At 39.1% G+C, this 55,773-nt stretch overlaps 2 protein-coding genes across 2 annotated transcripts; one reads left to right on the top strand and one right to left on the bottom strand.

Annotated features, from left to right (window-relative positions):
- Positions 1–833: 833 nt before the first annotated feature.
- On the bottom strand, positions 834–14,875 carry LOC135461332 (large ribosomal subunit protein bL19m-like). Its single transcript, XM_064738371.1, is given in 7 exon segments — positions 834–1,445; positions 1,447–1,500; positions 1,952–2,139; positions 6,536–6,670; positions 7,536–7,660; positions 8,698–8,863; positions 14,794–14,875. Coding segments are annotated over 7 exon segments (954 nt in total). The 5' UTR covers positions 14,843–14,875; the 3' UTR covers positions 834–1,208.
- Positions 14,876–16,258: 1,383 nt separating this feature from the next.
- LOC135471971 (serine/threonine-protein kinase 40-like) lies at positions 16,259–28,865 on the top strand. Its single transcript, XM_064751441.1, has 9 exons — positions 16,259–16,385; positions 17,983–18,231; positions 18,848–18,933; positions 19,460–19,594; positions 20,887–21,123; positions 21,851–22,019; positions 23,145–23,289; positions 24,085–24,204; positions 25,036–28,865. Exons 2-9 carry the CDS (start codon positions 18,036–18,038, stop codon positions 25,352–25,354), a joined length of 1,407 nt encoding a protein of 468 aa, XP_064607511.1. The 5' UTR covers positions 16,259–16,385; positions 17,983–18,035; the 3' UTR covers positions 25,355–28,865.
- The last annotated feature ends 26,908 nt before the right edge of the window (positions 28,866–55,773 follow it).

Genomic DNA, 55,773 nt, shown 5'->3' with positions numbered 1-55,773 from the left:
AATTAAACTGACGATCGGTGTAGAGTTAAAAACATATATTGGGAGCGATATTACGACGGTTTAATGCAGTACAGTAGCAGAGCTTGCTGTATAGTAACCCAAATGACTTTAGCCCTTTTTACATCTTCATGGCAAACACTTGAGAATGTCACAAACACCACAGTCATTCTCCACGACTGCTGGTAGTGGTAAATGAGCCTTTGCTGTAACCTTCAATTTCTAAAAACAAAAACGCCGTGGAGAGTTTCGCGAATGTAATAACTACTCTGGAGTTCTACTTCGATTTTGAAATGACTGTTTGCTTTAAATCTCGCACATACGCTATAGCTATAGTGCACATAAATAGTCAAATCAAAGTACCTACTGGTATGCGATATTTACCGTCCCGATCCTCAAAATAGCGCAAGCGCATTCGATAACCTTTCGTGTCACAAACTAAGTGAATAATAAATTAAAGCATGACTCCAAATATAATTAAAATTTTTACTCAATGCATAATTATAACAAATAAATCCCAACAAAACAATGAAGGAAACATCACGAAAGAAAGCTAATATCTGGCCATTACACACGGTCTATTTCGTTCAGCGCACGGACACGCCATATTTGGGTGAAACCACTGCGGACAATTTCTTCACATTGTTTCATGCCTCTATGATGGGCCTCAGGCGATTCTCACCAACAGACCATAAAAAGTCGCCTTACGTAAAAGTCAGTAACTTAATGTAAAGTCTAGTGATTCACGCAACACCAACCGTACGTCTACTGCATGTTCAGTGAAGAATCAAAGCTGAAACATGAAACCTGCACTCAGACATGGTAAATAAAATATTATATCATCTTTATTGATTCATTATTGGTATGTTCCACCAAACGCCAGCACTTATCTAAAATTTGATTTCAGACGCATCAGTTGCAATGATATCCACATGGTAACACAATTCAATGGTAATTTTAGTTTTCCTCCTTTTCTGATTTCAAAGACTAGCACTTGCATCACATCAGATGCCACTTGAGCCAAAACCTCTGTTTTCATTTACATTTTCAAACACCAAAGGTTAGTAAATGTTAATACCCACAAGGCATGATTGAAGGATGATCGCACAGGTTATTACAAGCAACTGGAAAATTCCATCACAAGCATCATCCGGAAATGTCACTTCACTCTGGACATTAAAGAACTCAACATTTCCTTTCTTACAAAAACGTCAATCTAGACTTGCAGGAACAGTAATACCAGTTGTTTTATGATGTCTTTGTGGTGGTTTCTTTTTACTCCCTGGTGCTGACTGCTGTCGTTCTTGTACCTCTGCCATTATGTCAGCTGCCTCCACGTCATTGATACGAGCTCTATACTGTTTCATTAAGTCATACTTTTCCCAAGGCTCTTTCCGTTCTTCGGCTTTCTGGAAAAAGATCTCCGGCAAATCCAAAGGTAGAATACCCCTTCAGTTCTTTACGTTCCCACCTTTCCAACCATGGTCTAGGATTCAATGGCACCTAAACAAACCCGGAAAGTAGAAAAAAATCCAGATAACTAAGGGATTTTCACACACTCCAAACAATACCATTCTGCCGACATGGGAGCATTAGGCACGGTAAATGGGTGCTTAATTCAGATAGATATTAAGTAGCCATTCCCAAGACAAATCTCAACACCATTGTCATTTTTGGACAAGTTCTGATTCCACCAATCTGCTTAGTAGTGTCCATGTTTAATTAGTGGAAATTAAAAGCTACGCCATAGCAGAACGAGACAACGATGTCGTTTGATGTGCCACTGTGATATTGAAATCTGTCTCAAAACATTAAAAGACAACAATTCTATGATTTCTTCGAGATGTTAAAAAAAAAGTACGCATCTGCTAACGTAGAAGTGGGTTTTTTGTTAACTTTGTTTTTTACATCGATTTCCTGTAAAAATACAAGTGTATCACAATTATAAACATACCTTAGTTGTGTTAACGGGTACTGCTCGACCCTTTGGTAGCTGCACAGGATCCATGTTCTGGGGAAAGAAGCTGTGCTCTTTAGGAGCATCCCTCAAGTAGAAGAGTTCGTCATCCAACCGCTTCTCCAATTTCAACACTTCTATCTTCTGAATCAGGGGGTTGTACATTTCGTACATTACTTCAATACCTGAAACCAGAATAGACTGGTAAAGAATAGGTCATGTTTATACAACCTCTCAGACAAAAGATTTTGGATTCTCACTGATAAAGATATACAAGCAACAACCAAAAATGGAACTTTAAATTGATCAATGATCCCACATAGAATAACTAGCCCATCAAGGAACACAGACTACAGCCCCCTAAATACTCCATGTCGTACTACACATGGGTTACCTAAATGACTGGTCGACTACGGTATTTCCGCGACTTTTTCGCAAGGCCAGAGTTGTGACGTCAGAAATTCAACTGAGGTTGTCTTGGCAAAAAGATAGTAGATCAGGGAGACACCAATGTTCAAACTAATGAATCACTTGGTATTGTTTTAAAACATGAGGACATGACTGACATCGGATTATCTATTTATTATTTATGTTTTTTTTGTTTTATATTTCATATTCAAGACTATCACATTGTTTTACTATGTACATGAAGTTGTCGCTTATACATTATGATAGAGATCAGATTTCCAGAAATGATTTGCACTTATACCTCACGACAGAGCTCAGTTCTGTGAGACCTAGGGAAACCGCCAGCCTTTAGGAAGTTTTCACTGAAAAAACTTCTCGTAGATGTGCGACACAGACACATATAATATTGATGCAAGACGAGTGTTTTCCAACACAAATACAACGTTAACAAACGGCCGCTATGAGCGCTGGAGGACAACCTGACTATGGAATCTGTCTGTTGTAGAAATTCCCCGTCCAAAGTCGGTAAGTTAAAGCATATTTCTTATCCAATTCTGTTTTGGTTCGGAGGCCGTCTAAGTTGCTAATTTTAAAGCATTTATGTTAAAAGTCTGGAAAAAAACCTACGTAAGGTAAGCTGACAAAGAGTCCGTACTCTCTAAGCTGTAGTTTTCTTGTATTGTTTTCCTGCATACACCACGATTCTGCCGAAGGACTAAGCATCCCTGAGGCCTGGTCCCTTTGCACTGTTTTCATGTGACTATTCATTAAATATTATAAGCACATCATTTTGAGTATTTACAGACCAGTGACGCCTGCTAGGATAACAAATCAATGATCACAGATTCATTGATGGGTTGCACTTAGCATAGATACTAGTAACTGATCAATACACGTGAATTCAGATCAACAGATCTTATCATTGAATTAAACTTAGGTAACACGTCATGCAATGATTTCATATTAACTGATTTGACATTTGAATTCGGCTTTGCTGATAGCTCAGGTTAACTCATCGCCCACTGTGTTCGGCTTACAAAACAGGCCATGAATTTCAGATTAAATGATTCAATTCATACATATAACATTCTTTGTTCTTTCGACTTTTTACGTATGAATGTCGCAGAAATTATTACATTCATAGATTACATTATTACAGTTCATAGATGCATTAACGTGGAATTGAAATATACATGTACTGGGCGTCCAATGGCTCAAATTCTTCAGTACTCTATAGCAATAACTACACTCTGGATGTCCGAACCATCGCCCTCCCATCCCCCGACATTTCCAAGAAAGAATAAAAATAAAACAGTAATGAGGCTGTCATCATTTTTAAGCATGTATATGTTTAGATGACAAAAGATATACACAAAGTTTCATGGAAATTAGTATAATACTTTAATGTTCTAAGTACCTGAATGGGAGAAATACAGAAAATTTTAGATTCTACAGAAGGTGTATGCTAAATTGCATGGAAATTAAATTACAGGTTCAGTACTTGAGGAAGAGTTGCATGGACAAAATCTGGATTCACGGAAAATCATTATTATGCAAAATTCTAAATGCGAGCAAATTATGAAAATAATTACCCTACTGCCATTAAACTTAAGCATGCACAAGTTCAGATGATCGGCAAGATGTATGGTAAGTTTCATACCAGTTATTTGTGAGGAAATGCTTGGACAGAATCATGTCTACAGACAGACGGACAGCTTCGTTGAGAAACACTGTCCTATATTACAGGTACGTACATCTATGACAATATGACAATGCAGCTGGCTCTAAACTGTCTGCCTTGCCATATACACATACTTGCACTTTTGACAAAATGCCTCCAAAGCTTACCAGTGATTTATGATCCATCAAATTGATTAGCTGCTAAATTATAAATGAGAGAGATTAAATCTGTGAACATCAAAACCTATTGCTGGTTTACAAAACACTAAGTGTTTCAAGGTTTTTTTTTTTTTTTTTTTTTTTATTAAAAGCGATACGACATAATTGCTTTGTTACATTGATGTAACAATATCAGTGTGTGGCAGCTCTTTTTATGATGACATTAAGATAAATTAGCAATATTAAAAAAAAAAAGATAAATTCATTGATAAGTTATTGTGCAGAGATAATGAACTGCTCAGCCCATAAAAAAGTACAAACATCACATTTTCAGTTGGAAATTACAGTTACCCTTCAAAACAATATAATGCAGGTTCAACAAACATTTGAGTGACGTTTGAGTGACATTTACAAAAAGACAGCCATTAATATGACAAGTTTATGTATTAAACATTCTCTGCTTTTAGCATCAGAGATAAAAAAACTGCTGTGTCCTCGGGTAATTTGAATTACAAACAGAATCGGGATGGAAACTCATGGGAATACATGTAGCTCCTGGTAACATTAAACTTCCCCCAAAAGACTGCCGCACCTGGTGTCACTGGCCAGAAGGCTAGATGGTGTCACATAACTACTTGTGTGCTAGAGAGATACAAGTATAGATGCAAACAGATGACTTTCTGGGTCACTACGCAAGCATTTAGCTTCTTATCCTGGATACATGGGGTCGCACGTTTAACAATGTTTCTGGTTATGTGAGAACAGTTCTTTAGTATAAGGGCCCAAATTAACTGATAACACAATAAATCAATATGACCAAATCATTTATCGATACTGATAAATCAATTACTGATATCTATAATTCATTTATTGATATCTGTAATTCATTTATTGATATCACTATTAAATGAATTATCAATACTGATAAATAGTCATATTCATTATTATCGATGTCAGTGTATATTAAAGTGGAAACGTGATTGCTTGGAAACGGACCGTGGGAATATAGCCAACAGAAGCCATACTGGATTAGGTACTCAGTGACAGTCAAACCATTGTGCAAGTACGAAAATTAGTTAAAAACTGTTAAAGGTATCTGGTTTACACATAAATGCACTGAGAACATCCTCCCTGCTTAATGGGGGTTTGTATACTTTAAAACTTAAAATTTCCAGGCCTAAAATTGACATATTCCAGGCCACTTGGAATAAATACTCTACAGCAATAACGCTTAAAGCAATGCAGAGGGGCCTCCATGGCCGAGGTGGTTAGCGCACGAGCACGGCACAAGGACTCAGGAGCTTCTCACCAATTGATACAGTCTCTGTGAGTTCAAGTCCAGCTCATGCTGGCTTCCTCTCCAGCTGTACGTGGGAAGGTCTGTCAGTAATCTGTAGATGGTTGTGGTTTTCGCCGGACTTTGCCCGGTTTCTTCCCACCATAATGCTGGCCACCATTAAACAAGTGAAATATTCTTGAGTAAAACACGAATCAAACAAATAAATAAATAAATAAATATATAAATAAATACAGCCATGTAAATGCAATACTTACTAGTTGAATTTTACATATACATGTACACGGCACTGCATCAAACAAATTCGAACATGCTGTATTCAGTTGGTTAGGTTGGTTGGTTCTGTTGTCTGTTTACAGGTCAACCCACAGAATATTTACTAGGCTGGTTCTTATGGTAAAGGTTTTTCCAGAACATTCACAAAACCCCCATATTTTCCAGGTTGTTCTAGGCCTGGGAAAGTTATTTTCAATTCACAAGGTTTTCAAGGCCCTACGTGAATCTTGGATGAAAGCAATCAAAAACAAAGTGATATCACTACCGAACAATCAATCAATTCCCAAAATGGAATTTACCACTTAGACCACAAGCTACAGGAGCAAAAGGTCGCCTCTCATTGGCAGAAAACAGCCACACCCACTAAGAATGTTGTCATAGTTAATAATAGTTGGCACATTAGTTTTACATATGATCTGAACTGATATTATTAGTTACATGGTTATTCTATGATAAGATATGCAAATATATGGTGCCAATGTGAGGATTATTGACACCATATATTGCGTATCCTATCACTGAGTAACCGTGTAACAAATTTATCCTGCAAAAACCCATCAATTCAGTGCAGAAGACCGATGAATAGGTCAATCGCTTCAGCGATGTGACCAGTGTTTGCACAACGCAACAAAGGGAGATAACCCACTCAGCAGACACATTTGATGTCATCTGCAAGATTCGAGAGTATATCTGTACCCCATGTGATCGTTATTGTCCAATGAAAAGTGGAGTATTTTGTCTGATGCGGGATATTAACCTACCTTCATCATCTATAACATTCCTGAGTATGAAGGATGATCTCAGGCCGTAACCTCCTCGGTGGATACAGATGCCCAAAAACCTATTCTTCTTCCCAGGGGCGTACTGATCGGCCACTGTCACAGCCATGACGGAGCCTGTTAGACAGGGGGGAAAAAAGTCACAGGATTAAACTATTACAGCTATGTGTAGCTGCCTGTTAGCCCTTCACACTTTAGATCACATGTTCAAATCCAGCCCTTTGTAGTTTCAGCTTTAAGTCAGGAGGTGTGTACCTGACAAGGTTTCCCGGGTGCACCCATAAACGTGACAACTGTTTTATTTATTTTATTTATTTATTTATTTGATTGGCGTTTCACACCGTACTCAAGAATATTTCACTAACAAGACAGAGGTCAGCATTATGGTGAGTGGAAACCGGGCAGAGCCTGGGGGAAACCCACAACCATCCACAAGTTGCTGACAGATCTTGACCACTGTTTTATAAGGAAGACATTCTTGATAATTCTTGTTAATGTTTCATTAATCAAATAAGTAAATAAATGATGCTTAAATTTATAATCTTTTCCAAACCATGATACTGTACATGCATAGTTTGAAGATTTTTATGTTTGCTCTTCACAGTGTTTGTTGTCACCACAACATGACTGCAATATTTCCAATTTAAATCAAGTTACAAAATAATATTTGGTTATTTGTTTGGCGTTTAACCCAGCGCCAAGTACATTCTATTTTCGAGACAGCAGCGAGACTTTAATAAAGATACGATTCTAAGATTCATGATCGGTTGCTAAAAATAAGACCTGGGCAAGGCAAGTTGGCAAGAATTTTGTGAAAGCCTTCCTCAAAAGTATTTTAAATCAATAATACAACATGAACAAATAAAACTGTAACATGTGAAAGATCCGATCTTGCTTAACTTATGATAAACAACGTGAAAAAGAGCATGTGGTCTTATTATGGGTAGGCTGCACTACCCATAACACCTTGGAGAGGACTTACCCACATAGAACTCTGGAATATCTAGATTTACTCGTCGCCTGTACATGTCCTCTCTCTCTAGTTTCTCCGTCAGTTTATCCCTGATCCTCCAGTCAGGACTGGGCAGAAAGTCTGGATAGACATCTCTACAAAACAGAAACAACTACTAGTACAGTGATTAACAGAGATACATGTTTCTCAAAAAGGTAAGACATCAAAGGGGAAAACCGACTGGTTGTGAGTCAAGTTTTCTTGGAGATTCTTTCCACCAAACACCTGTCAGAAAACAACATATGAGTTAGGAAGTGGTTTCATTACTTAGTACTAAAATTTTTAAACATCACCACAATTGACATTTAATTTAAGATTGGAGATGTGCATGTAGGTCCAACGACTTAGATAAACTTGTTTGCAGGCCTTCTACTACTGTACTGTTGAACATTGGAATATAATTTAGCTGTACGCCTTCACAAGATAATGTAATACAATTATGAAAGGGAAAATATGGGCAGTCAGAGTGGTAAATGTCAGACTTAGTGTCAAAGAAAACTGAACAAATTTTGCATAAAATTCATAGGCCAACACAGCTTTCTTTTGATTAATGTATACACACACATGTACCTTGAGGAGTAATCTTAAAGGGAGACAGCTAAGGTCCTGACGTCACAGTTAAAGTTATCAGTTGCCTGCTCCTTTCACAGCTCTTGGTTTCAGTAGAGGATAAGTACACGTCAAAAGTTCAGTTTTGATAATGTCAGTAGTCCAATACACGAGGTCATGGTTTTGCATTTCTGACCATAATTTAGACCTGTACCATTCTAGACATGTACCATTCTGTACATGTAAGTGGGCACTGCCTGAGCTCTTTTCAATATGCTGACAGTTTAGGTTTCGAAACAGTGATCTATATGATTATATAAAGCAACACTGTGTACTTGTGGAATGTAAATTTTCAACCTTTTCAACCACTAAAACACTTTTTTCATTGGAATTTATGCATACAATTATGCTGAAAATGATTTGTTTGAGTGATTAAAGCTAGAAGCTTCATAAACCTGCACAAATTATTTCTTTACACCCCATAATTATCTCAGAGTGTTTCAAAATACTGGTTTCAAAGGCAGTTGAAAAGGCTGATGAATTAGGTAAAAGAAAGAAGTTACATGTACATGTATGTTCATACCGCAATTCTTTAGGGTCTTCAGGGTGTATTGGCTGGGCGTGATCCTCAGCTGGTAGCTCTGCCGACACATCTTCTTCAGGTGACTTCACCAGCTTTGCAGATCGATGTTTGTCCAGTAACTCTTGACTGATAGAACTGCTGAGTCGGCACCATGTAGCTGACAAAGCTGTAACATACATATCGCTGATTACTCATCTCCTATCAGAGTATTCCTTGCACAACTAGTTCATCTCGCTTTCATTTGTTTTATTGGTGTTTTACAGCACACTCAAGAATATTTCACCTATATAACAATGGCCAACATTATGATGGGAGAAAACCAGACATGGTGAAACCCATGACCATCCACAGGCCTTCCCAAGTTCAGTCAAAGACGAAGCTAGCATAAAGGACTTGAACTCACAGTGGCCGCATTGGTGGAAGGCTCCTTGGTCATTGCACCGCGCTGGCATGCTGTCCCCTTGGAAACGGAGGCCCCTGGTCTCATTTTAAGTGTTAAAGTGTTGGTACCGCCTTTAATTGAGCTTCCAGAAACTATTTACAGTCTTACTGATTGCAGCGTTTGTCAATTTCATTAGAAGATAACAAAAATAAAGCTGTCCAAATATTTCTTCCATTTTAATTTATTTCCATTAATAACTAAATGCATATTTGTGGGGGTCATAATTTACTTTGGTTCTGCATTTCTTCAGAATCATGTTTACCAAAAACAATTTTTTAAACCAGTCTTACAACTTCTTCTACCTATTTCTCCTCGATATGAATCGCTTAGAGCAAATTTCCTCTTCAAGGGTATCTCAATATTCTTCAAAACCACGTAACCGATAGACATGTACGGAAATCTTGACAGCATTTAAATGGAAACAAACAAGGTTGAGTAAAATTTCTCGCATGACTCCAAAGAAAACCCCTTCCATGGGACATAGTTACTCGACAGCCTGCTGTAGATCATTTGTACTACTTGTGTATTTATTTATTTATTTTGGAGATGCAGTACTCTCAGACTGATTACGCTGCTGGACAGAGACAATGTTGTTCTTATAGAAGACAGGGAGAATTTTCTTCCAAGCAAACTGTTTTTGGGACTTAAGGAAGACACCTCCAAAAATGTTTCAGATTTACAATAAAATAGATTTATTAGTTTGATTTTAGAGTATGGTTCACCGATGACTTGCCACATTCATGGCTGCTCAACCTACAATCAGAGACCAGCGCACTTGGCTAAATCCCATGGAACAGGTTGCGGCCTGAATAGCCAATTGTGTTTGTTGTTTTAAATACATGGCGGCTGTCTTGAAAACACGACAGCACCACATGGTCTGGAGGCATTTTTGGCATTTATTAAATTATCATTACAAAATGTTGTATAGCGAATGGAAGGGCAGGTGTAAGGACGTGGATTATCATTACAAAATGTTGTGGCGAATGGAAGGCCAGGTGTTAGGACGTGGATTATCATTGCAAAATGTTGTATAGCGAATGGAAGGGGAGATGTTAGGACGTGGATTATCATTACAAAATGTTGTGTGGTGAATGGAAGGGCAGGTGTAAGGACGTGGATTATCATTACAAAATGTTGTGGCGAATGGAAGGCCAGGTGTTAGGACGTGGATTATCATTGCAAAATGTTGTATAGCGAATGGAAGGGCAGGTGTTAGGACGTGGATTATCATTGCAAAATGTTGTATAGCGAATGGAAGGGGAGGTGTTAGGACATGGATTATCATTACAAAATGTTGTGGCGAATGGAAGGGCAGGTGTTAGGACGTGGATTATCATTGCAAAATGTTGTATAGCGAATGGAAGGGCAGGTGTTAGGACGTGGATTATCATTGCAAAATGTTGTATAGCGAATGGAAGGGCAGGTGTAAGGACGTGGATTATCATTACAAAATGTTGTGTGGCGAATGGAAGGGCAGGTGTAAGGACGTGGATTATCATTACAAAATGTTGTATAGCGAATGGAAGGGCAGGTGTAAGGACGTGGATTATCATTACAAAATGTTGTGTGGCGAATGGAAGGGCAGGTTTTAGGACGTGGATTATCATTACAAAATATTGTATAGCGAATGGAAGGGCAGGTGTAAGGACGTGGATTATCATTACAAAATGTTGTGTGGCGAATGGAAGGGCAGGTGTAAGTACGTGGATTATCATTACAAAATATTGTATAGCGAATGGAAGGGCAGGTGTAAGGACATGGATTATCATTACAAAATGTGTGGCGAATGGAAGGGCAGGTGTAAGGACGTGGATTATCATTACAAAATGTTGTATAGCGAATGGAAGGGCAGGTGTTAGGACGTGGATTATCATTACAAAATGTTGTATAGCGAATGGAAGGGGAGATCTTAGGACGTGGATTATCATTACAAAATGTTGTATAGCGAATGGAAGGGCAGGTGTAAGGACGTGGATTATCATTACAAAATGTTGTGGCGAATGGAAGGGCAGGTGTAAGGACGTGGATTATCATTGCAAAATGTTGTATAGCGAATGGAAGGGCAGGTTTTAGGACGTGGATTATCATTGCAAAATGTTGTATAGCGAATGGAAGAGGAGATGTTAGGACGTGGATTATCATTACAAAATGTTGTGTGGCGAATGGAAGGGCAGGTGTAAGGACGTGGATTATCATTACAAAATGTTGTATAGCGAATGGAAGGGCAGGTTTTAGGACGTGGATTATCATTGCAAAATGTTGTATAGCGAATGGAAGAGGAGATGTTAGGATGTGGATTATCATTGCAAAATGTTGTATAGCGAATGGAAGGGCAGGTGTAAGGACGTGGATTATCATTACAAAATGTTGTGTGGTGAATGGAAGGGCAGGTGTTAGGAGGTGGATTATCATTACAAAATATTGCATAGCGAATGGAGGGGCAGGTGTTAGGACGTGGATTAACATTACAAAATATTGTATAGCCAATGGAAGGGGAGATCTTAGGACGTGGATTATCATTACAAAATGTTGTATAGCGAATGGAAGGGCAGGTGTAAGGACGTGGATTATCATTACAAAATGTTGTGTGGCGAATGGAAGGGCAGGTGTTAGGACGTGGATTATCATTACAAAATGTTGTGTGGTGAATGGAAGGGCAGGTGTTAGGATGTGGATTATCATTACAAAATGTTGTGTGGTGAATGGAAGGGCAGGTGTTAGGACGTGGATTATCATTGCAAAATGTTGTATAGCGAATGGAAGGGCAGGTGTTAGGACGTGGATTATCATTACAAAATGTTGTGTGGTGAATGGAAGGGCAGGTGTAAGGACGTGGATTATCATTACAAAATGTTGTGTGGCGAATGGAAGGGGAGATCTTAGGACATGGATTATCATTACAAAATATTGTATAGCGAATGGAAGGGGAGATGTTAGGACATGGATGTTATTCTGGCTGCTACCTGTTCCACACTATTTAGTCAAGTGCACTCATCTGACAGTAGGTTGAGTAACCATGAATTTGGTGAATTTGAATATTTCTCAACCAACAGTCACCGTGCTTAGACGGCAGTCATGGTAGTCGTGGAGTGGGGTAACGCGCTAATGGAGAAACGCATTTGCGAGAGCTAAAAGACAGAATAGCCCCAAATGTGTCAGGTTGGCAATATGAGACATTTACTGCTGTTCACACACGTACTAAAACTTCCCTAACCTAAATCGTCGTCGACAGAATACTCCTACAAATTAACTAACTTCTTCTTAGGTTGGCCTAAGAACCAAAACCAAAAATGGTCCTATGGCAATAACATAAATTGACAAAAAGGACATTTTCAGACTCCACTGACATGGATTTTTCCTTTTTTTGCAATCAAATCTATGCAATCTGTTAAATGTACAAATCAATACAGCAAATCTCAGTGTTGTTAGTATTAAAGCAACTTTGATTAAGGATCAGTTTGAAGTTTGGTAGGCCAAAATAGCTGACAGTTAAGGTAGTACTTTCTAGAAATTGGACTATTCTACTACATTGCTCACATTTGGACAGAATAAAGTACGCATCTCCTAAAACAATGGAAAACACCTTACATTGCAATGGCATGTACATATAATCCACACAATAGCATGATATCCAGGCAAGTTGGCAACGACTACACATCTTCATTGTAACTAGTGAAGGGAATTGAGAAAACAAGACGCCAAAGACTGAGTGAAGGTGCAATTGAGAACGCACAGGATACACGAACAGAATTTAACTGATTATTTAATATTCAAAATCGAAGGCTCATGCTGACATTTCCGCCATATTTGAAGGTCATGACTGTTGTCAACGTTTTACTTTGTAGAAACTGTCAACGACTATTAATCTAATTCTACTGAATGTTGATCCCGTGGCTGCAAAGTTTATATTTTACTGTGAAACAGACACGATGGTTACACACCTCTCCTTATGGCTGCAGGTTACAACATGCTGATATCAGTTCTGCACTAAATACCGAATATCATGTTACCAAAGTTTTGATTACTTGTAAGATTCAATTAAATAAAAGAGGGGTTAAAAATTGATCGTTAAAAAATTAGGAATAACATTATTCTTATATGAAAAAAAGCATGCCCATGGGCCAGTAGCCTACAGACCATGCCCCTCATCTATAAATAAGTGCATTGGTCAGGTTTCCTGAATGCATCCAGAATGGGTTGGAATGTTGGTGATTCAACAAACAAATTGTCCCGACTACTACGTCAACTGTAGGTCATGAAATTTTGTTGACGCACGTATGCCAAAGGTAATGAGACTTAATTTAGGAAAGTAACATAAGGAAGAAATCAATATGATCTCTTTCCTTTTCAGCAATATTCTGTATCAGTCATTTCTGGGATCCTATGAATATGGGTTACAACGTCTGTTACACTGAGTGGTGGCCGTTGGAAAGCTGGTTTGAGGTAACTACTTTGTTTTGGTTTCGGAAGTACACGTAGTTTCCATGTCTTCAAGCTCTGCAAGAACTCTGTTACAGATATTTTATCAACCGTGTATATACTGAAACTATTCGTTACCTCCAGTTTAAATATATCAGAAATTCGACATTTTCGGTGAGTTTTACTTGCTCCTAAATTGTGTATCTGTAGAACTTTAAAATGGGCATATATAGTGCCCACATTTCAACACTATTTATAACAATGCTTTCATATACTCTACACTTTATCCTGTCCTAATGTGAGCAGTGTAATAGTTCTGGTTGTGGAAGAGTCCAATTTTTAGAAAGTACTACCTTAGCTTGCAGCCATTTTGGCCTGCCAACAGTTAACCCAAAGCCAAGCTGGACATTCCTACAGCAACACCCAGCTTCAGTCATATAGACTTCCACGCAGATTATTTCACTAAAAATACACCCGCTTGAACCCTACCTTATTTTTTATGCCTGAAATGTAATATGTCAAAGCTAGCATTGGTAAGCCATCTTTCAACAGTAATGCAACCGTTTAAACTCAAATCAACACCTGCCATGTTTGGAATTTTTTTTAACTTCAGGCAAGGTAATGGGCAACGAAAATTTTATCCCATCCAACATTCTCTTTTAGAAATGCAAATTCCAAACATGGCAGATGTTAAATTGAGTTGTTCGATTTGAATGTTTAAACGGCTGCATTACTGTTCAAAGATGGTTTACCAATGTTGGCTTTAACATGTTACATTTCGGGCGTTTTAGGGGATCGGTGGATAGCAAAAATAAAGTAGGGTTCAATCGGGCTTTTTTTAGTGAAATTGTCCGCGTGCAAGTCTAAATGGCCGACACTGGGCGTTATGATGGGAACGTCCAGCTTAGCCAACATTCAGTTGTAGGGCTAACCCATAAACTTGTTTCTATTTCTGTTACCGGTACGTTTTAGTGCGCAAGTGAACGGTTGTAGATTTCCATGCGAATATGCAACTACCAGTGTCAAATCATACGACATAGATGTCCGCCATATCAAATGAAATGCAATCTAGCATTGATTCAACATTATTATCAATGTTGTTGTTGTTGTTGCTCACACACGTGATTACTGATATGTCTGCAATTGGATTCCATCTAACATTTAAACATCAATTGTTTAATTAATTTGGTAACTACTGTAAGCGCTCCGTATATTGTGCAAACTAAACACTATACCTGATTTGCCTGATTTTTGCACAGCTATGCGAGAAAGACTTCTCAGCATCGTACCACTTGAAGCGAAACAAGGTTAACAGTGTCCAATTTATGTCTGTTCCTGTCGGTAGTGACCCGAAGGGCTTGGTCGCTTATTCTAAGCTGCGCATCCACCACCGCAGGCGCGTCAACGTATCCTTTTTACAGCTCCTATAATTAATGAAAAGACTAATATAAGAGATATTCTTGTGGCTTTAGTGTTAATATTTAACTCTAGGAAATCCACAGGCAAAATGTAGACCCACTAAACTGCTTCCTTTGGAAAATGTGAGGGGCGTTTATACAGACAAAAATGTCCAGTTAGTCCCATATAGCAAAATATGAACTAAAGCTGTAAATGAAAACTTAACGATTGTTTCATCGTTCATATATGTACGGAGCCATAAAAGGGACATGGCGGTTTTCTTTTCTTTTAAGTGTGCGTTTTTGTTTTTTTCCCCCTTTTTCAGTGAGCCTTTTTCTTCTTTTCTTTAAAGCAGGTTTAGTGGGGAAAAAAGTAAAACTCCTAGAAGAAGAGATCGGGTGGGAGTTTTTATTCTTTCAAGCAGACGAAAAAACGGAATAACTCCCAGAAAAGGATCTTTGGGCCCGAGATAATCAGCCAATCAGATTACAACTTGGTTCGTGGTTTCATCTAAAATCGCCATACTTGCGGCCAAATGATTGACTGGTTAACTTTGGGACCGACTTAGTTACCTCGAACCCCAAGGTATTCTTTCAATGATAGTGTCACTTACATGAGTGTTTCAACAAAAGCGGGAGGCAAGACGTAATGCAGCTGGCTTTATTACACTCGGGGCCCGCAATCTTTTTCTGGGAATTTTTCTCTTTTTTCTGTCTTCTTAACATAAAAAAAACGTACAGATGAGAAAAAAAAAAGAAAAAAAAAGGAAAATCGCCATCTCCCTTTTTCGGCTCCGTATATATATGACCTCTTACATAAAACTTTGAAAACCTAAAAGTAGCATAAATAAATATATACCAATACCGTAAACACCTAAATGCAAATTCTAAGTAAATTATCCTCTACTCATAAAACAGTATAAACTACTGAGCACTGGGCAACCCCATTGAAGTTTTGAATAGGCGCTAAAATATAAATGCACCTGGGCCTACGTTCGAGATATGTGTATCATATGCCGACATTAGGCAACAGCCAGCTTAATCCCACCGTAAATGTATTACTTAACACCGGTGAGTTTGACTGTGGGCAAAAAGAAAACACCGAACTATGCATGGAAAAGCTTTATGCTGTAAATTAAGACCGTGACAAGAAGAGGAACTGCATGCACATGGGGTAGAAGAATCATGGCATAGTTTTGAGCTGTGCCTTGATCTGAGCAGCTTGGGTTGGACCCAGGCTGTGAAGGACACAGGCCAAGTGTACCGGAGTATCTATTCAGGAATGCGCTTGCGCGTGTCTCAGTACATCTTTGAGCATTTTCCGGTTTGAAATTGTGATGTGATGCTGAAAAACTTGAATTTAGTTTCAGAATTAACACAAATGGTCAATGTTTATTGATTCAGGTTTATCATAAGAGCTGTCAATATAGGTAAGACACGGAGTTATGTTGGGGGAACTTGGTTTCCAGTTGGAAGTGTAAAAAACATCTTCAGATCGCAGCTTACTATCCTTGCTTCAAAGCGTCCAGTTTTCGTTACAAGTCATTACTTGGGATGATTTGTTGACATCAAGAGTAATATCACTTGAACCAATATAACACACGCGTTCTCAGTGACATTATTTTCATGATATTGCTTCACTAGAGTTCAGAATAATGGCAATATGTCTCCTGAGGCTAAACGAAATTGTAGGTACTGTGTAGGCTACAAGTATACTAGTCCGAGATTTTTCTAACTTAAGTTGGCGCCTCCGTGGCGCAGTTGGTTAGCGCGTTAGCGCAGCGTTATGACTCAGGAGTCTCTCACCAATGTGGTCGCTGTGAGTTCATGCTGGCTTCCTCTCTGGCCGTACGTGGGAAGGTCTGTCAGCAACGTGCGGATGGTTGTGGGTGTCCCCCGGGCTCTGCCCGGTTTCCACCAGCATAATACTGGCCGCCGTCGTATAAGTGAAATAATTTTGAGTATGGCGTAAAACACCAATCAAATAAATAAATAAATACTAACTTAAGTTTGACAGAAATTTTGGTCGGCCAAGGTTGTCCCCAAACTAATGGTCCTTAACTTTTCGTCTGCAGATCTATCGCAGACATAGTGTCGATTGAGTACTTTCAAGGCTGCATTGTCTTGAGGATCTAATACTCAAGTGCTAATGCTCAAAGCGACTCACTCGGCTGCACTGCCAGCCTGGACATATTTGACAAGGGCAGATATCTACATCCGGTTTTATACATTCAGCACGCTCTTAACATTGGTTTGGGCTATCCTTGGCTGACAAAATCTTGCGAAACTTAACACCAGAGCATTCTTGGACTATATCTATTCAAGTAGATGTACAAATATGCTTACCCCTTTGGCCTCGGGCACGAGGTAAATGGAGCTCAATTTCAGCCCTGAACAGAAAATTGGTAGATTACCCTGCTCTAATAAGTGTTCAATGAGGCTTGTGTAGCTGTTTGCACAGTGTTATTGTGCTGTGTAGACCAAGATGTCATATTGTATCCTAGCTTCTACTAATATGGCGTGGAAGTCTACATTACACACGGGGAAGTTTGTCAGTACGTCAGTACTTACGGTGATAAAGGTCAGTGGTTTACTATGGATACTCTTATTTCTTTCACTGTAAAATTGACTGCCGTCATATTAGTCAGAAATTTTTGAGTATGGTGCTAAACAGTAATCAGTCCATCAATTGGTCCAATGTGCTCACTAATGTTTTTGCGGACATCTGTATTAAAGCATTATAGGAGTTATCATCTATGTCGCCAGAGATTATTTATTTATTTATTTGTTAGGTGTTATGAGCCATAACCTAGAATATTTCACTTATATGACGGTGGTGATTATGGTGGGAGGAAACTGGGTAGGGCCCAAGGGCACAGTTGATTGGGACAAGGAAATTTTAGCAGTCTGGGAATTTTACTTGTTAACGCCTTATTTTCTGATGATGACATTGTAAACCCGCTTCTTAAATGTTATTATGAAATGCAGATTCTTGGATGAACTGTACTGTTTATTACTGTATTTCAGCGTATCCTGATGTGTTTGAGGTGACATAGGAGGCCTGAAGACAGGCCACAAACATGAAGCGTGAACAGTTAGCTTCAGCACCCGACCCCGGAGATGAGTCTACCCGTAGACCTTCCAAGAGATCAAAGATCGACAAGCTACGCCGAAAATCCTCCACCATCAGTAACAATGTAGAAACGTTCAAGGGATTGAACAGTGATAACAAACCTAACCCGAAGTCTATTAAGCGTGCTGGGCCCTATTTTCTAGGTATAATTGTTTGCCTGAGCTTGTTTGCCTGAACTCTGATATTGTTTATTTCCATTTAAATGATACACATTATGAATAGCTTTCAGGAATTGTTCAGTCTTCAGTACACAGGATTGTCCATGTATGTGTGCTAATAAGAGTTGGTAAGAAAGACTACATGTACTGTAGGTAAAAATGAAGTCACAGTATATGTCCTCAAGGCCATGTAAGGGAGTAAGTGGTCAGGGGTGCTGAGAAGGCCATGTATGAAGTCTGTTTTAGATAACTTCGCTTAAAACTATCAATATGGAACTTATTGATACTCTTGCCCTCATGGTGAAAATCTGTGCATGAAAGGAAAAAACTTTATTAAAGTATGAAAGTTGCTGGAATTTACATTTAAAAGTGACACATCTGAATGGTTGGTTCACTGACATTTGTACTTTATGGTAGGGCTTTATGTTGTTTATAGCAATAATTGTTCTACAATATACAACACTAGTTATTCAGGTTCTCACTAAAAAAGGTCTTAATCAAATCTGTTTGTTTTACCATGATGATTGGTGCTTATGGATAGTCCTAATGTGAATTTAATTTAGGGATAATCTGAATAATTAGTACACTTTTTGATTGACAGGTCCTAGGTTAGGTTCATCTCCAGTGAGAAGTATTGTACAGTGTTTAGCCAGGAAAGAAGGAACAGATGATTTTTACACGCTGAAGGTATATGTACTGTTTGTTAAGTGTAATTACACCATGAACCTTCCACCCTTTGTGACCCTGTGCCTGTTTATAAAGCGTACATATTACGCGTGTTTGATAGCATTGATGTTCAAGCTGCAGTGGTCAGGTTGATGGTTCTCTTGTTTAGTGCAAGAACATCTTTACCAGGGCTAACACAGTTCACATTCATTCCACTAGCTGGCATGTGTGGAGAGTGTAGTTTTACGTACATGTACTGTGCATCTCTGGAAATATAAAGCAGCAAGAGGGAGCCTCCGTGGCCGATATGGTTAGCATGTCAGTGCGGCACAGTGCCCTAGGAGCCTCTCACCCATCCAGTCGCTTTAAGTTCAGGTCTCCTCCATGTACAGAATAGGAAGAAGTCTGTGCTGTTTGGATGATAAGTGAGATACATCTACATGGTGGATTCGTGTAGAATAAGGTGACTTGGTGTAAGCTCACCTCAGGCCTTTGAAGTTTTATGATCTGCTGTATTGTAGTGTTTGTCACGGTTGTGTTTTCTCAGATCCTGACCCTGGAGGACCCAGGCAGAGAGAGTCAGGATGACAGACAGGGCAAGATGTTACTACACACAGAGTACTCGCTTCTCTCACTGTTACACAACCAGGATGGGGTCGTTCATCACCATGGGCTCTTCAAGGTACACTTACCCCATTTATACCTCTATACAATGTGTGTTGTAAATGAAGCAGGTTGCACCGTTTCCTCCCGGAGTTCTGCAGGGTTCATCCCCCTGTAATCCCTTCCTCTGTGTAAAATGAGTGAATTATTCCTGAGTGAAAATTGTGTCCAGCACAAATGGAAGCATTGTGGAGTTTGCCAGCTTTCTCGCAGGAAGAGAAAGAACAAAATTGCACAGAGCAGTTGCAGTGTAAGGGATTTTTCTTAAGCTACAGTTTTAGTTACATGTAGCTGTGCATTTAGATGTTTGCTGTACACTACAGTGCAAATACTCCTTCCAATAATGCCTGGCACAATCTGTCAGATATCTGTTCAGTTGTCTACGTTTATATTATAACCAATGGATGAATTTAATAGTATCGTAGCGGGACTCCTCTTTAAATTGTTAGAATTATTATTATTATTATTCTTAATCAACTCATAAAATTGCAATATCTAGAAAACTGGTAAAGGTAGAAATTAAGTTTGGAGTCTTAATGAAGAACATATGAAGCAATTTTTGACGTTTTGTGCTGTTTTTCCACTCGCATGATTTAGTGGCAATTTTGAAATATTTTTTTTTTTTTTTAATTGGTGTTTTACGCCGTACTCAAGAATACTTCACTTATACGACGGCGGCCAGCATTGTGGTGGGTGGAAATCGGGCAGAGCCCGGGGCAAACCCACGACCATCCGCAGGTTGCTGGCAGACCTTCGCACGTACGGCCGGAGAGGAAACCTGCATGAGCTGGTCTTGAACTCATAACCGCATTGATGAGAGGCTTCTGGGTCACTACGCTGCGCTAGCGCGCTAACCAACTGAGCCACGGAGCCCCCCCCCCCCCTGAAATATATTAAAAAGCTAACAAAATCTTCTTCTCCAAAAGTGCTAAACATATCAAGATATTCATAAGTAGGTCAATTTTTAAAACAGCTTAAAATCATTAAACAAACACACTAACTGGAGCCCCTTGATGTGCACGATTACAAATCTGTAAGAATTGTTTTTTGTACTTTATCTTGTTTTCACGTTATCAACAAAAAACCAGTCTAGTCTTCAGTACTTGGCAAGTTGTAAACGATGCCTGGCAGTCTAAGGCTCAAATTCAGTACATTCCTTTCCATTTTTTGGGACATTTTTTTCCCATTATCATGAACTTTATAAACACCAGACTACCAGAAGTGGTAAAAGACTTGTGGCGTGGACCCGGCAGTGCTGTTGGATAACAGCTTTAATTAATTCTTGCTTTTCTTTGCTCCCTGATACTACAGGATGAGGCGTGGGAAGAAGTGGACAGCCTGAACTCCCAGGGCGCTATAGACTACACGGGCAGGAAGAAGAACAGACTGTGCCTAGTTTTGGACTGTTTAATACCCCACGACTTCAGCGACCAGAACGCAGACCTCATCAATCTACAACACTACGTCATCAAGGAGAAGAAGCTCTCAGAAAAAGAAGCCATTATTATATTTTATGATGTTGTCAGAGTGGTGGAGTGCCTTCATAAGGTGAGGACAACTTACATGTAGTATCTCTTAGTGGACATTAATGTTTGTTGTGTATCACGTAAACTCCTGGGAAGGTCTGGCAGTAACCTGCGGATATTAGTGGGTTCCCCCAGGGCTCGGTTCTATCTGACAGTCATACTGGCCACCGTTGTGGCATCAATCACATAAGTATATAAATAAATAAGTATAAAATAAACCTACTAGTGTAATTGAAGTAAATGATTGAAGACTTGGCCTTCATGAGGTTGGTCCTCTCCGGCTGTTTGTGGTAAGGTCCGTCAGCAACCTGTGGATGGTGGTGGGTTTCCTCCCACCATAAAGCTGGCCACTGTCATATAAGTGAAATATTCTTGAGCGCAGCATAAAACACCAATCAAATAAATAAATCATAAGGTCGAAACCACGTACATGTGCCTTTTAGTGGAAATGTTCAATGGTAAACCATTTTGCACCTGCCAGGTGTGACGTCTCATCCAGTCACAGTAAGCTGTCACCAGGTGTACCATTACATAGCCCCTCCACCACAGGGAGTTAATTTAAACTGTTTGACTTGACCGGACTCTCTTGCATTCTTCAGACCATACGACCACACGACCATCAAAATGTGATGATAATGTGAAATTTATATGTATTCACATTTGTTGAACATAATTTTGTAGATTGTGTATTATTGCATATTACAGGTGCACATTTGCATCATATATGTACATGTATACAATTTCTTCAGAAAAACATTGTGCATCGTGACCTCAAACTTGGCAACATGGTCCTGAACAAAAGAACACGGAGGATTGTGATCACAAACTTCTGTCTGGGGAAACACTTGGTGTCTGAGAATGATCCGCTCAAAGATCAGAGAGGGAGTCCCGCTTACATCAGTCCTGATGTACTCAGTGGTAAGTGGTAACTATACTGCATGTACCAGGATACGGTACCATTCATGAAAAATACTCTCAAGGGTACGCCACTTCAGTCCAGAAACAACCCAGTGGCAGTTATTTGGTATGAAGATGTAGAATAGTGCATTGGTCTGTGATTAAAGTAACCCACTATTCCTTGCACAATCAGTCCAGAAGCTCATTACAGACAAACCATGAACAGGAAATTGGCATGCTAGTGGCATGGCTCCATGGAATGCTTTCATCCTGCCTAGGTCATGTCTGATGTCTTCAGCATGATACTTCAGTGGCGGCAGCACTTTGGCAGCATGGGCTTGCCCTGCCACAAGATATACAGTATGTGTACACACCTAGAGACTCCGCGTTGTCATTTGACTGAAAAATTGTTAATTGCGATGTAAAATCCCAAACATGCATTTACTGTTTCATCCTGGCTAGCAATGGAGATTTGTGTCTTAATCAGAGTTATCTCCCCTTTGTAAAATAACTGGAGTATGGCTGGCAGATAAGGACTAAGAGACATGCGTTGGAATTACACTCATAATCAAAAAACTCTCTCTCTACTCCTTGATAACAGCCTTGTGCAAAAGTATTGCTTGTGTTTGGTAATTACTTTCTGTAATATTAAAATACTGGATTTTACCAGCAAAATACTGTGTTGTACAAAGGATAAGAGAGCTTGAGTGCAGGTGTAATCTTTTTTTGACTTTAAAAATTGTACTTTTTGCTGCTTGGCTTAGCACTCAGTGGAGAGGATAGAGCTAAGAAACAGGACTGATTGGCCCAGTGTCAGTATAATGTGACTACATGGGGTGTCATATCTGGTGTCTTAGGCATGATACTTCTGTGGCGGCATCATTTGCGTACACACACCTAATGACTTTTCTTTGTCATATGACTGAAAAATGGTTAGGTATGACATAAAAGCTCAAGCATACACACATACACATGTACATACATTTAATCTTTTCCTCGGTTACCCTTGACTGTTAGTGTAGTAATGAACAATTTTCTAATGTTAGAACGGTTCGTGGCAAGGATATGATGATAACTTTTTCACTTTTCTGACCTTGGGTAGTCACTTGCATTTTTTATGTGATGAAGTGTTTTATTTGGTTTCAGGTAAGCCTTACCTGGGTAAGCCGAGTGACATGTGGGCTGTAGGGGTGGTACTCTTCACCATGCTGTATGGACAGTTCCCCTTCTATGACAGTGTACCTCAGGAACTCTTCAGAAAGATCAAGTCAGCGGAATTCAATATTCCCATGTAAGTACATCTACAGGCATTCTTAATGTTCACCTAATTTGTAAATGGGTTGGGTTTGATTCATGATTATTTTAAATTGTTACATGGTGAAGGCCTCACAATGGCCTTTAACTTTTGCAGATTAAACCAAATGTGGCCATTTGCCTTGTATTCACATGAAGTATTGAGAAGAGAAATAAATCGATTTCAGCCTGTGTCAAAAAAATTGGGGGTGTGGGGATATTTTGTTATAATCCATGACTGAGAGTCAAAATAAATCCTACGTGTAATTTAAGGCAACAAATGCTGGAAATAGGAAACGACTCTGCTACATATTTTTCTGTATTTCAATGCTGACATTTTGCAGTAATTAGCCGCACCTGTACTCTGGTTACTGTTGTCTGTTAAAGTTATGTCCCTTGGAAAGATTTGCTGAAGTAAACTTGACAGATTCACAATGTATGTGAGACCCCTTGATCAGAGAGTAGATAAACCCATGTAATCCCATGATTGCTCAGATACAATCTCAGTTTGCGAACGATTGTTCATAAAAAAAAAAAGCTTGTGGAAGCCGGTGATCCAGGTTAAATAATGCCTTGTCTGAGGCTTTAAAATTCGTAATGTTTTTTCTTCCTTGATAGCCACTTGCTACAATGGCGCTATCCAAAACTGGTCAAATCAGTGTCATTAGTCTAATGTGAATGTTGAGTGGTCATGTTTGGTGTCTTTTTGGGCTAGCATTACTTTCATTGAGGCAGCACAATAAAGTCAACAATGGGAAACATACAAACATCTTTTTTGCTTTTGTTGGTACAGGGATGGACGAGTGTCTGACAAATCTGTGTCAGTAATCAGTAAACTGTTGGTGTTAGATCCAGCCAAGCGACTGTCAGCCACAGAAGTGTTAGAGGCTTTAAATGTTATCATCACCACATGGTAAGTTAGTAGACCTGGTTATTGTTTCCCTTGGCCAAGTGATTAGTGTGCTAGTGCAGCTCTGTGACTCATCAGCCCCTTACCAATGCTTGAACTGTGAGTTCATGTCCAGCTCATGCTTGCTTCCTCTCTGGTTGTTTGTGAAAAGATGTGCCAGCGACCTGTGCTTGGTCATGGGTTTTCCTTATACTCCTCCCTATTTCCTCCCGCAATAATGCTGTAAGTGAAATGTTCTTTAGAACGGTGTAAAAACCCCAATAGAATACATAAATAAATACTTATTGTGCTTAGCACGTATCTTGTTGCTGTAGCAAACACCATATAAAGCTTGCCAGATCTGTGCTCTTGCTCGCTGTGCCACCATGTTCTTAGTGAAAAAGGATATACACTAGTTTAAATGGCTAAATTATTTTGCCCCTGACCTGTAAAGTTGAATCCATCTTTCTTTGTATATATATATCTGGTGAAGGGCTGTTGTTTTATGGCTCTGGTGTCCACCATCGGTCAGGCATGAGTTCATCTTTTTTATCCAAAATAAATACAGAAAAATAAGTAAGTGAAGAGGTCGAACAAAACAAAAACAAAAAAAACAAAAAAAAAAAAAGAAGGGCAGTATTACTGTGCAAGGTGTGAGGGGTGGTTTTCTCGATTTCATCCCTGTGTCTGTCCTGTTTCCAAATCAGAATAAACCTAACCCATGTTATACAACGGGAAAGTGTTTCAGTACCATGTTCAATACCAATCAGGTAAATAAATAAACATACATGAGAGCATGCTAGACAGGACCAGAGTCACAATTACCTATCAGAGATTGACTGTTTTGATTTTCAGGAAAACCTTGTCACCCCTGTCAGGACCTTTACAGGTGGTACCTGAGGTAGAGAATCTCAGTGACAGTCAGAACTCCCATAAGTCAGCGGAAAACAACTCACCAAGCTCCCCGAGCGAGTTGGAATTAAAGCTACGACAACTGGAGCGAAAAGAGGCAAACATGATTGAGAACAAACAGGCCAATCCTCTGCTGACCCCATGGCGAGTTGCCATATCTCATCCCCCAATATGCCATGTAAACATGGACGCACAACCATTGACCCCAGCAGAAATCATGAACCATCGGCATCTCCTGGCCCAGCATAGGCCAACCTCATAATCACCTCTCTCCACTGAGCTTTATTTATTTGTGACCTGTTTGTAGAACAGAAGAATGTGTACGCTTATTTGTCATATCATGATATATGTATATGAACGCGTTCCAAGAAGGAATATTTCCTTTCATTATTAGTAGTCAGTGATATGGTGACGATTTTTTCTGGTGCCATTGACTAGACACTTGTCAGGAATTTTGTATGGTGCATTCATGATATTGGTTGCCTGTTGATAGTAAAATGTTGAACTAGATGTAGGGGAAAAAATGTGCTTTATCTTTGATAAATTATTGTTTTTACAACTCTGCCAAAGTTGGAGAAATTAGGTATTGAGAAATCATTCTTCTGTCCATTTCTGTGCAAACACTTATAGGCAGGTTGATCACACTTATTCGAGACCGTGGACATCCAGGCACTTGGCTCATATGAGTCAGGGACAAGCAGACAACAAGGTAAAAGGTAACATGGGAAATGAACAACATTGGACGATATTCAAATAAGTACGGCTGATCATAACTAGAAGTAATAGTATGTATTAAAGACAACAGAACAATGTGCACAGCGTATATAAATTGTGAACATTAACAAAACATGCTTTTAGACTTATGAGGCTTATTTAGTAACTCCCATGTTATATAGACAATGTTTTCACCGCTGTATGTGAGCGAGTACGCGTGTTGGCACGAGTAAAACGGCAAATGCCTGGAAGTCCACTGTCTCGAATACAATATGTACACCTAGGTTTGGAAGACCTACTTTCTGTGGCCTTGGTAAATGTTTTCAAACTCACTGAGGTCATGATATAGTTTGTAAAGATGGTATTTTTTTTTCACTCTTTCAAGCAAGAACCCTGTTATTTTTCATTGATCTTGACCTTGATTTATTTTATCCATGTCATTGTGCCTCCATATCGTGGAAAGCACCATCACAGGTAACTATTTATGTGTGATAGGCATTTTTGCATCGCAGAGTAGTTTATGTTTTTTTTTTAATACATAGTTATTAAATATGTAAATTTTAACCCGCGAGTAATGCTGTTGGCTTGAAACAGATTTTGTTTGAACTAGATCAGTTTCCTTTACTTTATATTACAGAAACTCACTTTTGGCAAGGCATACATACATAAGATGGCGTCACTCACTGTTAGAGGTGACAACTTTGTATGTCTTATAAACGGAACATCTTTGCAACTTTGTATGTCTTATAAACTGGAACATCTTTGATCAGTGAACCAGATATTGATATTTAAAATGCTTTATTTGCCACTAAAAAAACAGGTTGTTTGAAGAGATGTTAATTATAGATACATAATTATAGATACATAATTATAGATACATAATTATAGATAGTCTTTACAGACTTCAATCAGCGAAACTTGTAAATGTATTTTATAATCTATCTCTCACATGTTCATTCGTAAGAAATCCCTTTTTCCGTCTGTCTGGGGTCAGTTTTGTGATTTTGCCAATAACGAACAATCTTTTTTGTCAGCAAATTGTGGTTGAAGATAAACCAGTACATGTACTTCTGCCGTGGGAGGCTTGGTATTGTTTTAATATGTAGGTGAGCCTTGAAGCTTCTGTCAAATAAGTTTGTGGAATTAGGTTATCCATGCGTTGACGCCAGTCATAACTGTATAGGCTGTTTGGGCGCGAAGAGCATTTACAATCCAGATGACTGCGGGTCGTGATATTGTTGTTGAGAACATTTGGAATTGTGTAAGGATCACTGCTTGTAATCATGTGCTACGTTACTTTTGGATGGTGGCCATACTAATGCTCATGAATTTATGGCCATGTATGACAGGAATATGGTCCTGGAGAAGTGTGTTGAGATTTTTATACGTTTATACGTTTTATGGCATGTTTACCATTTGTATCAAAATTTTAGTTATGTATGCTTTGTATGTAGATGTTGGTAAATATTTATTTTATATATTATGATACGATTTTATAGAACTAAACTGCATGTAAATTATTTGAAAAGATAGAATATCAGAGTTGTACGTTTGCTTGTACATATGTATTTGTACTGTAAGAGATCGTCATACACGTATCATAGTTTTGAGTTGAGCTTGTTTATTATAAATTTCATCTTTATTTTATTAACAAAGTAATCTCTGTTCATCCACATAGCGGAAACCAGTGTTATATGGCCATTTATTAAATGTTTCTGTGCAAAATTAGTTGGTTTGAACGCCAATTTTTAATATTTCAGGAAAGTGCATGTCATTGCGTTTTAGTAAACCATAGTTAAAATTAACTCATTACATTTAGATACTGTGTAATAAAGAGTCTTGTATCATATTTTGTGGCTGCAGTCATCCAGGTAAATACATTTGTATGAATTTAAGTGAGAAACGTTGATGATGCTTATCAAAACCAGGAGGTTGATTTGATTGAAGTTTTACGCCATACTCAGGAATATTTCACCTACACGACATCGGCTCCAGGAGTCTTGTGTCAAGTTCCTGTTTGTTCTGATGGTATAACTGGCAGCATGCAACAACAGTATCAAAAAATAACACTAAGCCCACGCCCATTAAGAGCAATTCCTACACATTCCCCTTCTGAGTGTAAACTTACATGGACGATGCCGCTTACTGTTCCATTCTGGCAATATACTTCAGGGTATCTCTGTCTACTGGGCACTATATGACGTTCGCACCAAGTACGGAGAACTAGTTACCATTTACTAGAGCTCTTTCTAAAGTAAGTCGATAGCCAACAGGCCAAACTAATATCTAAGTATGTGTATATTAGAATGGGGATCAACGTCGCTTGCAACATCAGTTTAGTAATATCAAGACGGTGCCTCCTTGTACATTGTAGCAATAGGACCATAAGGCCTATATATTTATAGTGTTGCCTCACTGGAAAGCCGTGCGGAGAACACCAGGCACCAAGTCGCATTACACTGACATCGGTCTTGGAACTTGGTCTATTCATCTTGTGCTGAGAGCCAATCGAGGTTTTGCCAAGATTAGCCATGGTAAAGGCTTGGACAGGCCCAGTCCGGGAGTGAAACCCGTATTTACCAACGCTCTATACACTAAGCCATTGCACACAATCCAAAGTCTTAGACTGTGGAAAGGCAGTGTGCACTTACACCACTGATATGGTGGGAAGGCACTAAATTACACTAGACCTTATTATAATGATGATTGGGAAGCTGCCACATGGGCCTTAGCATGTTATTTTTGATTCCGCATCATTAAAGAAGCTACTATTTGATAAGATACCGTATTTATTTGTATTCATCGGCTATCGAATAGGGTGGATCGGTTATTTCTTTCTGTTGGAACAAAGTATGCATAATAAATGTAGTGTATGTACGGAGTGTCTGACTTAATTGAATGAGTAGGCCTTAAACTGACTTCTCGATGTAAACTTAAATATCATTGCGAACGACGGTTATTATTCTATTCTGGCAAGTTAGTTCAGCATATCTCTGGCTACCAGCCCGTTTATTTGCCTGTGATTCATGATAAGGCGTTTTCATCAATTACCAAGAACCTGCCACCATACAATACCGCTCTGTCTAAAAAAAAACAAAAAAAAAAACAGAACGTTTTTATTTGTTTGATTGGGACTTAGCGTCACTTCGTACATTATTTCTGCTATACCATGACGGTGTATCCTTGCAGTAGGTCGGACCCAGAGTCTGCATACTTATAGCGCTGATTCATTGGGTCACCATACCGAAGACACCGGACACAACACCTCACCCAGTGGCACTATACTGACACCGAACCGAACAGTATCTACCATTTATGAGGCAGCGCTCCAAAACTGTTCCGCCGCAGGCGTTTCAGCGTCGAGGTAGGCAATAGGAAAGTAGTGTGCACTTATTACTGATATGGTGTGAACGAACTGGTTTATACCAGACATTTGTTGTAAATGACTAGGGTATTGTGACATGGGAAGGGCTGTATGAACACCAGTCCGGGATATTCCCGATGACCGAACAGCCTTGCGTGCCATGTTGTCGTGCATGAAGAACTGTTTTAATTAGCTTTGAGATCAACTCTGCTTTGTCGACGACCATCAATATTTGTTAATATTTATCTCCGAAGGAACATACATGCACTTTTGTCTGGACTCTCGGCAAACGTGAAAATGTAAACATCACATTTCAACTGAGGTCTAGTTGCATGCTGCCTTGTGTCAGGAGGGTTGTATTGTACATACTGAGGTGTGAGGTTGAGCTCCTCCCCCGATAATTCTGACTGCAAGTCATACGTAAATGAAATATATCTTGACTACCGTAAACTCGTTTTACCGTTGTTTTTCTTTACTTTGATCATTAAAGTGTCGTGGGGCAGTACTTATCAACGATATAATAAAAAAAATTATAGCGTAACACGGCTTTCTGTCAAGGTTTCCCTGGAGTTGAGGCGAGGGGGTGCGGGGTGGTTATTCTAACTGTTGATGTAATTCCTTAAATATTAGTAAATTCCACGCCCCTGTCACCATGGCTTTAGCAGAACAAGGTAAACAAATTCAGTCATGATAATTGTAATTTATCACACGTCACTGGTTTAGCAAAGTCACTCCCTGTGTTCCATTTAAACTGTTTTTAATGAAATAATTCAACCCCACACCGTGTATACTGACAATCTCACTTTAACATGATATTAATAGTCTGAAGTTTGTATTTAACGTTTTAGTAATACCAATTATATCAGCGCTCATATTGTGTACTAGTATGCTTGGAAATCACGCACTAATAATATGTTCTATAGCTTCCACTTTTGTTAGGTTAATTATCGTGCCAATTTAGACCAGTCTCCTTGGAATCTTTTCTTGATGAGCAATGTACGTGTACAATGTACAACCATTTCGAAAACATACAGTGTCCACATAGTAGAGATGTTCAGTATGCCACTGGTCCGTGTCCCATTGACCTGCGTTGATGAGTTTGACCTCTATAAGAGAACTGAGTATGGAGACATGCCATTGTCCGAAGACATTTGTGCTGTGGAGCAGTATTCTGTTTGCTCGTCTGCAGTGTGCAAGTGTCTAATGACGCGTGCGTCCTGTAACAAGTATCCCCAGTCCTTAGCTGCTTCGGGCGGCACTTACAATGCCACGGTGATCATTGGGATAAACCGCGCTCTATTTCCGTACTTCGACCGCCTTCCGGTCACAGCAATTCGCGACTAGAATGCTTCAGTGAAGCCCAAAGTGCTGCCAGCTTGGCTGGCGTGTTCTTCCAGGCGAATGCTACGAAGGTACGGGGCAATAATGTAGAGCCATCGGTTTTGCCTGCTATTATATTGTTAAAGGCTTTTTGATTTGTGTTTGTTATTTTGATGTCCAAGCAGGAAAAGCCTGAACCCGAACTCAGTAGTTTCGGGTTTGTTTTGAGGATTGATTAAACAATGACACAGTAATTCAGTGAAACAAAACGCAGGCCTCTATCTGCCTTTTTGCTGTTTTTTACGCTTGAAATGTCAGGATCCTTTTCTGAGAAGAGTTGGGGTCGTGGATAGTCCAATGCTTTCGGACACAAAAGCCGATTCAGCTGTGCCACACAATAAAACGAGAATTGCTGCGTTCAAAGATTAGATGTAGAATCCTCCCGAATAACCTCGAAGAATAAACTATAAAACATAAAACTATATGGTGAGGTAAATGCTGTAAGTTAATGGCAAGAAGTGTCTTAATGTGCCAAGACCAATTGTGCCCTGAAGTGAATATTCCCGAAGCAATAGACGACTGATTTTTTCCATTCGCCATAAAATTTCTTACGAAACGGGACAATGTTTTCATTGTAAGCGAATGACCCAAGGCAAGTATTCACCGACCAAGCAATTTGTCCTCCGAATGCGTTAGCCAGACGTGTGGCCAACAGCGATCCCATCAGGGCGGCGAACATCGGCGCCTGGAAAACCCACAAATAGATTTGGCATAGACCATAACAAAACTCGGTTCCTTTTATCAGAAACCGTTTATTAATTTTTGTGTGGAAATTTTGGAATCGCAAGCTGGAACATTTGTCGTCCATTACTCCTTAACAATGAAGATAAAAGAACGATCAATTGACCAAAAATCTGCACTTGAACACTTTCGGAACCGTCTCCTCCCTGTTTGGTTCACATTTCTATTCATCTTTATGTCTTTATTGTGATGCGTGTGATTTTGGCATTATGCAGTATTTTATTTCATTAACTTACCACCATTATTCCAGATGAATACGCTGACGACAGTATTGAAAGTAAAGCGGGTCACTGGTAGCTGGCTTTGTCAAGGGACAATTTACGGTCATTTTTAAGACTATCAGCACATCAGTAGTACTGTCCTGATTGCCAAATTTCATATTTATCGCAGAAACATTCTCCTATAATTTCCATACGTACCTCATTGCTCTTATCCTGTTTCCCCGATTTTCATCTTTCTTTTATCGCGTTAATGGTATATTTCAAAGTTCAAATGAATGGTAAAACTCGCATCGTCAGCAATATGCATCGCGTTATCCTAATTCTCAAACTTTCATATACACATCGGATAAATCCCATTTCAATATTTCATATATATATACCATGTATCACTCTAAGGCGTTTTTAGGCACACTAATATGGATATGGAACTAAGTTTACGTAGGATATGATATTTTGGGGAAAAAATGAATGTCAGTCACTAATTATTGCAATGGGCAGAAACTGTATTGAATACTACTAAAACTCCCCTATTTCATTGCCCTTATTTGAACCTGGGTAATACGGATGTATATCATAATTATTTGGTAACTTGTCGGACCGGTAATTAAATACCGGTAGTGTTATAAAGTTAGATTCCACTGTATGAATATCTATCTGTTATTAATCCTGAGGCAGGTTTCATGAAGCGCACTTAGTTAATTAACCCTTTAACTAACATGACAGCATTTGTTGTAGAGATACAAAGTGCACACAGCTAAGGGCTACTGGACACTAATTTTTGCTTCATTATAAATATAAATTCGTATTTATACGCTTATGATACGTGGACTTGTCGGGTCTGTAGAGTATTACACGATAAGCAGATTTTCATGTCTTTATTTATTTATTTAATTATTTGAGTTTATCCTATTTGATGATGGAATGTTTTACGTGTAGTTTAACAGCTGGGCTTCTACCGGTAATTGGAAAAGGACATGAGGTAACAATCGCTTCAATCACTTTGATATCAAATTGCATCTGATTAGGGTCAGTTGGATTCGAACATGCGACCTTACCTTCATATGTGGTTTACTATTCATGTATGCATCGTGTCATCGTGTCGTACTTAAAATTTTTTTCACTGATTTGACGACGTGGAGTCATAAGGTGTGTGTGCATATACAGTGTCTTTTTGCGGCAGGTCGCCAAAGTGTTGCCGCCGAAGACACCAGACATAACACCCCACCCAGTGACATTATACTGACAGCAGGTCAACCAGTCCTGTTTCCTTGCTATGCTGAGCGCCTAGCGAAGCAGTAACATGTACCATTTGGTATGACCCAACCTGGTATTTGGGTATTTTGAGTGCTTAGTGTTATATAATGCATACACTGTGGATATCTGCTAAACAGTACATATACATATACATGCTAAACAAGTGACAGGATAAACAATTGTCATGAATCGGCTTTAATTTCTTATTTTATATAGTGTGGTAGTTCTTTGGTGGTTTGTGTTGAACGTTTGTTTTGAAAATTGGTCTTGTCATTAGCTTCCATTACGGTTGACGGCTGGTGCACGAATGTCTGTTTCGACAGCTAGATTGTCCAGTTATGTGAGCGGCCCTACTCAGCTGTTTTACAGTACACGCAAGCCGAATTGTGTGAGAAAATTGCAGTTCGCAAAAGGCTGAAAAGGAATAACAAAAAGCAAGACAAACAAGGTGGATAAAAAGTAGACAGTTATTGATGTCCACAGTTAACGTCATACAGACAGACCTGGTGACTTTTTTGTGGACTAAAATACATGTAGCTCGATAGTGCTGGTCCCAGACATTTGACATCGCTCGATATGCTTGACTGTGGTTAATGCTATATGTAAGGGCAGCTGGTATGAAAATCGTCACGCAGAGCACCAGTATTATGCCAGTTGATAATTTAAGCTTACCGCGACAGATTAAAACAACTGACTCTAATATATGCAAACAAACTCTTCTTGTGTAGGTTCAAGATCTGAATGCCTTTAGTGTCGAGAACTTCTTTATAAGTTTGAACAAATTCTTCACCTATATGTATATATTTATTTATTTATTTATTTGATTTGTGTTTTACGCCGTACTCAAGAATATTTCACTTATACGACGGCGGCCAGCATTATGGTGGGTGAAAACCGGGCACAGCCCGAGTGAAAACCCACGACCATCCGCAGGTTGCTGTCAGACCTTCGCACGTACGGCCTGAGAGGAAGCCAGCATGAGCTGGACTTTAACTCACAGCGACCGCATTGATGAGAGGCTCCTGGGTCATAACGCTGCGCTAGCGCGCTAACCAAATGAGCCACGAAGGCCCTCCTATATGTATATAAAATACATTTCTGTCTTTGATCGAACGGTATAAGTGAAGAGTGATAACAAATGGGCAGCTTATACTGACAGCGGGTGGTGACAATAATCTCGGAATTGGTGTTCCTTACTCCCAGTCTGACTAAAAATCAGTTAAGTAATCATGATAGCAAAACTTGTGATTACTGCATGCAAATCCAAACAGATGCGAGGGGAAAATATCAAGCATAAAGATGAAAAAGTAATTTCTCATTTGCCTTTTTTTTCACAGGTATGTATAATCACTGATCCATTCTCTCTCTCTCTCTCCCCCCCCCCCAAAAAAAAATATCTGGTAAATGAAGTAATGTTTGATGACACCTTTATAACCAACACGTTATATAAGCTGTTCCTGATTTTGTTCCAGAAACTGTGTTATGCAGGGTTTTCTTGTTCTCTCTGAAATACTGAGTCATCAAAGCACGATGACCGATTGACCCACTTGGTAGAATGGTTAACACGTTATCATTTAATAGTGCAATGGTTAACGCGTCCGCTATCTTCGTTAATTCGTTAAGTACCACTATCCAACTCCGACGTCATTGTTTACTATATCCTATGAATGATGATGTTGTCTCCGAGAAACTGTTCATCCTTCACAACCAATCAACAGTTGGAACACTTCCCTGGCGGCACGACTTGGACTTTATAAAGCCATATGAGAACATAGATTGCTCCTTATCCTGTGAGACAAATCAAATAAGCAATTCACTACACTTGTTTAAACATTGAAATCTCTATATTTGTATTGCAAACAATGTACTGCTATAAAGCAAGAAAAGCACGGTAGACTAAATGTGTCTAAGCTACGCTTAGCAGTGATCAAACTGTGTCATGCTCTTGTGGTTCGTAGGCCCGGGTTAAGTGGGATTACATGTAGCTTTACAGAGTTTAGCGTCAAACATCTTCCGTGATTATCTTGTAATTAAAGGATCGCATATTTGGCAAAATGTGGGCAACTTTGACGCAGTTTATGGTAAAGCTTTGCTTTCGAATTATCATCAGCAATATTTTAAACCTGTGGATGGTTATGGGTTTCCCCCGGGCTCTGCCCATATCCCCGCCCCCCCCCCCCCCCAACACACACATACACACATCAATAATGCTGACCACCGTCGCATGGGTGCCATATTCTTGAGTACGGCGTAAAACACCAATCAAATAAATAAATAATAACAATATTTTATGATGAATAGGCTGCGATGTTTGGATTTATGCTATAGCATATGTTACTACGCGACATATGTCGATCGTATGAAATTATATAAGCCTATAATTTGGAGCGCAATTATCCATATATTGTTCCAGCTGAATAGCACTGTATATTACAGTGTGTATGTTAGACTAGATACGGGCTAACTTTCATTCGTAACTTGGCCGCAGTCTGACCGCAGATAAGATATATGGTACAACCTATTACACTTTTTTTTCGCAAAATATCTTTCCATGCGACGTGTTTTTGGCAAATGGCCTCGCAACAGATTCCGAAGCAATATATCTTTCTCGGATTTTTTAATATTTTTTTCCAAACGCGTCTGCGTTGACGTGTTTTTAGCGCATAACACCTGAGTCAGCAGGGTGTATCAGTCGGAACAATACGCCTTCGTTAATAACTGACGGTTTGATCAAGGCCTAATTGCGTGTCATTTCTTGTGTATTTTTCTTCCCCAAAGGTTTGTTTGCTGTGCAGAAAACAGTCTCGTCTGTACGTGATAACCGTAATCGCAGAGTCCAGAAATCATTTATTATGCCGGAGCAGGTGGGAAGAACGCTAGCAATGAAGGCATCATGACCGGAAAACTCATTTAGATGCCCAACTCAAGTTCATAAGGGGTAGAATTTTATCGGATTACATGGGCAAAATGCCAATAGGCCATCTCATAAAGACACAAACTGTCAAGCACAAATGCCAACAAATGGTCATGCTTTATTTATGTACTTACAATAAAAGGGTGGCCTGTGAAATGGCAAAGGTTTTAAGATTTGTTTGATGTTATGGAGACTTTAATATAACTTGAAAAATCTACAGGTTGTTCTATTGATTCCGTTCTTGGGCATCTCATTTAAGAGTTTAAAAAATGGTTGTCTGTCGAGGTTTCGGTTTGGTATCTGCCATGTGCTTTGATTGATCTTATCATTTTGGCTAATTTTGTTATCTGCTAAATTGTTAATTTTCTTTATTTGACTGTCTGTTTACCTGGTTTTACTGACAGATTGTTTATCTGCGTGCCTGAGTGTTATCTGACTGGTTGTTCAACTCGCAATCTATCTTGCTGTTTGAGTGATCTTTCTGAATGTCTATTTAGAGATCTGTCTGGATAGATGTTCATTTGGTTATCTGACTTTTCATTTATCTGAGTATGTGGCTGGTAGTGTATCGGTTATGTGACTGGTTTGTTTTTGTGGTTAGCTGGTTGTTGACTTATCTGAATATCTGATTGGTTGTTCACTTATCTGAGGATCTGATTGGTTGTTCACTTATCTGAGGATATGATTGGTTGTCCACTTATCTGGGGATCTCATTGGTTGTTTACTTGGTTGTCTCTGACTGTATCTGGTTAATGTACGGCTGTTGTCTCATTGTCTGTCCAACCAGTTGTCAGGTTCCCTAACTGCTTGGTTGTACATCTGGTTAATGTACGACTGTTGTCCTGATTGTTTGTCAAACCAGCTGTCATGTTGCCTGACTGCTTGGTTGTACATCTGGTTAATGTATGACTTTTGTCTGATTGTCTGTCTAACCAGTTGTCAGGTTGCCTAACTGCTTGGTTGTACATCTGGTTACTGTACGACTTTTTGTCAGTTTGTCTGTCTAACCAGTTGTCAGGTTGCCTGACTGCTAGGTTGTACATCTGGTTTATAAAATCTAGCAGATTGTTTTTTCGGGTGTCTGACTGATTGTTTATTTAATGTTATATGGCACTGGTTGTGTTTCTGGGTTGTCTGTCTAACTGTTTGTTTGTTAACAGGATGACTGTAGCGTATTGCTGTATGTTTCTTTAATCCTTCGTACTTTTTTTATGTTAAAATAATTGGCTGATATGTTTACCAGGAATCTTATGTTATGCGCAACATACATCAGGGTATCTCAATATACCATATCGCCTACCTACACTGCTGCCTCACTGGAATACCGTACCGGAGCCAACTGACACGATGCCTCACCCATTCGCAGTATCTTGATATAGAGCAAACAAACAGATATGTTTAGAAAAGAATTTACAGTATCAAGATTATTAAGATTAAGATTATTTATGTTTAGGATTCAGACTTGTGCTACTATTGCAGTACTAGCAAAATCTTTAAACCAGAATGCTGTAATGAAGAAATTAGCAAGCTAAAAGAGAAAGAAATTCGACAGGTTTAATCTGTGCCAGCACACATTTTTTCTCACCAGCTTGGGGACAATGTTGGACTAATTGCAAATGTTAGAGAAGAGAATCTAGACTGCAATCCTTAACATGGAGTATCAATCTCCGAGTGATCATGCGTTGAACTCAGGGTTTGGGGCAAATTCATTGTAATCCTCCCTTATTATAGTCGTGCTACTTTGTCACAGCTGGTCATGATCTCGCTATATGGAGAGGAAAGCCGAATGTCTAGCCCGTTGGCAGTAGGTGTATCGGTCATACTTAGGTAACGGTGCTCTATGTTCCATTAGGTTTCGGGATGTGACGTCAGCCCCTGTTCACGAAGGTGGCCACGATTTTCCATGCGTTCATTGTTTCATTCATTGTTTATTCAAGAACCGTCATCATTGACGTTGTCATGATAATGTTATTCAATGAATATTGCAGACCATGAGGTTGGATATGAACAGTTGCAACCTGAACAGAATTAATATATACATATGTTTCTATAACATTCCTTGCGCCTATCTGTCATCATTGAAAATTGTTGACGCCTTCTCTCTGCATCAATCCGTTTTAATTTGTTACTTCATATACTTTGCTAGTTCTTTGGTGGTTTGTGTTAAACGTTATTTTTGGAAATTGGTCTTTCATTACGATTGACCGCAGACGGCACGATTGTCTGTTTCTGCGCCTGGATTAATACATATAAGCTATTTAAGAATAAACTGGGTTGAATTACACATAGGGCTTTCCTCCTATATATCCACTGGAGACCCAATCGACGTGTTAGACTGTACAAAGGCCCGACCCATGGAATCCTTTTGACGTGTTTTACTGAACCAAGATAACCAATGCTTTTGCCACCACCAACCTCTGAGATCCAATCGACGTGTTAGACTGTACAAAGATAACCACAACTTTTGCCACCACCAACCACTGAGATCCTATCGACGTGTTAGAGTGCACAAAGATAACCACGACTTTTGCTTCCACCAACCATTGAGATCCTATCGACGTGTTAGGCTGTACAAAGATAACCACAACTTTTGCCACCACCAACCACTGAGATCTTATCGACGTGTTAGACTGTACAAAGATAACCACAACTTTTGCCACCACCAACCACTGAGATCCTATCGACGTGTTAGAGTGCACAAAGATAACCACAACTTTTGCCTCCACCAACCACTGAGATCCTATCGACGTGTTCGACTGTACAAATATAACCACGACTTTTGCCTCCACCAACCACTGAGGTCCTATCCACGTGTTAGACTGTACAAAGATAACCACAACTTTTGCCACCACCAACCACTGAGATCCTATCGACGTGTAAGAGTGTACAAATATAACCACGACTTTTGCCTCCACCAACCACTGAGGTCCTATCCACGTTTTAGACTGTACAAAGATAACCACAACTTTTGCCACCACCAACCACTGAGATCTTATCCACGTGTTAGACTGTACAAAGATAACTACAACTTTTGCCACCACCAACCACTGAGATCTTATCGACGTGTTAGACTGTACAAAGATAACTACAACTTTTGCCACCACCAGCCACTGAGATACTATCGAGGTGTTCGACTGTACAAAGACAACCACGGCTTAGGCTTCCACCGACCACTGAGATCCTATCGACGTGTTCCACTGTACAAAGACAAGTGTACAAAGATAACCACAACTTGGCCACGTCTGACTCTTGGGATTCTATCGAGGTGTTCTACTGAACCAAGATAACCGATGCATTGGACACCAGCAACCATTGAGATCCAATCGACGTGTTTGAGTGTACAAAGATAACAGCTTGGGAAACACCCTCTAGTACATTTTGCCATGTATTTATGAACATCTTTCGGTTGTATTTGATATTTTATCAGTTCGTCGACAACCATCGGTTTTGGGTGGGAGAAATAAAACACATCAATGAAAAGATGAAACAAACCTTTTCCATCAGATTTAAGCTAAGCCAAAGAACGCAGCTTTGGCCGTTAAACTTCTTTTTCAGATAATGACGAATGAATACGTGTTTTCAGTCACCACAAGAAATGAGCAGTTTGAGAAGGGGCCGAATTTACCGTAACTGTTCAATCGCTAGGCTGCTTGTAATGGATCATGTGGCTTTTGGGCAAGTCAACCAGCCGTCCATGATCTTGTTCGCTCCGCTAGGAGAATGCATCCCAAATGTTCCAATCACTCTTTGTGAAAGATCGCAATTTGCATACCTTATTGGAACAATCAGTCAAAGGTCGTGTTGACCGGAATGGTGTTAACCACTGTGAATTAGCTGTCTTTGTCTGTCACGCGATGGGCTGCTTAATTTGACAGTAACAGGATGGTGTTGAACATGTGATAGAAAGATTCGAACATTAAAGGTGACGAGTTTATATGTCACAGAAAATGTAAGGCGCGTTCTAGATATTGGTAAATTAGACAGATCACGTGTAATTACCGTGCTATGACACGTGCGATGGGTTAATGTATTTATTCATAACTGATGAATTATATTATTTGTGATTACACACCATCATATACAGTAATGTAGTCTACCCTGAAGGAATTAAGAAGGTCACACCTAAGATAAATGTTTCCATGACATCGTCTCAAACAAACTTACCTTATCAATTTAACACGTTTTAGTTAACGGATTAGCTCTTGCACGTGAAACCAGGTGCACAGGGTAGGTGATAAAATGAAGTAAATATCGCATGGCCTGCGATGAAACGTTATATAATTTGCCAACTGGTCTGGCAAGTGAATATGTGTAGTTTCAAGAAAATTACCAAGATATGGCCATTTTCCGTAGAAGTATGGATTTTAAATCAAAATTATCATTATATTCTAGATGTACATGTATAAAGTTTTGTGATTATAATATAATAATTGAGGACTATGTTTTATTCATATACCTCTGCAAGTGTTATATTCTAAAGGAAGATATAATACTTGTGTGTGTTAAGAACTTCACCTGAACTCATTAATACCAATCAAGGCCATGCTTCAAATCCTTTGAAGTCTTGCTTGGTCGAGGGCTTTTTGACCCATGAATTTATGAGGTCTTCCTATATATGTCTGCAGTATTTCCATTCATTCTGAAGGATTTCCCATTTATGTTATAGAATATAATCTTTCGTTTGACTCCACTCAAAAACTCCACTGCTGATGGTCGTGGGTTTCCCCCAAACTCTGCCCGCTTTTCTCCAACCATAATGCTTGCCGCTGTAGTATAATTCAAATATTATTACGGCGTAAAACACCAGTCAGACAGATAAATAAATAAATTAATTAAAAACTCCAATGAAATACAGAATACTCCAACAATTTACAGATAGATATCAAGTGAAAATGAAAATGAAAATGTAACAATCTGAAAATGTTTTGATCGCTCGGTCACAGTGGACTGTCATGACGGACAGAGGGATTTACCAGGTGTGTTTGGTAGACTGAAAACGTCCAGTTTTTATGCAAGTGGATCTCTCATGGACGTACCCACTCACTTATCCTGAGAAGAAAACCTCGCCCTGCCAATAATTACAATCAAGAATTACACAAAGGCAGAATTACTATATTGTCTCACTAAGGTGTTTCATTCAGTAACAATGTCCTACTATCAGATTGTTACTATCAGTAACTTATGAGATTAGCCTATTTCAAGGTGGTCCATATTGAAAGGGAGGTATTATCTTTTCTAACATAAATATACAAAACTGGCTTTCTAACACATTAGCCTTAAAACTATCTGCTTTTATTCCTTGTGCAAAAGCCTTTTTTAATCCAATCACAATCCAATAATCCAATCTCATGACGTCAGAAAAGGCATTTCTCATGTTGCTTTGTACTAAATCGAACCAGATATCAAAAAGCAGACGACCTTCCCTGAAATTTGCTGTGGCAGTTTGTCTAAGACCTTTGTTATAAATTAAACACACCAGCTGCGGCCGGACATGACATATAAATGGATTTTTGTTCGAAAACAGGCAAAAAGGGATTTTTTTCATTGATGTAAAATGATGATACCCTACAAATAATCTATAATGATTAACGCCAGAAATAAAAATAGTTATTATACTGAGGTATTTGGTAAGCCCTATTTCTCACTTTCAAGTATCCCGTGAGTGTGTCTTAATAGTAGGGTGTAGCTCACTGAAGAAGGAGTGCGGCTCTTAATCACGAGGCACAGGAAGTGTGGGTTCAATCCCGACCTACGGCGGAGAGTTGTTACATTAACTCAATTCTCTCTGTTCGTAAGAGCCTTGGTGACGATAAACAACCTGCGGCGCTCATAGGACCACTTGCACAGTCTAGCGTTTGTCGACATGTACACTAATATAACTTGCAAGCACATCTATAAAACTAACGACTTTATTTTAACTGAACAATTCTATATGGCATTAAACAACAAAATCGGCGTGTCAGTCATGTAATGCGAAATCACGCAAAAGAGCCACATTTTGTAGTCATCGGATAAACACGTGTTCTTGTGTCAGTCCGATTCACGCTGAAAAGCGGTATTTCTCATCACGTGAACTATATCCAAATAAATGAATCAATGTTTGGGGTTTAACATCGAACTTAATCATGTTTCAGTCATATGACGACGAGGAGTCATTAGGCGTGTGTACATATATTGTGTCTTCTTGTGGCATGGCGAGTCCATGCCGCCAAAGTGCTGCCGCCAGTGAAGTACTATGCCAAGGACACAAGAAACGAAACCCCGCCCAGTCACATTATACTGACACTGGGCCAACCAGTTCTATTTCCTTGCTGTTATCTGAAAGTGCTGAGTGGCAAGCGAGGCAGCAATAAGTAAGCGCCTTACACCCTCTGTACACATTCTGTCACACAACAGTAATAAGAAATTCAAACAGCCCTTTAAAAAGTCATACTTTACGGTCAAAGTTGGGTCATGTGCATTAGTCATACAAAATTATAACAACACGCGTATTAACAGTCTTATTGAGTTAATTTGTAAGGGTTATACTTGTAGTGTGATCTAGACTGTAAGGTCAACTAGGTAGATCTTTCCAGTCCTTCCAAATGTATTATCACGTTTAGTAAATCCAGAGATGAATACAACTAACACATCAGATTATTGCAAGATATGAAGACCGTAGATTGTGTCATAAAATAAACCTTAAGTGTATGTTGACCGAGTGGAGATCTTGACTGAGCCGTCAATCAGGGACTTTCAGTCTAGTCCATTTGTATTATTTAGCACAAGAAACTTCGTGCGCATATACATCATATCTCAAAGCTCACACACTTAATCCTGAACTCATACATGGACATCAAGAAAACGATTTTTCTTTCAGAAAAGAACAGCTGTTTCTCCTCTTCACTTTCCGCCCTATTCTAACTGTTATAATGTTATAGATGTAACTTTAATGTGGGATGTAGAGGTTTAGGATGATAATACATTCTGCGTTTTCAGTATAAAACTCAACCAAAAATTCGAATCTTTCACATGACATATATATATTAAGGCATCAAAAAAAATTGACCTTTTTATACGCGGTGTTTGTGACGTGTAATGAAAAAATGTAATGTAAAAGAACAGAGCTTTTAAAATCTGCTGTTAGATTTTATATCTGATAAGGCTTTCATCAGCTATGTCGTTCTTAATCTGTCAGCTCAGAAAACACGTACAATTTCAATCTTTTTAACCAAGATCTTATCTACCTCATGCCTAAACTGATAGATGCAATGTGTTTGTGTACTGCTATACGACAGGTGTAGCCAGCAGTCACTGGGCGTCTGACCACAAACCTGATTGCTCCCAGAGCTTGACTGGAACACAAAGTGTGACTTTGTGTGCTGTTGACAGTAATCTAAAAAAACAACATATTGATCGATTGTGTTGGTGGGTGACGAACGAAAGCTTGTTCGTTAAGATACTCCCAGAAAGCTCTGGCGAGTTGACCAGCCGGGAAACACCTGGGTTTGACCGTCAACTGGTAGGTCTAACCGGACGATCAATAACATCGCGAGACCAGCACCGAAGCTGGGACGGGAGGACCCGTCAACGTGTAATTGTGTTAGCTGGAAACACGGCAAGCCATCAGAGCGAATTACCGCAAGCGGGGGCGATACACCAATCGCTGAGCGAGCCGTCACATAGTCTGCCATGGAACACTACAACGCTCAATAACGCTGTTATATGAAAAGCTAGTTAAAGGCTTGTTCTCATCCGAACCCGATTGTCCATACCTCATAAGCAGCGGCCCTAGGGGAGTTGTATGAGAAGGTGAGACTGGGCACGCAGATCGTTGACATGCCATGCAGGGTCTTGGACGCACGGCAGAGCACTGAGCGCCGGTACTGTCATCGATATCAAAGGCGGTAGGCACTGACCGGATGAGCGAGCTGACCGGATACAGGCCATTTTCTCCAACCGGTAAGTCTATATGCTTGATTCTAACGGATAGCAGTCGTACAGTTGTCCCCGATACTTAACAAAGACACAAACAAGATCTGTGAACCCGAGGCGTTTTACCGGTCATGAAAACTAATTAGAGTGATTATTAAAATCATCAGGTGTGCTAAGTGCATGAACCAAGGTGTTGGTTTCTGTCCGTTTTTTGTCTTTTACCCACCCATTCACCTGACCACCGACACACAAGTGTAATTGGATTTATACCCTCTTCCAAACACATCCATGAAATGATATATGAGCTCCCAACGGTTACCTTATCTCAGCTGTTTATTATCAGTGGTCCAAATCAGAGGTGCTCATTGTTCTGGGAGCGAAGTGATTTCGGTTTGTGACCGGCGCACTGAGTTCTCCAGTAACCTATAGATTTCAATTCATTGTCAGAAGTTTTTATTGCATAGAGTGCGCAAAAGTGTTTCATCGACTTCCAATGTCAGCAGTTATACTGCTATCCAACATCCACATTTGCATACATGTACCATTCACATCTGGCGAATCAACAAGTATAAAGTGGTATGCAAATGTCGATAGATTTTCTCCGCAAGAAAACATTTTCCTAAGGAATGTTTGTGAACCCATTATCAAGTGTTATCATTTTATCCCTGTTCATCAATTATATCTAATTAGATGTATATAAAGGCTCGTGTTATTCCCTCAACAGTATTCTTCACACCGTCACAATGTGATATGTATCACAATCTATAGGACTGTATTGGGTATTCATTAACACCAATCATAACATATACCACTCATCATGAACACCCCCTCTTTTAACACCTATTCTTTGGAATAATAATTCCATTATTTAAAAGACAGGTCGTGTTCAAAGCACAGAAATCAATTACGGTATTCTGGCGTAATTAATAATGGGTTGACTTACAAAACATTCTGCATTCTCCGCCGAACGAACAATGAATGGGTTTATACATTGAAACGAAAACATTGAATACTGTATAAGGACAGAATACTGAGTAAACAGTATCTTGATGTTTTCAGATCTAAATTTAGCTATTTGTCAAGCTGTTTAAATATTTAAGTAACTCGTTTCTTTTAATTCCAAAGGGGATCGATTCGATTATTGTATTGGAAATTTGCAAAGAAAAGAAACACCCTAATCGTACTGTGACATGACGCTTATGACGTGTACTAAGATACTTTACATAAACCAATAACTCCATTCAAGCAGTCGAGAAATTCCTCGACTAATTGCTTCCTCCACCAATTCCTGATTTTACCGATCAACGCTTATCAGGAGAAAATTGGTTATGAAAGATTCAGCTTTGTTATCAAAGACATTGTTCAAACTGAAATACGATTCTAAAAAGCACGTTTTTCTTACCACACTGGTCTTTTAGCATTGCCCCTAAACGTCACACTACATTCCAGATTAAGCAAATGACCGCGTCGTCGTATTTAACCAGCGTCCAACGTCATATGTTGATAATTCCATGGTATGTAGGCTAAGTACATAGGAGAGTTTTCTGCTAAAGTTCAATGTCAGTCCAAAACCGCGCTCTGAGCGTTTTAGTTCATTTGGATATAATCGGAGACATCAAAGACCTGAATGACCGGAAGCTAACATCAGGCATAATTCTGAATACACTTTTAAACAACAGGAATTAATTTTAAATCCAATTATTATTGATTTGATCGTCAGTAATTTGTCGAAGGTACATCCTCAAGTTATCAGGCTGACAGTTATCTTTTAAGTGAAATCCTCGTGTATTGCCTTAAACAACAATCAAAGAAAACAAATAAGCAAAAGTGTGCTTTTCAACGTTACAAGTTACAAAGGATCATTTTTGCTTAGCAAAACTAAGATTAATCATTCCAGATACATCAGGTAACAGCCAATTACATACAGATCAATCGTTCCGAATATAGAAGCTATTAGCCATACATTTAAATGTAGCTATGAAGTTAACTATAATATTTAGATCTTTCAGAGCATAGGAGTCAGACAGCAATAATTCAACAGCAGACATCATATAAGTCACAAATGACGAGTAGGAACTTACCAGAGACAAAAAGGCTTTGTAATTTTAGTACGTGCGGAACAAGCATTCTTCTCAGTGAAATTCAGTGACAAGGCAATTGTCATGTGTTAAGTATTTACTACAACAGGACACGTAGACAGAAAAAATATATAGATTTGGTCTCCTTAAGAAGGGTTTACTATCTCGATAGAAGTATTGCTCCATGAAGTTCCTCTGGAACTGTAACAAAACCGCCATTGTTATGTGCTGTTCTCCAGTGTCTTTGTCCAAAATGACCTAAAGTTCTTTACTGTGACATATGGCGGACAGTGATTTATGCACCGAATGACACGTATGTCATCATGAATTGGTGTATCATACACCACGTCAGGACAGCACAGCCTCTAGTGTCCTCCCTTGGGAATGTTACTGATTTCGTTGACAAAAAATCCTCAAAAGACAATGCAAATATTGTTCCTTCTCTACTACTTTAACTGACGAGTTTGTATCATGTTTTGGGAGGAAATTGCGGTGGAACAGAGTCCTATAGGGATCGGTGATTATCTAGTGTACGAGTTGCTTTAGAGCAACAGTCGTCGGAACTGCCCAAGGTTGTGTGGCCTTCCCAATTTCTTTAGCCGATTAAAGCCGGGTGTCATGTGGCTACAGTCCCTTAACCCGGAAACACCGCTGAGATCTGTCTTAGCGTCCTTTGGTATACCGAATCACCCTTGACCTTTTCGCTGGTTTTATGCCAGACCTCCCCAAAGTCATCTTCATTGCGATTTCATAAGGTCTAGCGTCATGTCTGTAATTCACGATTTAGACAGGGTTGAGCGCAGTCGAATCCTTCGGGGAACTTGGCTTCTAATAACATTTAACAAAAACCCAACCCAGGTGTAATGAGGTATTGGACGCAGAACGGTAATGGCGTGTTGGTGAGATCTGCTAATCGTATATACTACTATTAGGTTGGGAATACCACGGAGCTATAGGATAATGAAGGTTTTTCCCACGCCGGTATATAACCGATGTCCTTACCGTTGGCTTTGAACAGGACAAGATCTCATGCAGAAGCTTTAATAGTACAGTATACTGTGACTGTAGTCTTATCCTGTGTGTAAGACTTCATTGTTATTGGATTGTGTGTTTGGTGTTAAGTATATATCATATCCCATTATTCAGCGTAAAAAATGAAACATTAGTTTTCACCTGTTACCTTCACCTGTTGAACGAACGTCGTATATATAACTGTATATCTGAGATTGTTACATATGCTGGTATAAAACAATTGTCAATAAAAAAATGAATATAGAAAATCAACAATATCAAAAAAATTTCCCTAAAATGATGTTGAACAGAATTCCTATACCAAAACAGAAAAAAACTGTTGTCTGGAGAAATATTTAAAATGATATTATTTTTATACGTGAGAAGCTGCTAGAAACATTAACTTGAAAAAGGGGATTTGTGGAAAAAAATAGGTATATCTGTAATATCACAAATCGACATGTCTGATCGAGACTGCCGTGTAAGTCATTGACAATCGGCATATTTATCAATAAAACGTTAATCACCCGAAAGTCAGGTGCTCTGCTTCAGGTCAAGATGACGAAGCGAATACTCAAGGGACCCTCGGTCGAACACAGCGCTGTGAACTCCAACAGAAACCTCACAATTTACAATTATCGAAGAAGACTTATTACTATCCTGTTTCCAAACCCTTCTTGTGTGACATGAACCAGGGCCGGATTTTGGGTTCTGTCAAATATAATTAAAGAGGTAGAGCATAGAGAGTAAAAAAGAGCAGCGACGACAGTGTGATATCTGGCAAATGGTCGCACATAACCGGTGAAATACGGCCTCGTGTCAATTTACCTCATACAGTTAGGGTTTTATTCTAACTGCTCATGTAAATGCCTAAATAGCAGCAACGTACACGCCCCCAACACCTAGGCAGTGCACGCATTACGCTGAATAAACTTGCCATGTTGGATATACATGTATGAACAGCGCAAACTGAAATGCATATTTAAATTGGCGACAACTGATAACATAGAGATACTGATTAAAGTTATACACCTAGAACAGCTTTTTAGGTTTAGGATTGCATTGTTCAGCCATTAGCTGAAGCCGGTGTTATACAGAGAAACAACCCTCAAACTGTCAAAAAACCCGGAGGTTTTCTGTAAGTTTCTTTACGTGGTGTCCATAATTTTGATAAAGATTTGTTTTGTAAGCGAATAACTGTTTACTTAGTAGTCTATAACATATAAATATGAGTTTCGAGTTTAAAGGTCACGACATCGTTTTAACATGAGCGGGTATGGACGGTTATGAAAATTTATTAAAAGACGACTTTCATTTCTTGAAATATTTTTTCTTGATGATTTGAAAAGTAGGTCAGGCGATTTTAGTGACCTTTGTGGAATATTCATTATGGTGTACAGCCGCCCATGATTAAGTCCACAGATGTGCGACATCGGGCAGCAAAGCGACGACAACACGGCTCTAAGGGTAGACCCCATGATGTAGTAACGACAAAACTCGAAACACCAGTATTAAATGCTCCGCTCTGTTGGACTGAAACACTTGTCATGTAGATGTACACTGAAGTAATTTCGTATAACCGTCAATTGATCCCCTTATTCAAACCAAATGACGTCATGAATCTCCTTCGCACTGGTTAAAGGACCACAGGTCTATTTTTAAGCTCACAATATGGAAGCCCCGATACGGACAAAGCTGTTGCTTTCTTTATTTGACCAAAAAGCAACTTTGGTATTAGGACTGTAGAAAATGTACTTTCATTTCTAGTATAGCTGACCTGAGAGTATTATTTTATCCCTTAACGCCGCACATTGCTGTAAAGGTCAAATGTTAAAGCTTTTAATAGCTTGTCCCATTTATTAATATCATTTTTTGATACCCTTTTAGATAATCAGCAACTATAGCCATCGACTGATACGCTGTGGTTTGCAGCTCATTATATCAGTACATGTAATCCAGATGGAATCTCTTTAGGCTGTGTTAACGCCATCACACTTTCCTCAATCTCTAGAACTTGCAGCAGGTTAAAACAGGATTAAAACAAGATAACTTAACACGAAAGTTCGTTCTCGCTTGAGAACCTGAAATAAATTTTGAATTTTAAGTATTTGTTGCCTGGGTTAATTCTTCTGGTTATATTTGGAAACCAGAACCATCCATATCTTCCATTACCTTGTCCGGTCCTTGTTAATTACTGGTGTTGCTTGGGAGAGTGTGGTTGATGGAATAGCCATTTCAGCTTAATATAACATTGCTTAAAGGCCGAAGTTCACTGTGTCCATTGTTACCAATATATAAGCCTATACACTGTACTATGTCAGGTACTGAAGTCTAGCTTCGCCATAAATTGTCAAAACGATGAAAAAAAAATGACCCCCCCCCCAAAAAAAACCAACAAAAAACACGACCGTTATATCTTTAAAACGTGTAGTGTTTTGTAATATGTTAGCATTTTCATATTATATCACATGTCTTGTGGTTACATCACAGCCTTCATTTTACTTTCAGGCAAGAGTACAACTCTCCAAAAGTCCCAATGCCTGGAGGGTTTCAGTTAGCTAATTGATAATCAAACAGATGTCTTGACGACTTGAATCGTTTGATGCTAAATCAATCAAACGCATTCAGTGCCCATGAAACACCACAGCCCCATCTAAATTGTCGTGTTTTCTCTGCTCACATGAAGTCACACGTTAGTCATAACAGTGTCAACGCTTAGAGTGATCAATTGACGCGATAATGATACATAAGCGATAGAATGCTTCTATTGGTTTTTTTTAGTTGTTTAATAATTTGTATTGAACGTTTTATAATTATTCATTATGTATTAATTATTTTTGAGTGGAATTGGTCTTGCAATCTGAGACATCTATGATAGCTAAGGATTGCATACAAATGCCTATTATAACGCCTAGATTGTAGGCACCTTGAATTTTATTGAGTAAAATAGGCCTGTGACCTTTTATAATTTTATTTTGTTAAAACAATAATCCGGACTAACTTTCGCCGCCCAGGGGCAAATACCATATAGCGCTGAACTTGAACAGAACAATATTCTATCATTTTTCTCTTTTCCCACTGCCTTACTTTTCATAAAACTTTTGTTTTAGGATGTTTTCAAAAATGTTTCATGCTATTATCAACTCAGAATGGCGCTTTATGATCTACGAGTGGTAAACGATTGTCTGATTTGACGCTTAGGTTCCTTCTATTTTCCACAAACAAAGAGCACACACACACACAAACACACACATACACAAACACGTTGCCTATAGAGCTAATCTCGTGTTAGCTTAAGGGCTTCACCGTAATCAGCAGTCTACTTCAATTTGAACCCGCAGGGCATACCGATTTATGTCTCTGTTGAAAGATACATGTAGATTTATTGGCCTCCGTTGTGCTGTTGTTTCCTACCCACGTTGAGACAAATATAAGACCTGTGTGGGTAATATATTTGCAAGTACGCCTACCTTCTGAAAAACCGTAGACAAGAAAGTTTTCGTAAATGTTAATTACAATAAGCAAGAATGGTCAGGTCGTACATATTGTATTATGGACACCCTTCTCCATTAACATAATCATAACGGTGTTTGATTAGCACGTCGACCAAAGATGGCAATGTGCTGATATGCATTCCCTTTCATACGGTCTAATTTATTTTCATTTTTTATCTGATTGTGGTAAAAACTGGAGTGCCTGGAATAAACCACCGGCGAAAGTCAACGACGAACCTCTCCATGTCTGACGTACAAACATTCACGACGTGTAGGTCAAATGCAAGTGGTTTTAAACGAAGGTTAGACTGCTCATACAGCCCCTGTAACTTGGTCCACCGCCTGTTGTTACCAAGGCCAAACGAGTACCCAGTGCGGGGGAATCTACAAATTTCCCGGTCGATTAATGTGGCACGATTGATCAAGCGATGACATTAAGATTGTTTGAATATTGAGTCCTCAACGGAGAGAATGGAACAAGCAAATCTTTGGCAAAGATAAAGACGCCACTTCTATACCAACGCTTAAAATAAACAGCAATAAAGCTGAAAATATTGATGGAGTAGTATGATACCTTAGAACTTTCCCAAAACAAAGCCTTAAGATTACCGAAAAATTTAATGTCCATTCTCCCAACAGATACCTTCTGGTTAAAAGTTGAAATTCTGTCGAACGGCAATGAAAAATATTGCTAAACTTTTCATGGCGTGTTTGAATGGATCGATTGAGAGTTTTGATGGCTACGTTTAACTGCCCTTAATGCATCCCAAACGGCCGACAAAGAGCCCGATATTTTTATCTGCGAAAAGAATTTCCATTCATCCCATTGAGGCCATCAGATAAACTGACCGATGTGTCATGAAGCCATAATCAACCATTCGTTCATTCAGATAAGCTGACAGGTTTCGTGGATTTCACTACAAAGTGCATTTGTTTATGACTTCACGTTATCATATGGGTGAAATGTAGACAGGGGAGTCCGTCGCACAAATTAGTCTGCACTTTTTGTGGACATCATTACCAAAGCAATTTGTAATGGAGGCAATTATGTCGCCATCATGGTTATAACTTGCTGGCTCAGTTGCTATACGCGTTACTCTCGCTATAAGTCTTATTGCCAAGAGTCTGATAGACGAATCGTTCTTAGACTGAAGTCAAAATTTTAATCATTGAATTTGGTATGTTCCTTTCATTTATTTTAGCTTTAATTTCTAATTTGTAATATTATTACGTATTACTTTGACTTTGTTTCGTAGGAAGTAACAGTTTAGGATCGCTTGGTGATCCTGAGGCCTGTGCTTTAACAGGTCCCCCCACCCCTACCTCACTTGTGAAGAGAAAGACTCGAATTCCACGTTTCGCTGCCGTAGCTGCTGTTTTACATCAGGAAAGTTGTCCGGTACCTGATGATGGTCGGTGGTTTCCTCAGGATATTCTGCCCCCCACCCCAAATCATAAACATGACCGCCGTGAAAAATAAGTTAAGTGAAAAATTCTCGATTTAAGCGTTTAACACCAATCAAGGTAAGTAAATCAATATCATGTAATGCGAGTGCTGTAATTTCAACTGAAAATTAAAAAGTTTTTTATTTTAATTTCAGTTCAGTTCACTGTCTCCAGCTGGAAGGTAACCTTAACCTGTAATTTTATATTCAGGTTATATTTGTGTTTGTTTAAAAATCTCTGTACTACTTTATATAAAAAGGAATTCTCTTGCAGAGTGTATCACCTTATACTTCCTCTACAAGCCTGGGCTGCATTTTCCAAACATTAAGTTTAAGCCTCACTTACCAGTTAACACATTTTGAAACAGTCGGCATATGTTGCATCATTCGATCAATGCAGTTGTGTGCAGTCTGCAAACCCATTCAGGTGAATTTCTAAAACGCTGTTTTTTTTCAGGTATGAATCAAAGTCATAGAGACTAAGCATTTCAGGTATAACATATACCTGTATATATATTAAGGCAGATGTTTTTTTTAACTACACAGGCTTTAAGCACAGCTTAAGTCTAAGACTAATGCCAGCAGGTAACGCATGTAGTGTTCATTACAATATAACGGTAGATGGATGTACTCTGTATAATTACCAGTGTGCATAAGTACCACTTACGTGTTCCACAGACCACGCTGGTGGGAGTTATAGTGACATTGACATCCAGGACGCAAGCAAAGTCGTAAACATGATCTTCCATTTGCCACCACAAGCGGGTGTCATCCACTTAACCTGTTTCACTTACGCATTTACGAAGAGAATATTTCAACAGACGGCAATGTATGGATGGGGCCATAAAAATTCCCCACAACACCTTTGGGACGATCAGAAAAACCACGCGTCTCCGGAACACGAAAACAGCTTATATTTGACTTCGCGCTTCAACCCTCTATATAAGTGACGTTTCAGAACATCAAATGGGACGCATTGCCAACACGTCTGAGTATGTCCGTGCGTGACAAAATTACTATGGGTGCAAAGAACCCATATGTGTTATATTTATTGTGTAGACCAATACGTGCTGGGCAAGGCATGTCTAATCCCCAGCACACGAAGAATCTGCTCATGTATCCAGTGCATATGCATGTGTGACGTATATCCCCGAGAAAATTACCACCGCTTCGTTCTCGGGACCAAAAAGTCTCGTTTTGAGATTCGTCAGTTCACGATAGCTCCGGTTCTGTGCTTTTGCCCTAGTCACTTTTACAAAAAGCATGGCAGGGGAAGTAATGATGGCAGTGTCAATGATGGCAGCAAATTCTGTATACATTAGCAAATACAGGGTGATTTTAACAAAGGACTGATTTTCCAGCACCTCGTAGATAACGAAGATGAACTCTCCAATGAATTCCAAGGTAATTGTGCCTGCGTATGCGTTGACATGGAGCAAGGAATTGTTCCAGTGTTCGTATCGTTCCTATGTCATTTGGTGGGGACTCTGATAAAAGACAGGCGTTAGCTTAAGACTGTGCTATTTTTCAACCTCCGATAATAGGAACGAGAGAAAAATGACCTTTCGAAGACCGTTTAATTTACAGCAAAGACTAATTTCCCCGGAGCACGAACATTTGCCAACGTTGCCACCTGTGAAAATGGAAGCCTAAAGTCATACCTGTAAATGATTAAACCAAACAAATTATATACCAGTCTCAAAGCGAGATACGCACATGTCAAGATGCGAGTCAGCCAAACAGAGACATATTATTTAAAAGAAAACAATGACGTTTTGCATTACATCACATTTTAAACTGAATAAAACTGAACCGGGAAATAACCGAAATCCTCATTTAAACTGTATGGATAAAACTATAGGCAAAAATACAAAAATGTACATGAGGTTTATTTATTCATTGGCTGGAATAGATAACTAAGTAATAATGAACTGTGAAGATGTTTTCAATGTACATGGATGTGGCTATATATAACAAACAAGACGTCCATTATAGGGTGTAATTCAGGCATATTACTAAAATATGACCAACGACAGCATAGAGAGTAAAATCAGAGCAGTGACAACAGTGTAACGGTTGGCATATACCGTCACATATTACCCCTGAAATCTGGCCTCTTCACGAACAAAGACATGAAACTCCAAGCTAAACATAATCAAGGAGAAAATAGCGCTAATCTAAAGATAGGGACAAAGATATTTATAATATATCCAGTAATACTTTGATTGCGATTTAAAACAATAAAGGTTATTAGACATCCAGGTAGCATTAAAATAGATAAAAATTGTAAGTCTGGTCTGCAGGAAAAATGGTCTATTTACCACTGACAGGTGTAGCATTTACTCTGTTGAAGATGATGTCGCACTGCCAATGATAAATACACAATTTTTCCAGTCGACCAGACTTAAAATTTTTTGTTTTCATTGGGATATTTTCGAATGCTTGCTTGAATTAAGTCGGCTTGTATACAATTTAAATCAATAACGAACCATTGTGTGATTGGCTTAAACGTGTCAGATGCCTTCTGTCTATAATCACCTACGTGACGTGCCAGTGTTTTTGCATCTGACCATACTATAAGATGCTTAATCAGCCGATTTGATACATTGTAAGAACAGTGGAGCAATCAATAAATCGGAGAGCAAAAAGCCGGATGAAGTGAACAGATGTTTTGACCATGGACTTTCTGCAGGTCAGTGACCCATCACTGTTTCATAAGTCGTGATTAAGTGGATCGAATTATTTCCCCGCCGGGTTGATAGGGGGCTTAAAAACGACGTTAATTGAAGTCACTAAAAACCGCAGGTATGAAGCATGGGTGCGGGGAGTGCGGGGGAGGAAACAGCTGATTCATCTTCGGATTCAATATCAAGACTTTTATGTGTAATTAACTATATGTTAGCGAACACAATTAAACCAGTATTGCGGCTTGTGTCGTTATACAAGTTACCATATTAGCGATTTTTCAAAATCCGACAGAGAAGTAAACGTAGCTCCTCCTCTCGCAAACCTACCATGGTTGCTTTTTAAGATCCTTGAATATTATGCATAGACTACGATATAAATATTAAATTTCAGTTTGATAAAGTGAACTAGGGCTACCGGGAAATATCCATGTACTTCGTTCAGCAGGTCCACTAGTATCCAATCGGGTGGGGGGTTGTGGCCCAATGACTAATACAGAAAATACTACAGAATAGAGGGAAAAGGGAAACAGCGACGACAGTGTGATAATTGCCAAATGGTCATATGTAATTGGTGAAATTCGGCCTCTTGTCAGTTTACTTCAGGAAGGGTTTTTTTCTTACTTGGAAATGCGTAAAAAGTAACTACTTACACACAACCAGCACCATGACTCAAGCAGAATAAGCAAAAAAATAGAGATATTAATTACGATGTAGTAGACGCCTCTTGTCTAAAATTGCTAAAAAGTGCCTTAAAACAATGCAAATGGACAAGGCTGTGTGGATTCTGAGCCCTACAACAGGGAATACAAAACCAATGCTGCGACGATGTTCTACAGTTACAAATAGCTGGTGAAATCCGTCCTCTTGTCAGTTTACCTCAGTTATGATTTTATTCTCACTGTTCATGTAATTGATTAAAAAGTATCAAATTATATGTTCCCTGGCAGATTTACTTAAGTAGAGTTAGGTAAAGCAACTACGTTGATGTTCAATGCAATGTGTACGACGCATGCTTTCGATCAATACACATGCAAAAGAGGTGCAAGTTCAACCAGGGAATTTCCGGATTTCCCACTTTCACTGTTCGTTGGGTATTTAGCTGTCGGCGACGTCCATGTCGCTGTAACAGTAACTACTTTACGCCACCCAAACCTGAGGAAGTCGGTTTCAGATCTTTGTGTGATTCTACTTCAAGATACCTCTCTTCTGTCGTTTTGACGTTAACCTTTTAGGTCATGAGGCAAGGTGCTCTATAGCTTTGTCGTGTGGAATTAGATCGTCGCGTCGGATACATGAACAGTCTCAATCAAAGCGCAACTGAGATACATATTTTGGTTATTGACAACTTATAAACTATGGCACTGTGCTTTGGATACTGATTTCATTCATTGACATAGAACATTCCGCTTTTAGTCCCTCCAATATCATTGAAGGCTGCTTCTCTTTGTATGAAACGGTCTTTAT

This window comes from Liolophura sinensis, chromosome 1, assembly GCF_032854445.1.
Source record: "Liolophura sinensis isolate JHLJ2023 chromosome 1, CUHK_Ljap_v2, whole genome shotgun sequence".
Classification (NCBI taxonomy): Eukaryota; Metazoa; Mollusca; class Polyplacophora; order Chitonida; family Chitonidae; genus Liolophura; species Liolophura sinensis.
The sequence above is the reverse complement of the archived record's forward strand: the minus strand, read 5'-3'. Positions and strand labels throughout refer to the sequence as shown.

Bases quoted from the DNA above. Each gene is read 5' to 3' on its own strand.
- LOC135471971 (XM_064751441.1), top strand. From the start codon at position 18,036: ATGAAGCGTGAACAGTTAGCTTCAGCACCCGACCCCGGAGATGAGTCT. The intron at 21,124-21,850 runs GTGAGGACAACT...CAATTTCTTCAG, and splicing joins TGGTGGAGTGCCTTCATAAG to AAAAACATTGTGCATCGTGA. The intron at 24,205-25,035 runs GTAAGTTAGTAG...TTTGATTTTCAG, and splicing joins AATGTTATCATCACCACATG to GAAAACCTTGTCACCCCTGT.